The sequence below is a fragment of the Mytilus trossulus genome, chromosome 10 (assembly GCF_036588685.1).
Source record: "Mytilus trossulus isolate FHL-02 chromosome 10, PNRI_Mtr1.1.1.hap1, whole genome shotgun sequence".
Taxonomy (NCBI): domain Eukaryota; kingdom Metazoa; phylum Mollusca; class Bivalvia; order Mytilida; family Mytilidae; genus Mytilus; species Mytilus trossulus.
In genome coordinates, this window is record NC_086382.1 from 25291224 (window position 1) to 25352660 (window position 61437).

Genomic DNA, 61437 nt, shown 5'->3' on the forward strand with positions numbered 1-61437 from the left:
TTTGTTAAAAGTAAATCATTCGATATTGTTATTTTTTTAGAAGATGCAAACGTCGTCGATCCTTTGTTTACTTTTAATCTTCTCATGTAAGTATTTATGTATTTTGTAATATGAGATGTGGTATGCTTGCAATGAGACAACTATCCACCAAAGTTCAAATGGTGTAGATATAGGCAGATACAGGTCACCGTATGTCCTTCAATTAAAAAATCATTCCGTATAGATACATACATGGTGTACTATTGACAATGGTTTACATTGACCTATAATGTTTTACTTTTATAAATTGTTACTTCGATGAAGAGTTGTCTTATTGGCACTCATACCACATCTTCCTATATCTATGGATTTAACAGAGTCATATGACACTTTAAATTAAAAAAGAATAGAACTATATTTGTTTTATTAACTTCTATTATTTTCATTATAAAATAAGTGAACGTGCACTTTCATGTAAAATTAAATTCCTTATATTATAAAAATCTTAATAAATGTACATATATTGTCTTCCCGTATACTTATCTTTCTATTATTATCCGTGCGTAATGACCTCGTGTGAGAACGTCAGCTACTGCACAGGCGCAAGTGCAAGGAAAAAGCTATGATTAAAGACCTAAACAAATGTGTCCTTGAAGGTAGAAAGGAATACCTGATTGTTTAATTTAATAAAATAGGTCAATTAAAGTTGTTTTAAAAAGTAAGGTTATAAATGTTTTCATTTTTGTGGTTATGCATGAAAAATACAAAAAGAATCAAATTTATTTATCAATTATCCTGTTACTCATGTGTTCCACAAGTTCTGTTATGATGTTTGTCAATGTGAAGTCCTTGTTAACTTCGGCAACACACTCGAAAGTTAATTGACTTGGGATAAAAAAAAATCACTCAATGGTATAGTTTTTGTTGATAATACGTTGTAGATTCGTGATAAATAGTAATAAAAGTGCATTTCATAAAGAAGAAAATGTTGTTTCATTGCCAGTAAGATAACTCTTCATAAGAGACCAAATGACATAGAAATAAACAAAAGTAAGTCACCTTCCGGTTTTAAACCATGATCAAAGCCCATACCACATAGCAGCTATAAAAGACATCGAAATGACAGAAATATAATAATTCATACAAGCAAACGAACGGTATACATTTATGTATGTATGTTCAGTTGTTGTCGTATGTTGATATATGGTTCAGAAGAGTGTCTGGTTTCTGTTTTCTCCTTTTTTTCAAGATTGAACGGTTGGTATAAAAAAGAAGATGTGGTATGATTACCAATGAGACAACTATCCACAAAAGACCAAATAACACAAACATTAACAATTATAGGTCACCGTACGGCTTTCAACAATGAACAAAGCACATACCGCATATAGTCAGCTATAAAAGGCACCGATAAGACAATGTAAAACAATTCAAGCGAGAAAACTAACGGCCTTATTTATGTAAAAAAAATGAACGAAAAACAAATAGGTAACACATAAACAAACGACAACCACTGAATTACAGGCTCCTGACTTGGGACAGGCACATACATAAATAATGTGGCGAGGTTGAACATGTTTGCGGGATCCCAACCCTCCCCCTAACCTGGGACAGTGGTATAACAGTACAACATAAGAACGAACTATAAAAATCAGTTGAAAAAGGCTTAACTCATCAGATAGACAAAAAATAAAAGTTGACGTGGCCGGGTACATATACATCCCGACACAAAAAGACACAATGAACAGATCTGAGAGTACTCGCAGTTATCTGACAGCTAGTTCAAAGCCATTAACTACTTTTAAAAAAATCATGCCTCTAAGACTTAGCAATCAATCCGTTCACATCCAACATACAATGGATTTAGTGTAAAGACGTCATAAACAGCCAGAGAAAAACATGACCTTGTGCAATGCCAAGTTACAGGTATCGACAGATTGTAGATCCATGAAAATGTATATGTATATAACATACTAGTAATATTGAGTAAGCTTTTAATCTACTGATAACAAAGTCAATATTTATACCAATAAAAACAATATCCAATGATCTTATCACAGTGTTGAACAGGTAACCTTTAAGAATAAGTTTATTTAAAGGAGCAACAAGTTTACATGGATCATTTCTAAATTTCCGGGCACGGTTAACAACATTTCCGTAAAAATGAGAATGTGCTATCCCGTTTGAAATAAGTTATCTATGGGTACAACCAAACTTCAAAACCAAATCTTTATATCTATGGAAAAATTTAGTAAAGGTTTTAAGTAATTTTTGGTAACGATATCTCTGGTTTAATAATTTACCAGTAATACATAGGTTGCGTTCGTTAAAATCAAAAACCTCACAACAGACACGGGCATAGCGAACAAGTTGTGAAATATAATCACAGTAAGATGGTGCCAAAGGAACATCACCATCTAAAAAAATCGTCTCTTTTGTCGTAAATTTTAGTGTGTAGTTTCCCGTTTAAAACCGAAAAATATAAATCCAGGAAAGGACAGTTATTACAGAATACATTTGATTTATTTAAAGTAAGTTCCTTGGGGTAAATTTCTGCAGTATATTGAGAAAATTCTTGATTATTTAACGAAAAAATATCATCAAGATAACGGTAAGTGTTGTTGAATTTATCAATTAAATGCAATTTCGACGGGTCTTTACTGAGTTTAGTCATAAACTGTGATTCGTAACAGTACAAAAACAAGTCTGCTATTAACGGTGCACAATTAGTGCCCATGGGGATACCTACAACCTGTTCCCTTTTGAATTATTTGACACTGTTCATTTCGGGGCCCTGTATATATTGTTGTTAGATGCGAACACAGGCTCCGTGTTGATGGTCGTATTTTGAATAATAATGGTTTACACACTGTAACTTGAAAAAAATGTCACATTGGCACTCATGCCACATCTTCTTAGTACTATATGTATTTGTCTTATAATATTGATAACTTTATATATCAAGATGCATGGTGATAATGTTTGCAGTCTTACTCATCGTTTAGGGAAGTGGTTCATATAGTGGTTAGAATTAATAATGAAATAATAAACATCTTAAATGTCTTGATTCCCAAGACATATAAAACTGAGATTTCACTCCTCTGAAGTATTAAAACAAATTAAAACAGTGCAAAGTATTCAAGACACTTTGTCGGTCGTTCTTCTATTAGCCCTAAAAGATGGTCATTCATATACTTGTATAGTACAAAAAAGAGACCTATAATAGTTCACTGAGCTCATAGAGTTGTATATATAATTAGTGTTACTGTGACTGCTGAGGTTATTGGAAGACATCTTCATATGTGTTAATAGTATAAAAAGCTAGGAATCTTAGCAAGATAAAGCAGTTTTAAAAAAGCTATTACATGTGTTACAAGGGTAACACAATTGGATATCCATTTGAAAACAAATTTACTAATGTGTATTATTGTAGGTATAACTTCCACCATGCAGATGCGCCAGTGTTCAAATAGTTGTTATGGTTGCAAGTCATGTTGCATTCGTTCAGGCTGTAGCTCTAAGATCTCGTGGAGTTGTGTAAATAATAAATGTTACTGTGACTGTGGAGGATACAGGAGGAGGCGCGGTAGACGTGGTCGTAGGGGATAACAAGTAAAGAGAAAAATTACCAAAACATTCTCAAAGATGCAGACAGTTTTCCAATAGATACCACTGTTTTTATGTTTAAACTGTATCATATAGTATTAAAAAATATAGGTACTTTCAATTAATTGATTATGTGTACAGCATTATTTAATAGTATTCTGGAAAGACAAAGTATGTCAGATTTTCACACGTATTACCCTGTTATTTACTTATATATGGATATCCAAAGTACTCAAAATAATCCCAACTTGGCAAAATGCGTGTGTAAATAAAATTCAAGAAATGTGATAAAATCACAAGACAATCATCCTGTATATAAATCTCTTTGTTAATACATGTTATATCTGTCTTAGAAAAAGCCAAAGTAAAAATAACCAATAAATTCTATAATTAAAGGAACATTTAGGTCTGAATTAAAACTGATATGAAATGAAATGAATCTACTAATACAATTATCAACAGGTTAACTAAAAGACGAGGATGTTAAAATCTAAAGGTCAAATGTTCGGCCATCAACAATGAGCAAATTCATACCGTATAGTAATCTTAGCATGAGTTTCCTTTTCCTGATAGTCACTGCTTACACAGAATTGATTTGACCAAGTGTTCCGAGTTGTAAAATTGTAGTATTCCTAACAGGTGCGTTAACAGTTTTGTTGACCATATATATTTGTTGTGTGATCTATGACCACAAAAATGTTCCAATTGTAATCATAAGCGTCTTCTTTTCCTCGATTTTCAAATCATTGAATGTGACTGATCACCGAAAGTTTACTTACCATTACCAATATGACGGCTGTGTCTAAGGAAGAAGAATCTAATCACCATTTAGAAGCACATTAAACTTTCTGCCGTTATTTTCGTTTTGCTTCTTTTTTCTTGTTTTTTCTACGTAGTTTGTTGCGAACTTTTGTGTTTTTGTAATCAATCGTTCTTTGTTATGATGTTGTCAGTTTATGTATATAAACTCACCATAGATACCAGGATTAAAATTCTATATTTGCGCCAGACACACGTTTCGTCAGTGACGCTCGAATCAAAAAATGACTCAAGGTTTTGAAATATCCCTGTGGTATCATGTTGAGGCATGATAAGTCAGTCTTGGATCCTTCGCCGACAAAGTGACGTGAAAACAACCATGTTTTCTATAACTGAAGTCAGTTTTTAATTAAAATGAGGCGAAAGGTACCAAAGGGATATCAAATCTCATACAGGAAAGACAAATCGACAAAGCCAAGACCTAAAAGAAAATGATAAAAAGACAATTCTAATGCAACAACGTTTGTAACGTTCATTTTGATTGGATAACGTCACTTATTTACATGGCATCAATTGACAATTGATGCTATGGGACGTACGCGCAAGCGCAGACGGCATATGACAGATTTTAAATACATGTTTTAACGTTGTTTTCTGTCAGTTTCATTAGAATGGAGATAACAATATTGTATTTTAAGCTCCGACGGCATCAATTTGGGATTTGATGGTCGCAAATACCCGTTTACTGTCTCCGCTAACGCGTCGCCAGTAAACTTAATTTGCCACCATCAAATCCCCAATTGATGCCGTCGGAGCTTAAAATACAATACAGTTATCTCCTAAAAATTAGTCTTCATAACACAATGTGACTGAGAAACATAAAAACCACCAACTCGATGTTGATTTGGAATGGTAAGTTGATTCCGCTTCACTTGTGGCACCGGTCGTGTAACTAGTGTAAATACATACCACTGACAAATTTACACACAATTCATTGCAAAAAGATCATATTTGTTTTTACATACAATTTGAACAAATAAATGTGGTATCTACTGGAAAATGTGCTATAACTTGTTAAATTTCAGGAAGTTCAATTTCCTTGATAAAGTTAACGCCGACGACCGGGCGACTTAGCCTTATATCCTTCACATTCACAATAACATTTATTATTCACACAACTCCCTGGGTTCTCATAATCACAACCTGTACGAGTGCAGCACGCACTACAACCATAACAACTATTTGAACATAATCTCAACTGTACGGTCATAGTTATACCTACAATTATATAAATTCATTAATTTTCATTTTCATAGCCTGCTTTTCTTTCTTGAAACTTTAATGGCTTTGTAATATGGGCTATGCTTATCTATTTTGGATGACCTCCTATGTAAACATTTTTTGAACAGCTTTTAAATGATTTGTTGCATTATCGTAGTACCAAAAAATTAATGTGGCTCGTTTAATTTTCATAAAATTGTGACAAAATATTAACTTTGTCATTCATTATGAATCAGTTACTACTATATACCTCCCAGTGCGCGTATGTTTACATTATTTCATTACGGTTACCCACTTGCGCTATGTGGTGACTGGCGTTTTAACGCGATATTACTGCAAACGGGAAAAAAGGGACATGTCCGTGTACGGGTAGACAATTAAATAATATATGTAAGTGTGTGAAAATTTTGATAGTTTAAGGTATTTTATTTAATTTGACATGAATATTCACGAACACTTGTTCTAGATTAAAACCATTAACATATATAAAACATATGCATTTTTTTAACATTTCAGATAACTCTATTGCACCCATAGCTATCAATATCATCAAATGAACATTGCTAGTCAGAAGCCTGTTACTCATTGGATGTCATTGGTTCAGGGTTCATGTTTGTCATATTTGTTGGGTTTTTTTATACAGTTTTAAAATAAATAAGGTCGTCAATTTTGTCTTTTTAATTGTTTTGCTATTGTTTACGTCGTTTATCTATACGGAATATGTTTTACTTATTGCTTAAAGCTATATGCTGACCTATAATTGCTTACTAGTTCATCTGCGTCATTTTAACTGAGGTGGATAGTTGTCTCATTGACAATAATACCCCTTCTAGCCTTTATTTTTAGGGGCCAGTTGAAGGATACCTACGGGTGCGGGAATTCTCGCTACATTGAAGACCCATTGGTTGCCTTTGGCTGTTGTTTGCTCTATGGTCGGGTGGTTGTCGCTTTGACATATTCACCATTTCCTTTCTCAATTTTATTTATATAACATAAAAATGAAATACTTACATGAGAATATCAAAAGTAAACAATGGAACGACGACATTTGCATATTCTACAAAACATGACAACATTTAAAAACGAATACTAGTATAATGTCTACAAACAGAGGTTTGTCAAATATATTTGGGGTGTCAGGATTGCCATAAAAAAGACATCCCTGCGATCGGTCTTTCATGTGTTTCTACGACAAAAAATAATATGAATTATCTATAACAAAATAATGATATGATAGAATAAATTAACAAGTATTTTTTTATATGTAACCTAAATTACTATAATAATTGATATCAAGCATGGATACATTTGAATTACACAGACAATTATTCATTTAAAACAAAAACAACCATTACGTAGACATGATGTGCCGCAAATGAAAGCTCTGTTTCAATTTTCACTTTCTTCATCACAAATGTCTAAATTAATAATAACCTCTCAGTACTTTTGTTACATTCGTGGGTAAACGTATGATTTATAATAAATTTCAAAAAATCGTCCGTATATACATTTTTAACTTATGAAAAACATTTATTAACTCCCTTACGCAAAGTTTACATAATAACGAGCTATTTTAGGTCCATTTTTGTCATATAGCTTTTAAACTGTTATATACTGCTCTGATACCACATTTGCTTTCAAATGTTTGGCTTTGTACGTGCGTTCCTAATTTAGACACATTCGGAAAAACGCTTCAAACGTATGTAATGTAAACTTGTTGTTTAAATTTTAGGTTTTTTTTCACAAAAAGTGTTCTGTGGCTAAAACATATAGTGCTACATATATATGATAAGAAATTAACCCTTATTTTGAAATTGATTGTTTGTTAAATGATGAAAATAATCGGATTTCTTTCTTCATGTCTTTACTCTTTTTACCATAACAGATGCTAACTAAGATCTTTTATAAAAACTAAACTTATCAAGGACAAGTTAATGAGATAGTAGAGACGATGCTCCCAAATCATTGTTCGAATTATTGAAATAGGAAACAATGAATGACATTAAAGAATAATGTTAATCGAAATCTTACCTCTAATTGCCAAAATATCTCAGAGTATATCCTAGTTTATAAGCTCCTACTTAAGCTGAAGTTATTCTATGTTTGTTGTGTGATAAATGTACATTGAATTACCATCCATGTCATCATTAATATGTTTTAAAATAATAAATTGGATCTATTTTCAGGTGATTACACACTGTCGTGCGAACTTGTGTGTTGTAAATAAAAGAAGATACGGGGTATACAACATTGAGACAACGATCCAAAACAATAAATTAACCAACACACACACGAGGGCAATACAAAATCTTCAACAATAGACAGATGTCGGTGCAATGTGTCAGGAACTAATTCATCCTAAATTAATAATAATTGTAATGTAGCTTAACATTATAGTTAATAGTGTAAACATTATGTCATTAAAAAATTCTCACAAACGATATATTGACTTGGAAATGTGACAGTGATTTCTAGTTAGTTAGGTCCTAATCTTACCGGTAGAGTCTCAATCAAAGTACTTATTTATGGTGCAACAAAAGATCACAAGCAGTAAACAAACAGAAGTTCAATTAACAATTGTGAATCCTATTAAAGAAAGTTTGTATTTATCGAACAAACACAAGATAATTAATTGCTGATACAAATCCTCCATTTTACGCATTACGTTGTTATTAAATAGACTGTTTCTATGTATATTGGCGTTTGTGTTGATAGCAGTTCAGTATTTCTGTTGTATTTCTGTTGTTCTGTTGTTGTCTTCTAATAGTTGTTTCTCTAAGTTTTGTTTTAAAGCCCGGATTTGTTTCAGTTAAATCGATTTATGACTATTGAACAGCAGTATAGCCATATTGCCTTAATGTATCTAATATCAGCGATATACTTCATAGAAGATTTAATACAGAAGCGTAATAAACAGTTCAGGGAGGAAGCTTTGTTGTTTTATTTCAACAATAGATCGGCTATCAGACAAGTAACCCTTACTAAACTAGTGGTTAAAATTCAACAGTATGACAATAACATCTTCCAAGTAAAGTATTAACTTAAAGTTTTTCATTTTCAAGTTAGACTAAAGTAGGACAATTTTTTAATCATCTATCACCGTAAAAAATGATAACTTGTTAAAAATGTTTATATATCATCTAAAATAATTTATTCAACTTACCTGTACTGCCATATGATATGTAAGGTCAACAAATTTATAAATCCTTTCTATACTATACTAGTCATCAATGTATTTGTATTGTAAATTCGTACTGTTTTGAATGATTTTTACTTATAAATGAAGTAATGCATCTCCCGCACTCACATTCATTTCTTATTATGGTAGGACTTATTTGTATAATCACCTCTTCGAAAGTTGTTGTGATATTTGGATAATCAAATATGTTGACATAGGGCCTCACCGAAAAGACATTGGTTGTCATAATGGGTACCTTGTGATGTATAAACTCTCCCGTTAATGTTATAGCTTAAATAGCAATACTAACTTATTTTTTTTATTTATTCCAATGTATCACCATTCTAATGACAGTACTTCGGTATTGGTATTAAAATACGAATGCTACTGAATTTTATTTTGCTGTTATGAATTTTTTTAATCGTTTCAGATGAAGGAATGTATCTCTCCTTTGTTAACCTGTAGATAGTTTTATTAGTGGCTTTATATGCATCCGTTTCATTTCATTTCATTTCAGTTTTAATTCAGACCAGTCCTAAATTTAACTTTGATTATAGAAATTATTGGTTATTTTTATTTTGACTTTGTCGGTTACAGATATACCAGGTATTCAAGAATGAGATATATTCAGAATGATACAGGACGATTGGTATGTGATTTTATAAATTTGTGACATGCATCTTGACAATTAGTTAAAAAGGGAATTATCTTGATATATTAATAAATAGCAGGGTAACACGTGAAAATCTGACATACTTTTATATCCAGAATAAGAGAGAAAATGAAGACAACACTAGAATACCGCTGTACAAAAGTAATTAATCGATTGAGAGAAAACAAATCCAGGTAACTACAACCGATGGAAACTCGCCAACTATAAGAAGAAAAAACCTAGGACAACACACAAAAACAAGCACAAAATAACAACGAACTGTCCGTCACAAAACTGTATCAACACCGAAATAGTGACATCACAAGTAAAGTACTGGACAAATACCGATAATCACAGTACAAGTACCGATATTTTTAATGACATATGATACAGTTTACACTTAAAACAGTGGTATCTATTATAAAACTATCTGCATCATTAGCAAAATTCTGGTCTTTTCCTTTTCCTTCTATCCCCCTCCATATCCTCCGCAGTCACAATAACATTTATTATTCACACAACTCCACGAGCTCGGAGAGCTACATCCTGTACTAGCGCAACATGACCTGCAACCATAACAACTAGTTGAACACATGCGCATCTGTATGGTGGTAGTTATACCTACAATAATACAAATATGTAAATTCGTTTTCAAATACATACTAGTATACAATCGTTGTTCTCTTGAAACACATGTGACATCTCATCTCCACAGTCACAGAAACACTTATTGCATACACAACTCCATGAGCTGAGGTAACTATTATATGTCAAACAACGCGGAGCCTTTGCTCACACCAGCTAGCTAAATAGGGCTCAGATATAACGAGGGTCAAACAATAGAAATAGAAGTATCAACCGTTTAATCTTTAAAAAAAACGACAAACGACAAGCTCTCATAAAACACATATCAACACACGACAACCATTGAATATACAAATTTAGACTAAAGTTGTCTTATTTGCTATCATAACACATATTCTTATTTCTGTAAAAAAAAAAGAGTGTTCAAGACTTCAATGTGAAGAATCTTCTTCAATTGGTCTGCACTAAAGAAAACTAATGTAAACGACAAATATCTATTACCAACAACCTTGATTTAATAATATAAAACATATCTTTAATACTTTTTAATAATCAAACAATGCCTAAGTTTTAAAGGCCACTACTAACCGTGTATTGAAATAAGCCCCCTCCCTACTAACCTATTATTGAATAAACACGGTCTCCATGAGGTCGTTATTAACCAATCATATTCCTATAAACTATAGGAGGTAAGATAAATTATAAACTAAGTCGTTTTTTTCTTTTGAATTGTTAGATATTTGACATTTCGGGGTCTGGTATAGCTGACTGTGCAGTATGGGTTGTGATTATTATTATAGACCCGTCCGGTGACCTATTGTTGTTTATTTTCGTGTCATTTTGGTCTCGTGTGAAAATAAATCTTAGTGGCAATCATACACAATTTTTTGTCTATAAAATAGAGGTTAAATATATATGGGGAATAGTCAAACACATAGATCAAAAATAAGCTGACAACGCCATGGCTTAAAAAAATAAAAAAAACATCGCGACAAATAATTGTAAAAAACATACAACATAGAAAATTAAAGACAAGGCAACACGAACCCCATAAAAAAATGGGATGATCTCAGGTGCTCCGGAAGTGTAAGCAGATCCTGCTCCAAATGTGGAACCCGTCGTTTTGCTCATTTTATTACAAACCCGGTAAATAGTCTAATTCGGTAATATGTGCACTTTTTTCTATCAATTAGAAATAACGTATTATCGACAAATACCATATTATTAAATAGTTTTAGATCGCTAGCTAATTAACTTTCGAGTTTGTTGCCAAAGTTCTCAAGGACTTCATTTTGTAACATATAAAACACATAAAACATGTGAAGCACGTGAGTAACAGAAGAATTGAGAGACCTGATTTGATTATTTTTGTATTTTTCATACAATCAATTATTATTTTTTAACTTCCACTGCATATTTGTTTACGTTCTTCAATCATGACTTTCTCTTTACACTTGCTCTTTGCGGTAGCCGACATTATTACACGAGATCATAACAGAATGAAAACAATGGAAGGATAAATGTACGGGAAAACAAAAGATATACATCGTTTTTAGATTTTGATAATATAAGGGATTAAATTCTGCATGAAAGTTCGCGGATATTGTTTTATAGTAAAAAAATATTAAGTATATAAAACAAATTCAGTTCTTTATTTTTAAAATTTGCAGTGGTTGTTTTTTTTACTGTTTTGATATAAATAAGGTCTGTAGTTATGTCTTCTGAAGTTTATTGCATTTGATTATATCGGGGTGTTTTACATATAACTCTACGGAAAGGCTTTTTCGAACGTCCCAACATTGACCAATACTTGCTTATCTACCAGTCTTTAATCTGTGATGGATAGTTGTCTAATTCACTATAATAACTTTTCTTGTGCATATTACATAAAATTGCAATACTTACATGAGAATATTAGCAGTAAACAAAGGATCGACGACGTTTGCATATTCTACAAAAAACAACATCATCAAATGTTACACATTTAAAAATTAACACGATTTAAAAACAAAACAAAAAAAAACAACAGATAAACAGTTATATCAATTAAGAATTAATTATATATTAGAGTAGACAAACATGTATTTTTATGTGTAACTTAGGTCTCTCAATCAATATTGATATCAGCTAAATTTCATTTAAATCGTTGGATACATTTGATTTACATAAACCATTATTCATTTGCAAATAAACTCATCATAGATACCAGGACCACATTTTGTATATACGCTAGACGCGCGTTTCGTCTACAAAAGACTCATCAGTGACGTTCGAATCCACAAAAGTTCAAAAGGCCAAATAAAGTACGAAGTTGAAGAGCATTAAGGACCAACATTCCTAAAATTTTTGCCAAATACAGCTAAGGTAATCTATGCCTGAGGTAGAAAAGCCTTAGGCATTCAAAAATTCGCAAGTTTATTCATTTGCAACAAAAACTAAACAGCCATAAAGTAAACATGATTTCCGTTCCGGATGATAGACCGCGTTTGATTTTTTCAGTTGTAATGGTCATACCCTTTGTGTGTTTGCTTTTGGATTTGGTACTTGTTTATTTACCTCATTTATGGTGCAAAAGCTGTTTTTATATTTGACAATAAGGCAGTTTAATATATGCGCAATCTTCTCAAAAGGTAAAAATAAAATGCACTATTTTAATACACTTTGGCTTAATTTTTCATCGGTTGAATGTACTTTTTCATTACAAATTTTCGAATTGATAATGCCCCTTCGGTACTTGTGTTATCTTCTTGGGTCTATATATGATTTATAATACAATTCTAAAATTTACCGTTTAAAATTTTGAAACTATAAAAAGAAAACTAAGGTTTCAAATCCTTTACCCAACTAACTTGACCTTATATGGATTAAGCTATTTGTGGGTCCTGTTTTGTCATACAATGCTCTTCAACCAAATGTTCTTAAATATGACTATTTTTCAATAGTTATCAAAAGTACCAGGATTATAATTTTATACGCCAGACGCGCGTTTCGTCTACATAAGACTCATCAGTGACGCTCAGATCAAAATAGTTAAAAAGCCAAACAAATACAAAGTTAAAGAGCATTGAGGACCCAAAATTCCAAAAAGTTGTGCCAAATACGGCTAAGGTAATCTACTCCTGGGGTAAGAAAATCCTTAGATTTTCAAAATTGGTTTGGAAACTTTCTTTGAGCGTCCCTGATGTAGTTTAATACAGAAAAGTCTGAAATGTTAACGTGTTTTTCTCATTTTTATTTTATCACAAAATGTGTTCTGTGTCGAAAAATTCTGGTGATAAATATAATTAAAAGGTATTTATCTTAACATCTTATTTTGAAACTTCCTTTTTGTAAAACGATGAAAATGAGCTGATTTTTGTCTTTATGGTTCTCACTCTTTTAACAATAACAGATGCTAACTAACACTAAACTTATTAAAGATAAGAAAATGAAATTATGAGGCGACGAATTAGAATGGTCCCATATAAGTTTACGTTCGAATTGTTAGAATAGAGGACTATGCATTTCTTTTGAATGAACAGTTTTATTAATCCAAATCTTACCTTGAATTGTTTGAATCTCTTGGAATATGCAAGCATTCTATTTAAGCTGATGTCATTTTATGTTTTATACTGTTATAATTCGTGCAAAAAATGTATCTTAATTTATCGCCCATGTCATCGTTAATTAGTTTTAATTGTTCGCAATTTATTATAAAATAATAAAATAACCTAATTTTAGATGACAACACACTTTTGTGCGACCTTGTTTGCTGTGGATAAAAGAAAGAACGAGGTATATCAATTTATGACTTTTGAACAGCAGCATAGTACTATTATCTTTATCTTATACATGTTATATCGGCTACGTTTTTCATTAGCAACATGACGGGTGCCACACATGGAACAGGATCTGCTTACCCTTTCGGAGCATCTGAGATCATCCTTAGGTTTTGGTGGGGTCGTGTTGCTCAGTCTTTAGTTTTCTATGTTGTTTCGTGTGTACTATTTTTTGTCCGTTTGTCTTTTTCATTTATAACCTTGGCGTTGTCATATTATTTTCAATTTATGAGTTTGACTGTTCCTCTGGTATCTTTCGCCCCTCGTTTACATACTTTAAAGAACTTATGTTGCATTATTTTAGCAATTGTTAAGGTATTTGATAGTTATCCCGAAACAATAGTTATCAAAAGTACCAGAATTATCATTCAGTGCGCCAGACGTCAGACAAATCAGATGCAGTTTTATAAATCAACAGTATGACAATAAATTCTTCCTAACAGAGTATTAGGCCAAAGTGTATTCATTTTAAAGGTATACTTAAGTAGGACAATGGTTTGATGATCTACATTGTTGTACCACTGTGAAAAATGATAACTTATTAACGTCAGAACGTGAGAAAAATAATTCACAGCTTTATTCATATACAGAATACACTTTAAATAAATTAAAAATATTGTTTAATAGCGAACAATATTTATATATCATTAAAAATAATTAGGCCAACCTACCTGTACTGCTATATGGCATGTGAGGTCAACACATTTATTTACCCCTAATATAGCATACTACTTATATATCAAAGTATTTGTGTTGTAAAATCTTAGTGTTTTGATTGAATTCTACTTCTTAATAAAAGTGTTATCTTCTACATTATTTTTTTCTTTCTGTTTTCATCAATGTCCATGTTGTCATGATTTGTCTTTTTTGTTTTATCAGCTCTTTAACAGATGTTTTAATATGTGACTGATCAACTATGTCAGCCTCGTATCTGTTGATTTGTTATAAGGAAATACCAACTCAGTAGACAGTACATTTGTACTGGTTTGAAATACGAATAATATTGAATTGTTATGAGTTTTGATGAATAAATGTGAATCGTTGTATGTGTAAGATATTTAAGAGGCACATGTTTCATTAGTAATTCACATGCATGATATTTTCAGCTAAACAATGACAACAGCATCGCAACCTGCCATTGTCAACACAACATTTTATTTTTGTTTATGTATAATTTTCGGGCTTACTTAAAATCAAATAATTGATTAGAAAACGATCACTTAAAATGACCATACAGAAAACGAAACTAACTTACAAAGTGTTAAAAAAACATAGTGTTGAAGTCTGAAAATTAATTAAAAACAAATCTGGCTTTTAAGAATTGATTGTATCTAAATGACCGTTTCACATCTAAATTGGTTTACTGGTTTAATATATCTTTTTAATCACTACTGAAATAGAAATCTGCATGTCCTGGTGTATTTCCTATTTGACATGCCATAGTTACATCATATTCTATTTTCCATGTTGTGGCATCCACATACGACAGCAGAAATGTTAATGTATTGTTGGGTTGAACATTGCCGACAAAGACCACTCGATAATACATTGGACTCGTCGAAATAGGAAAATACAATGTCATATATTTGGAGAAGCTGATAGTGCCTTCTTTTGTTATCTTGAAATCTAAGACAAAATATAAATATTGATTGAGTAATTAAAAAATGCATGCGAAATCCAAATTATTAAATGTGTGTCATAAGCAGAGAAATAATATATAGAATGTTATTATACAAACTCCCAAGAAGACATACGCAATTAAATAGTAAGTGAAAAGTGTTTTAATCCTGAATATGTTTTCATTCTTTGAGTTTTGTTTCGATTGCATATCGTACATAGTTTTTGTTAATTTCATTTAAAATATTTATGAATCAGGACGAATTCGCACTCAACGTTTGTCTATTGTTTTGTGTAGTAGCAGTATGTGAACCCCCACGAGTTTGGTTAATTTTGGATTGACATGAACCCTTCTTTTTTTTCATTTAAAAGACGAACCAGTTCCACTGAATGATTTGCTTTTAATTGAATGATGTAGTCTTTGACTTTTTATTCAGAACGGATGATATTTTTTGCAGTTTACGCTATTGTCATATTTGATCATTTAAAAATATTGCCCACAAGTGGTTACTTGATTATCCAAGCTCTCAAAAAATAAAGTTTTGTGAAAATCATAAGAATTCGAAACCGGATATCTGATCCGAATAATCAGATTTTGACCATTTGTTAGAATTGTTTGAAATTGATTCTTGTAATCAATCTAATATTTTCATCTTGTTTCTGCATCAAAAAATAGTTCTATACTTCTATACAAAATAGCAGGAAAGTATTATTATCCAAAGGATGTTTTTATTATGTTACAATACGTAATTATTATTCAGGAGAATGGAGATTAAGCAGTATTAATCCTCGGGATATTTTTTAAACCACCATAAATAAGATCTACAATTGTCTTGATCTCAAGAAAGACGTTTGTACTAAAACATATTACCCTTCATATCTCCTCCGACATAATCATCTCCACAGTCTTCTCCTGACGGACATTTACAACCTCCGGTTGTAATAACAAATCGAATAAGATCTCCACCTACCACAGTCTGACGGATATCATTGTACGAACTGAGATGTTTTGGGAAAGCAGGTTTATGTGCCCAAAAACTACAAAATACACTGCGCTATCATTGCAGGTTATAAATGCTGACATCAGACAAGTCAATTAAGGACGGACAATAACAACATGTTCAATCATTCCATGATTGATAAGGACTTATAGTAAAACCAAACATTCAAATCGTGATGATCCTTCAAAGGTATTTTTAAACACATTATAATGATAAAATGGCCACTTAAAGATATCAAACCCCTAGTACTTTTTTTTTAACAAAGAGTGTGAATATTAACTAAAATTCCGTTACTAGGGGGAAATAACAGATAACGAAATCGAAACAGGATTTTTAATCTGATTATATAAGTAAAAACATCGAATAACGAATTTTCAATGGTAATGTCAAACAAGGGTGTATTAATATCAACTTACTTTCCATTACCAATGGGCCATTTGCAGATAACTCCCTTTATTTTGTCAGTGTTGTTGGCAAAGAAACCTGGTTTGCCATACATCATACGTAAAGTATCTTCCATTATATACATAGAATACAGGTCTACTTTTAATGCTCCTATGAATATAGTTGTAGCAAATTATGATAATAATAATACTGATTAAAATAATAATAATAATATTACAATATTTAAAGTTAAAGCAAAAAAAAAGATAATAATGTTAGTAATAATTAGTTCACTTGGTACTGAATAATAAGATGAGGATAGGTGGCTATGTGTCGTCTAGTTGCAGATTAAATAAATTCCTATATCGAAAACATGTTAAAACGATATTAATATAAACTCTGCTATGGTTTAGAACGATGTTGTGGTGTTGTTATTTATATGATGATTCACACGGAGGTATTTACATATCGTTGAAGAAAATTTATTGTATTTGTTATATATAAAGACCAATCAATCTCGAAATCATTTCTTACGATACGATTAAAATTTCTTTAACAGTAATATGAAAATGATGTGCAATTTTTAACAGTTAAAAGAAAATACATAATTATGTGTTTTCTAGTCATCATTATTAATATATCTGTATTTCAAGATTATTAAAAAGATTTAAACACAATGTTTACTGCACTACCCCTACTGTTGACATTTTTACGTATTATGTCTGTTTGTTTTGTTCATACAATGTTTTCAAAATAATGATTTTTTTGCGACAGTAATACAAGTGAGGGATTTAGCTAGCTAAAAACCATGTTAATCCACCATTTTCTAAGTTAGAACTTGCCTGTACCAAGTCCGGAAAATGACAATGACAGTTGTTGTCCATTCGTATGATGTGTTTGAACTTTTGAATATGCAATTTGATCAGGGACTTCCCGTTTTGAAATTCCTTTAAGTTCGGTATTTTTGTTGTCTTACTTTTAACAAACCTTTTGTGTCGAATTCAACTACTTCGTGATTGAAAATCAGCTGGACAGCAGCACTCTCTGAACTTTTTGAGGCCAAAAAGAAGTTGATTTCGCCACCAAATATTGGTAAGTCAGCAGCAGCAGCAGCAGTAGATGAAATTGGTTTGCAGGTTGTCGTATTGAAAAAATATGACACACGTGATCCATTTGTCAGATATGACACGAGGGAATCGTAGGTATGTATTGGTATTTTTCTAGTATAAAATATAACGATTCATTTAAATTGTAGTATATAATGAAGACATAATCTTTCAATCAGTTTAATTGAAGACTAGAGCTGGCATCATGTCTGTAGCTGCTTGTAGTCCTTTGATGCGGTTTAATTGCAAATGAGTCCATTTTCATTAAACTAGTACACATGTTTGTTCATGGGCAAGCTGAAGACTGCAACCGGTGCGGTATTTTCTTGTTGTGTTAAACACTAAATGGTTGCCTTCGGTTGGGGTTTTTTACTCTCTGGTCGGGTTGTCTCTTTGGCCCATTTTCCCATTCTCTGTTTTATGGAAACTATTCTGATGAAATAACATTGACCATTCATCTTTTGCACGGGCATAGTTTTAAATTTGATAATTTTTCAGATATACATATATATTCGATTTTTATTGAAAACAAATAACTTTTTGAAGGAAAGCGAAAAAATACAGTGTTTTTTTTCTATCAGGTCTATTGAAAATAAATACAAAATAAATACATTAATTAAAAACAAATTACGGGTAGTACAATCCACGTCCTCCCTGCAAAGGATGTAAAGATAACGAGAAAGCAAAGCCACCCCCTAAAATATGTGTATGTAATGTGCTAAACAGTTGTTCGGGTTTTTTTTGGTGTGTACTTTTCATCATTTGTTTTCTCGTATTCTGTTTTTTATTTTTTTTATAGTGGAAATGAAGGCATACATATCTCTCGTCTGTCGAATGGTAACGTTAAATTAATAAGATCATTTGGATAAAAAAAATATCATGTCGTTGTCAGTTTATTTTCGATTTAGGAGTTTTAAAGTCCATCTTGTATTTTTTGCACTCCTTTTTTATGTGACACACACATAAAAAATCAACAGGGTATGCTGTATTTTAAAAGTCTTTATACAAAAGAGGAAGATAACTATAATTTCATAAAAACTCACGCTTGATTGGACACTTGAAGGCAGCACAACAACGTACAAAATAATGATATGAAGTAGAACATTCTCAGTGACCTTATCGGATTGAGACCAGGTATAGACTGTTGAATTGAATAGTATGTTATCTATATAGGGACAAAGATATTAAAATTAATGTTCCACTTTTGATGAACCAACAGCATCGCAACGTAACATTTTCAACACTACTTCTTATTTTTGTAAATGTATAATTTCCATACTTACTTAAAATCAACTAATTCATTAGACTACGATAACTTAAAATGACCATACAGCAATTCAGAATACGAAAAAAACTTACAAAGAGATAAAAAAAAAAAAAGAAGGAAAAAAGTGTTGAAGTCTTATATGCAATTCAAAAGAAGTTTGTTTTTTTAAGAATTGATTGTATCTAAATGACCGTTTCACATCTAAATTGGTTTACTGGTTTATTATATTTTATTAATCACTACTGAAATAGAAATCTGCATGTCCTGGTGTACTTCCTATTTGACATGCCATAGTAACACCATTTTCTATCTCCCATGTTGTAGCATCCACATACGATAACATAAAGTTTAATGTATTGTTAGGTTGAACAGTGCCGACCAACACCTCTCGATAATACATTGGACTGGTAGGAATAGGAAAAAATAATATCATAGATTTAGAAAAGTTGATTGCCCCTTCTTTTGTTATCTTGAAATCTAAAATAAAAATGATTAAATATTTAAAAAAGGCATGTAAAATCTAAATTATTTAGTGTGTCATAATTAAAGATGTAATCTTTAGAATGTAATAATCAGTTTACTTTTAAAAGGACAAGTCCCAAAGAAATCATACGCCAACTTTTATCTGACCGGAGAAGCGATTTTGTCATTCATAGGGATTGCAGATCGTTCAAACCTTTCTATACCCGGTACGAGTTCTAGCTCGACACTAGTTTTGTTGTTATATTTAGTAGCATGTCAACCTACATGTGTTTTTTCTTCCTTTGGGTCTTCTCGGATTATCTCTTTTATTTGAGTCAGAAACTATTTCTGCTGTATGATTTTCTCTTATTGGAAAGTTGTTGTATATTTTTTTTAAATATGCAGAACTGATAATCTCCCGTTTTACTGACTACCATGGTAGATTAAGCTTGATTCATATTTGATAATCAAATATTATTTTCTGCATTTTTTAATTGGGTGGTACCGGCTCACAATATAATAAGCTTCGTGAAAATCATAACAATTTTAGACTAAAGATGTATAACGAACATTTGTTAGAAATGATGATTTTGAAATTTATTAATCACTTAAAGGGACACTAGCTACGAGAAAAAAATAATATGATTTCGTCTGTTTCAATCATAAAGGTAGAATAATGAAATAATGATTCGTTTTAGCAGCCAATTCGGTTCAACTGTGTCAAAGAAATTAAATATCGCTGATGATTTATTCTTTTGTATGTGAGTAATTTGACCTCTGTGAATCCTTAATCATGTGACCTTAATTATTCAATTACCTAGAAATTGGTTATGCAAACATAAGTCATATCCATCCATTATAAGGAAACGAATGTCTCATTAAAGTGAAACAAAGGTGAATCATTTCGTTGGTTGATTCGATTCACAAAAAAAGATCATTCTTAAACAGGTAAAAACGTTTATAAACCTTTAACATGAAATCAAACAGACCTTTACAAATTCAATTGCACGATTTCGCAATCTATTTATGTTTATGTTTTTGTTTATATCGGATTCAGTGACCATCGGCAGTATTCAGATGTCATCTCGATAGTAAATTCGATGGGGTCTGGACTAAAATACATAAGAAATTCTATATATATCATCGATTACCTGCTTTTTTACTGTTTATTTCAAACTTATAGTAGTTGGATAATCGTTAAAGATTTTTATGATTGAAATATGAGAATTCGAATCTAATTAGTGAACATGAATTTGACAGCTAGTGTCCTTCCAAGAAGAGAGTCAATATGTTCGCTTACATCAGGTTGAGATGTATTCCAAGAAACAAAAACTTTGTTTGCTTTAATAATCCTTTTCATTTTTTATACATCAAATCACGTTTAATTATCCAAAGAAGTTGTTTTTATATAACATTATAGTTAATTATGTTTCTGTAGGCAAGATATTTAACAGTTTGAAACATTTATTTTTTTACGCCATCATAAAAAAAGATCTGCAATAGAGTTGAACTGAAGAAAGACGTTTGTACTAAAACAGATTACCCTTCATATCTCCTCCGACATAAGCATCTCCGCAGTCTTCTCCAGTCGGACATTTACAACCTCTGGTTGTAATAACAAATCGAATAAGATCTCCACCTACCATAGTCTTCCGGATATTATCATACGAACCGAGATGTTTTAGGGTAGCAGGTTCATCAGCCCAAAAACTACAGAATACAATATAGGTTATTACTGTAAGTTAATATTGCTGACATCAGACAAGTCAATAAAGCACGTACTATGACAACGTGTTCAATAATATCGTGGTGGAAAGGGACGTATAGTAAAACCAAACACTCAGATCATGATGACCCTTTGTTGGTTGACCGTTGTGGAATGATATGCGACCTACCGAATTAGACTATTTACCGGATTTGATATAAAATTAACAACACGACGGATGCCAAATGTGGATCATAACTGCTTACCCTTCCGGAGCACCTGAGATCACCCCTACTTTTGGTTGGGTTCGTGTTGCATATTATTTAGTTTTTTATGTTGTGTCAAGTGTTCTACTGTTTGTATGTTTGTCTTTTTCATTCTTAGCCATGGAATGTAACTTTATTTTCGATTCATGAGTTTGAAGGTCCCTCTGGTATCTTTCGTCCCTCTTTCAAAGGTCTTTACACGTTGTAATGACAAACTAAATGACCGCTTTCGCGTCTGGCGCACATATCAAATTTCAATCCTGGTATCTATAATGAGTTTATTTACAACCACTTGGTCGATGCCACTGGATGCTCAGGAATAGATCACCTCAGCAGAATTTGGCAAAACTTTTAGAAGTGTTGGTCCTCAATGCTATTCAACTTCGTTCTTTATTTGGCCTTATTAACTTTTTTTGTTCGAGCGTCACTGATGAGTCTTTTGTAGACGAAACACGTGTCTGCTGCATATACGAAATTTCAATCCTGATATCTATGATGAGTTCATTTACAGATAAAAAGCATTCAGTACTATTTTCGAACAAAGAGATAATATATGAATATACAACAAGATTCCGTTTTACTAGTAAATGCACTTGCAAATAACGAACAATCGACGGGATGTTAAAGCACGTTGTAGAAGTAATAAATCGTTTAACAAGTTTTCAGTGGTCTCGTCAAACATAGTGTATACATATAATAAAATTGAGAATGAAAAAGGTGAATGTGTCAAAAAGACAATAACCTGACCAAAGAGCAGACAAAAGCGGAAGGCCACCAATTGGTCTTCAATGCAGCGAGAAACTCCCACACTCGGAGACGTGCTTCAGCTGGCCACTTAACAAAAATATATACTAGTTCAGTGATTATGGACGTCATACTAATCTACGAAATATACACAATAAACTTAAATTAAAACTTACTTTCCATTACCAATGGGCCATTTGCAGATAACACCCTTTACGTTGTCAGTGTTGTTAGCAAAGAAACCTGGTTTACCATACATCATGAGTAAAGTATCGTCTATTATATACATGGAATACAGGTCTACGTTTAATACTCCTGGGCAATAGTAAATAGATAATAATCTTTATTGTCATATAATTATAGTTAATGTGACAATGAAAAAACACAATATAGAAAAGAAGTAACAATTCTTAATGAAATGAACTCATTGAAAGACCTCAGTTCAAATAAAGGAACCATTATTTTCATGATGGAAGGGTTTAGCGATTCTTTTACTTTTTGTTCTAGGGTAAGATTCATAAAACTATGAATAGGTAAACATTTTTACATGTAAAATGAATTATCCCTTAGTTTTGTGTTAATTTAAAAAAAAAAAAAAAAAGAGTTTTTTTCTCACCCAGCAAGTGGCACAGTTTACATATTATATCCTTTTCTATGAATATTATAATAACAACTTTTTCTATTTCTAAGTTATGGTAACTTATTCTCAACTGCGTATAGAATTTTCATATAGAAAGGTCACTGGAAGCTGGATACAGTTCCCTATCAAAGTTAAGTCTTAAATTTTCATAAAGTAACAGATTACTTTTTTTATCATAACTTTTTTTTCTATTATCAAACATATTTTGATTTTTTTTTTAATCGTTTTATTTCATCCAAGTCCCTACACTCATTTACTCTATCTATAAGATATCAGTTTTGTGAAATACTCTTTGCATATATGTATACCAAGAATATATTAAGTAACATTGGAGTCCACAGTTTTAACCATATCAATATTTCTTTAAAAAAAGGATTTATATTTTAAGAATTCAGCCCTCTTAGATCAGATGGAGAATGCGAGATATTCAAAGGAGAGTTCATTTAGTTCTAATCGGACTGCTGTATAGGATGCAGTTTTTCTGGTGCCTCGCAAAAAATTACTATTGGGTGGCTATTTCTAATTCAGAAACATGTTAATAAAAACCCTTCTTTCACTAATTCACATGGACATTTGTTATAGTACATCGTTGAATAATGTGCTTTGTACTTGTTATTCATAAAAGGACTTCGTTTTCAAAACAATGATGCTATAATAACAATAACATTATATTGATGTGTATTGTTAAAAAGATAAATGCATGTGTGTTATCTAAGCATCATAATATATATATATATATATATATATATATATATATATTTTTATACCTTTTTTGTCGTATTCAACTACTTCGTGGTTGAAAATCAGCTGTACAGCATCCTCCTCTGGACTCTTTGAAGTCAAAAAGAACTTAATTTCACCTCCAAATATTGGTAAGTCAGCAGCAGAAGCAGTAGATGAAATTGGTTGGCAGGTTGTGGTATTGAAAAAATATGACACTCGTGATCCATTTGTTAGATATGACACGAGAGAATCATAGGTGTTTATTGGTACTTTTCTGGTAAAAAATAGAACAAATCATATATATATATATACTATTATATAAAATAAAGACAATCTGTGAAGTTCAAACAGTTAAATTGAGTTCATGAGCTGGCATGTCAGTAACTACTAATAGTTCTTTGTTAATGTATGTGTCATTGTCATTTTACTGTCCATGTTACAGTACTGTGTGTTTGTTTTATCTACATTGGCTAGAGGTATAGGGTGAGTCTTAAGATATCCAAAAACATGTTTAACGCCAACGCATTTTTGCGCCAGGCTAATGTCAGGAGCCTCTGCCTTAGCCAATCTTGTATTATGTATCTTTCAATTTTAGTTCATCGATACATTTTGGATTTTTTTAAATAATAAAGCAGATGTGGTATGATTGCAAATGGGTCCATTTTCACTGAACTAGAACACATAAGTGTTTATGGACAAGCTGAAGTCCTCCACCGGTGCGGGATTTTCTCGGTGTGTTCAATATTCATTGGTGTCTTCGGCTGGGTTTTTTTTTAACTTTTTGGTCGGGTTGTTGTCTCTGAGGTTATCACAAGCCCAGTTGTCAGCACTGTTTGTGCTGACATGAATTATCATTGATATGGTTATAGTTATAAATTTACTGTTTACAAAATTTAGAATTTTTTGAAATACGAAGGCTTTTCTACCTCATGCATAGATTACCTAAGCTGTATTTGGCAACTCTTTGAGAATTTTGGTCCTCAAAGCTCTTCAACTGCGTACTTTTTTGGCCTTTTCAATTTTTTGGGATTGGAGCGTCACTGATGAGTTTTTTGTAGACGAAACGCGCGTCTGGCGATAATACAAATTGTCGTCCTGGTATCTATGACGAGTTTATATATTCGATCCATTCCACATTCGCTCAATTTTATGGGAATTATTCTGATGAAATAGCATTCATCTTTTGTAAAGTGATGGTTTTTATTTGATAAATTTTCTGCAAGTTTTCGATTGTTATTGACAACAATTAACTTAGGATAGTGAATAAAAATATTTGTTTTCATATCATGTATATTGAAAATAAGTACATAAGTACAGAGAGAGTTTGAAAGTCCCTCTGGTATCATTCGCCCCTCTTTTAAATGGCAGACGCATGAAAAACCAACAGTATATACTGCGTTTTTAAACTTATTAATTCAAAAGAGGAAGATAACTATAATTTCTTAAAAACTCACTCTTGATTGGACACTTGGAGGCAGCACAGAAAAGTGCAAAATAATGATATGAAGTAGAACATTCTCAATGATCCTATCAGGTAGAAACAAGCTATCGTCTGTTAAATAAATTGAATAATAGGTTATCTATATAGACAAAGATATGAATATTAATGTCCCACTTTAGTGAACCAAATGTCATGTTTAGTAATTAATATAACAGGATTGCACATAAGTCATAGCAAGGACTAAGTAAGTAAGTAAGTAAGTAATTCAAAATAACAATACGATCAGCGTGTGAGTGTGTATTTCTTTCTTTACTTTGTCGTTAATTTGCCATTAAGGTTTTGAAAAAAAATCAACAGAAAGTCTGTGACTAGCTGTTTTCAAGTTAAATTGTTATTCGAGTGCTACAATAAAGGACCAAACTTCGTCTCTTACTTCATTGTTTTTCGTATATGAATTTTGGAAAATCAATCACAGCCTATATATAGCTAATATATGAACATATTTATGTACACTTGCATAAGGTCGATTTCTATCCGACGCAGCTCAAACTTGAAAATTATCTAAGAGTCCGAAGGGGGTCACTAGCAAACCATATAACTCATAAAATGACCGTTGGCAGTCTGTGGATGTGATCTAGAAGTAATGCTGATACATATTATCGACTCCATTGATTGTTAATCGTTTAATATAGACTTTGTATTTTTGATATACGTTTTTGTATGTTATAAAACAAATAAAATCGGGAAACAAAAATTTTGACAGATAATGACTTTTAATTGGCATAACTCATACTCACTATTAAAACTCAGATATAGTTGACCTCGATAGTAGTATCTAAATAACGTTATCAATCCCACAAAACATATCATTGGCCAATAATCTATTTAAATGATGTAGAGGTCAGATGAACCCTATTATACGAGCATGATCACCTCTTCAATTATTTCAAGATCAATAGTGCTTATTGATTCAAAGATAAGTATATATTTTCATAAAAACTAAATGTTGATCAGCAACTTAAGAAATCTTGTCCAGGTCTAGTAATACGTCTAACAGACGTGTTTTAATACCTTGCAATGATTTCCAAATATAGTTGTTATATTGAAATTGAAAAGTTCTCTCGACAAAAACCGCTTAAGTATGCCAAACGAGGTTAAAGACAAATGCATAAATGAACAAATGCAAAGAGGAACATCTTAGAAAACGACATTTAGTATCCCAGTCTGCTTCCTGTAATATTAATATTTATGGGAATATCGATATGTTCATGATTATAAATTAAGTGTTACTAAACAAAACTTTGAATTTTTGAAAAACTAAGACTTGTCTACCTCAGGAATAGATTACATTTATAGCTGTAATTGGTAAAACTTTTAGGAATTTTTGGTCCTCAATGCTCTTCAACTTCGTACATTATTAGGTCTTTTAAACATCTTTTTATTCGAGCGTCACTGATGAGTCTCATGTAGACGAAACGCGCGTCTGGCGTAAATATAACTTTTTAATCCTGGTATCTATGATGAGTTTATTCTCAATATATAACATACATTTGCATAGACATCCCTACGTTACAAATTTTTGAATATTTCGAAATACTAAGGCTTTTCTACCTCAGGCATAGATTAATTACCTAAGCTGTATTTGGCAAAACTTTTAGGAACTTTGGTCCTCAATGCTCTTCAACTTTGTACTTTGTTTGGCCTTTTTAACTTTTTTGAATTCGAGCGTCACTGATGAGTTTTTTGTAGACGAAACGCGCGTCTGGCGTATACTAAATTTAGTCCTGGTATCTATGATGACTTTATTTACATTTTACATATCATGTTAACTTATCAACATATTCATTCCCTGTTCAAGTATCAAATCAAGCCATTCAGTTATTTTTAAAGGAAGTTTTATAGTTATTATAAAGTAGGGATGTTACTAATATCTTTAAACTTATTACATTATTACTTATTCATGTTATCAATATATCCATTCCCTGTTCAAGTGTCAGATGATTTTTTTGTTATTCAAGGACGTATTATAGCAAATGTTCAATAATGTAGAGGTTTTGCTCAGAAGCAGTATGGTCAACTGTAGTTGTTTTGATTTTAGATTAATTGTGGTTTTATCACGGACAATTATTCCACATCGCCTTAAATCTGTATTGGTCCTAATCAAGGAGTCTATAGTGGTTACTTCAAAAATGTATAGTCTTACAAATTTTAACAATATTAGTCTCTGAGGAGTAAATTTTCATTCCCATCACTTTTTCAAATTTAAAAGCTTGATATATTGTAATATGGAAATTTGTCAGTGAACATCAAGGAAGATCTTTTGGTGTCATGTGTGCTTGTCTTGTTGTATAGTTGCTTTCTCATTTACAGCCAGATTGAAGTTTGAGCACTATTGTAATAAAAAATAAATGTTATCTTTGGCAGTGCATCTCTATCTCTATAAAATATAAATTCTGACAATTCGTTTCGGAATTTTTGCTCAAGTGATATAAAGCTGTTTTGTTTGTTTTGATTGGGGTTGGGTTTTTTTTGTTGTTTTTTTTTTTTGGGGGGGGGGGTCTTTTTGATAGTTTTGTGGTTTCTCTTAGACATGAACCCAAGATCTCCTTTTACTTAGATACATGTTTCTTGGTGATTGGTGCACTGCTCTATTATATCAATAACTTTCTTTAAATGATCTTATTCTGGAAGATAATTTTTGGCAGAATATTGTGTCAGAATTCTAACAAATATCATAACTTGAATTCTAAACCTTGTTCTTATAAAGAGGGGAAAGGCAAAGTTCTGGGTTCGGTTTTTTTTGTTGTTTCTCTTAGACAGGGGGGTCTTTTTGGTAGTTTCTCTTAGACATGAACCCAACATCTCCTTTTACTTAGATACATGTTTCTTGGTGATTGGTGCACTGTTCTATTACATCAATAACTTTCTTTAAATGATCTTATTCTGGAAGATAATTTTTGGCAGAATATTGTGTCAGAATTCTAACAAATATCATAACTTGAATTCTAAACCTTGTTCTTATAAAGAGGGGAAAGGCAAAGTTCTGGGTTCGTTTTTTGTTGTTGTTTCTCTTAGACAGGGGGGTCTTTTTGGTAGTTTCTCTTAGACATGAACCCAACATCTCCTTTTACTTAGATACATGTTTCTTGGTGATTGGTGCACTGTTGTATTATATCACTAACTTTCTTTAAATGATCTTATTCTGGAAGATAATTTTGGCAGAATTCTAACGAGTTCTAACAAATATCATAACTTGAATTCTAAACCTTGTACTCATATAGAGAAAGAAAAGGCAAATTTACAAAATGACAAGGGGGCAACATACAAATCAGTAATGAGATTTGAAAACAGCCTTTAATACTGGTAGTTCCGGAGCTTGTTTTTACATTTTCAACGGGATGTCATGTTTAAGACTCATCCTACTACTCTCGACTCAGTTTGCTTTGTGAATCAATTTGTTGAAAAAGATTTCATTCCATTCCGAATAAGTTCTCTATTCCTGTCTGTTATTTGATATCACAGTGCTCAGTGCTCATAAACAAAAACATATACTGATACTAATCTAACAGGTACATTTTGACATTGAAAGAGAACAAACTTAAGTGCCTGTAGTTTAGTGGACGTCTTTGGTTTGTGGTCTGTCATAGATATACTAGTAGGAAGATGTGGAATGAGTGCCAATGAGACAACTCCCCATCCAAGTCTTAATTAATAAAAGTAAACCAATACAGTCTTCAACAGGGAGCCTTTCCACACACCAGACATATTTGATTTGTAAATTATTTTGTTTTTTTATTAATTAGGCCTTTAGTTTTCTCAATTGATTTGTTTCATATTTTTATGTCAGGCCTTTCATAGACTATAATTTGATTTTCTCATTGTTGAAAGCCATAGATTTACTTATAATTGCTAATTGCTTACATCCATTTCATTAGAACTGTAGTGGACAATTGTCTCATTGGCATTCATTCATTAGCCATAATATCATGACAGAGATACTATTTAATCAGCATTGGTTATTATCATACATATTCTAAAAAAAATCTATCATCTCATTTTTTCAAACATTTTTTTTTTGGTTCATACAAATTGTCTTTCCTTTTAAATTCAGTAAAATGAGATTTTCTATGCCTAATAATCAAACTGACACAACTTCTTATATTGAATGCCTGTGCATTTTTGATTGATTGATTTTTGGTTGCTTAATGTTCAGTGGCAAATATTTCATGCATAATCAGGATGTCTGTGCATGTTTGAGCAGAATGATAACAGTAAAAAATTGCAACTAAGACTATGACAAATACTGTTGTACATTTTTAATAACTTTATTTAACATGGAATTCATATTTCCAATAAACTCTCATACTTATTTTCTTCTTTTGAGAGAGTGATTTCAAACATACAATCTACAAATTGAAATACTATGTAAAAACTCAAATCATGTGTCCGTCAAATCCACCCCAAAACTTAATTTTCCTTTCTAAAGAGAGATTTTAAAAAACAAGAAATACATGAAGGGTAAAAATTTGGTCAAACATGAAATTCCATTTTCTATTCGTAATAACTGCTTTTTTTCAGTTATTATTTTTTCTAATAAAAATCTTTAAAGATTTTGATGATTACCTGTATATCTATGACAGGATATAATTAGGTGAATAAAAGAAAGACCCAAAAGGAAGGAATACTACAACATAAAAAGTCATATATACATAGCACTAAGACGATTTATTTTCTCTCATACAACACATGCATGTACATGTTCAAGAAACTCACTATAGTCCTTTCGTACTGATTTGCAATGTTTGGTGGTACCCATTCGTGAACTGTTTCTGCTAGTTTACTGTCAGTTTATTAAGTTTTAACTGTCAGTTTATTCACAGTTTTTACAGTTTTACTGTCAGTTAATTAAGTTTTAACTGTCAGTTTATTCACAGTTTTTACAGTTTTACTGTCAGATTATTCAGTTTTTACTGTCAGATTATTAAGTATCAACTGTCGGTTTATTTAGTTTTAACTGCCAATTTTTTCACATTTTACCATCAGTTTATTCATAGTTTTAACTGAGTTAATGCAGTGATTTTGGAGTGTCACACAGTTAAACACAAAGTTTTTGAAATTCCTGTACAGTTTCCTCTGTTAGTCATGTGACTTTTGGTAGATTTGTAACGAGATCCATGGCATGAACACCGATAAGCATCTTACTGATCTGTTTGGCATATTCTCTGCAAAAGAAAACAAACATAATCATTTAAATATTTAGATTTTTTTTTAAAACAACATTCAATTAGATATGTAAGATATGCTGTGGGTTCATTTGGCAAAACTTTTAGGAATTTTGGTCCTCAATGCTCTTCAACTTCGTACTTTATTCGGCCTTTTTAACTTTTTTGGATTCGAGCGTCACTGATTAGTCTTTTGTAGACGAATTGCGCGTCTGGCTTATATACAAAGTTTAGTCCTGGTATCTATGATGAGTTTATTCATGACTATTCAGGAATTTATGGACCTAATGGGTGAATGTGGACAATAGCAAAGAATTTTTAAGTGTTTAACAAAGTACAATTTTTTAAATGCTTTAACGCAACTTAAAAAACATTTTTTTTCTCAATTCACATGAATAAATAAATCCACAAAACTCTTGTGGCTATGTAATAAAATAAGAGAGAACAAGAATGTGTCCCTAGTATACAAATGCCCGAATTTTCTATGTTTAGTGGAGTGCGAAATTGGGGTAAAATTTTTAATTTGACATTACAATTAGAGTGATCATATCATAAGGAACATGTGATCTAAGTTTCAAGTTGATTGGACTTCAGGTTCATCAAAAACTACCTCGACCAAAAGCTTTAACCCAAAGCGAGACGGACAAACAAACAAAAGAATGGACAAATGAATGGACGCACTCACAGACCAGAAAACATAATGCCGATAAATTAGCCATAAAAATGGGGCATAAAAAATATACCATCAACAACTGAATGAGTAAAAAGTTTGTTTTAGATCTCCATTGATATATAAATTTTTCAATCTATTTATGCCTCGTCTCATGTGTTGGTCATTTTGATTATTGCTAGTGTTTTGTCTGCTGCTTTCTCGTTCATTCTTATATTTGAGTAGGATTTGCCGCATTTGAAGGGGCTCACGGGAATAAATCAAATTTTTTTTTAATATAGGATATGGATTTTTCGCATAAAAAAGTCGAGTCGGTCGGTCGGAAAAAAAAAGAAAAAAAATATCTTTCAAAACAGAAAAAATATGCAAAATAAATATATATTTCACCTTACTAACAAAATGTTTGTCTTATCTGCTGTTTTGTCATCATTTCTTAACATTAAGTTCGATGAAATATTATTGATCAGTAATCATGAACATCGCATGACATTGTTTAATAATTTCCTGTAAAAAAAGGGGGGTTGCACGGACAAAGACAAAATTAAATTGTCATTTCACAAACAAGAAAAACAGATTAGCGTAGCTCTCAATCAATTCCAGAAAACTTGGTGAATAATGATCTTCAAGCACAAAAACTGATAAAAGAAAAAAAATATAAAAACATCGTACAAAAATAAGTTTCAACACACGTGTCGAAAAACGTAATAGACTCGTCCACTGGAAAAATGACAATATCGGGTTAATTAGTTGTCATGCAATCCGGTTTTTATCCCAATGATCGATATTTTTTGTTTTCTATGAAACAAGAAAATTTCAAATGATTTTTTAATATTCAGTACTTTAATTGATGTATTCCACCTGTCCACATTTGGACAAGTCTATTTCTCTGTGATGATGCATCTTACGGACTGATGACAAATAAGAGAAACGAACTTATTTTGTAATTGGTTTTAAACACAGGTTTCTTTCCGCTAAATAATTTGCGCAATAGACATTTCAAGGTCAGTTATAATTGATTTGTCTATTTTTAGAAACGTAAATTGGAAGTTTTATTTTTCACAACAGAAAGTGATATCAACTTTGTTAATGATTAATGCATTTCATTTCATAAAAGAAGAAAATTTTAATTATTTTTCAGGGATAATGCATTTATAAGGGTCGGCGGGAATGAAAAAAAGTCAATTTTATTTTTATTTTGAAAATCGGCAAAATCGGGTCAGCGGATCAGTAAACCAACAAATAAAAAAACCATGGCCTAATAGAAAAATAAAATAAAAATATGGGGTCACCATTCATTTAAGCTCACAATTTGCCTCAGAAAGAAGCATACATTTTTGTTAATAACCTTTTTTTCTGTTGAACTAATAGGAGAAATATAGATAATATAGAAATAAAAAAATAACAGAATTACATAAATTGCAAAAATTTTACAATTATTTAGTATTATATGTAGAGCTTATTAGAAAACAATAATAAAAAACATAGGTCACTGATGTGTTAAAAAAGGATATTATAATTTTAATGTCAAAAAATGTCATTTTTGCACCAAAGGGAGATAATTTGGAGCTTTTTCAATGATAAAACAATTTTTCAAGTCATCTGGGGCCAAACCAAATCGATTTTTGGGGTTGATTTTTGTACCATATCATAAAGTAATAACTAATAGTGTAATACTAAAAAAAAAATTGTAATGAAAAAACAAATGTTTAATTTTTGGCTGAAATTTTTGTACCCACGAGCCTCCTTAAGGTTGTTTGCTTCTCTTGTTTGTGAAATTTTGCCAGTTAGTCAGATTCCCCTGGTTTTATACATGTAGCACACTTAAATGTTTTTACCTGATAACCACTACTTTTCTTCTTACATATAGTTTAAATAGCCATATTTCAAAATCTTACACAGGATTTTTTCAAAGCTTTTGAAAGAAACAGGTGCCAATGTTAGATGATGAAATAATCTCAAGAGAATAATTTTCTGACAGATTTTCAATGGCTTCTATCGTGAAAACCACCACACAACCACTTCATTTTTTTCTGCTTATTCCGTTCATTTATTTATATGCTATCAATTGATAAAAGTTGTTTAAAAAGCCTTGTTTCATAAAACAAAGAAATGACCATCTTAGAACCTTATAAGTACTGATGAAAAAGTGGATATTTTATGAAAAAAAAGAAAGAAAAAAAACCCAATCCCTTCCCCTCTAATTCTATAAACAGGATGTAGAATCAACATCAGATATAAAAGCACTGCTACAGAATTCCTTTTGTTTTCTTTAAGAGATGAACACTTACTTGGCTTCCATTTTTTGGAAATCTGTACGGGACTGAGTATGAATAGAATTAAATATTGACACTAGGTATCTACAGAGGTTTTCTAACTGTGGCATTGTTCTGTCTTCTGTTAAACCTGTAAACCATTGCTTTGGAAATGTTGATATGATCTGAAAATTGAACACAGAATATTATGAAACTTCTAACTCCTGATGATACATCATATGTCAGGGTTCTCGCTAAGGATTTTTGAAGGCGAGTCCAGGGACTTGTCATTTTTGGCCATGATGAGTACAACAGCAAGAAGAAAATGTTTTATTGCAATATAATATAATATTTTAGTCATCATTTCCTAACAGAGCAATGAAATGACATTAAATTCAGATCACTTTTCAATTTTGCCATTAAATGATGATATTTGTGTTAAAATATTTCAAAATTGATGCATCTGTGGAATCACCAGTTTTGAAAATGGTGAGTCCAGACAGATTTTGATGAGAACTCCGAATTATGTAATGTATTGATAAGAGAATTAGTAATAAGAGGCATGGTGCTTGCTTTTCAGTTTAATTTTTAAAATCCATTTAATTGAGTCTGACGCTAGTTTCTCTCTTTGACATATCTTACAGCATTGAGTTATTATGTATATAATTATTGTACAGCGCCTTAGAGTAAATTTTATTTTTTACATAGGGAGCTCTATAAATTTTAATTGTTATTATTATTATTTATATTAATTATTATTATTATTATTATATGTACAAATGTATTTATAAATTTTAAGTTAAATTTTCAAATTTTAATTTTGTTTTCTTAATGACAATGAAAAGTACACTACTTATGATATTTTTTTCTGTGCATGATTAATGGTTCAGGGAACAAGGTATACTACCACTTAAACAGCATTAAAATGCTGACATTCATTTCTAAACAAATTTCTTATTTTTCAATCAACATTTCTACATATTAGCATGTATTCCTGTTATTTATGGAGCCCTGGATTAATTATTTTTAGAGGATATAATTCTGTTCCCTCAATATTGAGATTCATCTGAGAATAATATTCAAAATGCCTTTTGAACCAAAGAAATAAAATTGAAATATCCCACAAGCAATACTTTTTGATATAGCCTGGTTGATTTTTCACCAACTTGTTACTAATACACAATACATGTTCATTAGACTTACTGATTGACATTTCTGGATAGTTTCTTGACCAATGGGTGAATTACACAGACCAAGTATGATATAACGATTTAATAACCCATCCAGGGCGAGACTGTGTAGTACTTTACTGGAGAGGATTCCATGCCAACTCAAAATATTACCTAGCAGCTGAAACATAAAAGATAAATTACAATGAAAACTTTGATAAATTACAATTAAAACTATGATAAAATACAATGCATTTTTTTTTAATATATTAACTTGTGAATATATGTCTTTTTTTTGTTGGAATCCAAAAATTCGACAATTGATTATTTTTGTCCAGTCATTTCTTTTAAACTTGCAGCCAACCAGGAAAGAGTGCTGACTAGACAAAGCATAGCCTTGCTTTTGCTCCCTGTTGAAGGCTTAATTTGAACCTGTAATGGTTTAATTCTACAAATTGTGACTTGGATGGACAGCTGTCTCATTGGCGCTCATGCCACATCTTCTTATATATATATATATATCCACCAATTCACTTGTAAATATATTATGTGTTACTATACTGCTATGATTTACCTTTATACATGTCCAGGACTGTCTATGAAAGAATACAGATGAACCAGATCCTCTATTTTCCGTTACTCTGAAAAGAAAATTATCGTTATTTTCGAAAAAAAAAAAAAAAAAAAATCTTAGATTTTTCTGTTTAAGATTTTTCTGTTCAATAATTTTCAGTGTCACACTTCTGTAGTCAACTATGAAATAAAGGTCAAAACCCTTCAAACTTGTTTTTTTTAACAAAAGATGATTGCTTCCATTTTTTATTTACAAATGTATAAATTACTTATATTATATAGTGTCTAAAAATAGCAACAATCAACATTCAATCTATCTAGGTGTGGATTAGTTTGTAAATAACTGATGCAGTTACTAAATTAAATTATAAAAGTGTCTAAGAATGTAACTTTAACACACTAATGAGTGTTATACAATTAGGTGTTATATTTTATATATTATTCACGCAATATTTCGCTATTAGACAAATTAGCTTCATCGGGCGTGTGCATCTATCTAGGTGAAATCGGATGCATGACAAAAAATATCTTTGTAGCTTGAGCTACACAAAAGTTTCACATATTGATTGATGGTCTGTATAAAACAATTTTTTGCCGTTTATTGTACATAAACATTTTTTTTAAATTAAAACAAATAGTTGTTATAGTTAAAAAGAAATTAAAATTCATGATTTATTCCTTTGGTTTCAGGTAGAATTTTTTTCATCCCTCTCATTAAGTCCATCAGGTTCAAGAGTACGTAGCTGATGCATCCAGAACCTTTCTCTCTGTTTCCTCCTTTCAGATTTTGGTTTACCTCAATTATTTGAAAGGTGATATTATCAAAAGTATGTCCTGTTCTTAAGAGATGTCTCCTAAATGGACAGTTTCTTTCTTTTGTATAGAACGACCGGTGATTGTTAAGTCTGATGTTGAATGTAGTTTCTGTTTCATCAACATACTGCAGCTTGCAAGTTCCACATATAAGAATATAAATACTATTTTCCGTTTTGCAATTAGATGTAACATAGATGATGTATGGCTGCTTTGTTACTGTGCTGCTGAAAGAGTTTCAGTGTTGGCTGCTTTGCATCACTTACAATTGCTTCTACCGCATTGTTTGTAACACCCAAATTTAGAAGTTTCTTGTTTCTTTAATTTTAATGTCACAAGTATGTCTTTGAGATTTTTGGGTCTGCGATAGGCAATAACAGGAGGTGATGGGAAAATTTCTTTTAAGGAAGAGTCATTTTCTATTAGACGCCAGTGCTTTCGGACAGAAGATGATATATTTGTCAAATCGGGATGGAAGGTTACTTATTACTTATATTATATGTAAAATATATATAATACTGTTATTAGGAGAAGAGATCAAAAGACTTACGATTTGGGATAAAGAGGCATAAAAACATCATCATCAAGGGTCTTCTTCATTCTGTTAACAACAGCTCTCAGTAATTCCTGTAACAAAAGATATGGAATTATAAGTCAACATTTCTGGCATAAATTGTTCTATAAAGATTCTGTCAATGGTTCTACTTGATATTTAGAATTCAACTTTTCAAGGTTTACATAAATGTTTTATGAAAGGATATTGACAGATTACTTTCAAGTTATACAAGATAAACCAATAAAAACATAATGCACTTTAATGTATTTTTTTATTTTCAAATCCTTGTTTATACTTCACAGATTAATAATAATACACATTTTAACTCTGGATAGTTCCTTTTACAACTATATATAGTTATAAGAAGATGTGGTATGAGTGCCAATGAGACAACTCACCATCCAAGTCACAACGTATAAAAGTAAACCATTATAGGTCAAAGTACGGTTTTCAACACAGAGCTTTGGCTCACACTGAACAGCAAGCTATAAATGACCCAAAAAATTACTAGTATAAAACCATTCAAACAGGAAAACCAACAGTCTAATCTGTATAAAAAACAAGAAACACTTATGAACCACAGCAACAAACCACAACGTCAGATTCTTGACTTTTGACAGGTGTGTATACAAAGGCAGCAAGTTTAAACATTTTAATAGGTACCAACCTTCTCCCTTATCTGCTATTTTTAAAACAAAACATGCATAGATCTAACCTGTTTAGCTGGAGTAGCGCCATATTACTACAACTACACATTAGAAACAACCCAGTCATATTTATGGCAATAACACTGATAATCCTAATCGACTAAGATTGGGAGCCAAACACACCATGCCACCAAAAGGGTAGGAATTCACAAACTCAAAGTTGAAAGTCTAGTTTTCAGTAAATGAACTAATCAAGACAACCTGGCCACAGAAACCCTTTTCGGGAAAGTTTTACTTAGACCACTTGGCTATGCAAGACCTTTGACAAGAGGAGTTATATCATAATGATTTTCAAGACCTATTTTTGCTCGCTTGTGCACTTTATTACGCTGTAAATGTGGTTACAACATGGAATGTCTCCTTACCTGTGTTTTTTTGTTATCAGCATGAACTGATGGATATTCATTTATAATTTTTTGAACGACATTTACTAGCCTGGAAGTTTGTGTTGTTGATAATGGATCCCAAATTTTCTCAGCAAATACTGAAAAGCAAGATGACATTCAAATCAGTGTGCATACAAATAAATCTTGAACATAAAATTGATCTTTTAAAAGTATCAACAATTTGTAGAATAATTAAAAAAAATAATCATGATAATCGAGCAAATTTAAAATTTCTGTTTACGTTTCTTTTAAGTAAAGAAGGACATTGAACCATTCATTTTAATAGACAAAATAAAAATTGAATTTGTCGCCAAAGTTTTTCTATTGACCAAAAACTCTTTTTTGTGAAAATCTCAACTTAACACTGTAAATCAAGAACTATAGCAGCTTTCAATCCATTTCGATACTGAACATGCAATACAACTGTCATAGAATAATATTACATAATTATTTAAAGAGATTTTATGTAGTCATTCCATTCCATTACTAACTATCGGGCCAATACACTGTTTTACTATTTGTCTGTTGTTAGTGACACACACATCCTCGAAATATTTTGATGCCAGTAGTACAAGTGTCACTTTATATCGGGTCAAGTGATTTCAACAGATTTCAAAAATAGTAATGAGATCTTTTAAAACAAAATAAAAATAGATTTTTAGCTCTTTTCCTTAAATTGCCTATCTTACCAGTAAGACGAGGTTGAATAATTTTTTCCACAATAGTGGGTAATAATTTTACATCATCATCAACATTTTCCACTAATTCTTCAAGTTTTGAACCATAAAAAAGCATGGTATCAAACCAACTGTTCTCTTCAAAATCTCGACAACTTTCCTATAAAAGAAAGATTTCATAATTGATAATCATGCATATTTAAAAGCTTTTTTTAACATTTACAGATCTGTTTTTATTTAAATTTCTCCTTTAATACAATTTCCCTCTGACAGTGGCTTAGGTTAGCTCGTCTTTTAAAATATTCTGTTAACTTCTTTTTGATAACACGTTTTTCAAATGCTTTAAATATTTATAAGCAGCCCACAAAAATATCAAGATCACAGTCCTTTTTCACAAAAAGGAATATGTAAGTTATTACACAAATTGTTGCAAGTTGATGAACATAGACAATATATGAGCATGTAATTCAGTGGATGTCTTTTGTTGCTGTTTTCATAATTCAGTTTTTCGTTCATTATTTATGAACACAAATCAGGCATTAAGTTTTCTAGTTTGAATTGTTTTACATTTGTCCCTTCCAACTTTTCTAGCTGACTGTGTAGTATGGTTTTCACTCATTGTTCATGTTGTTGAAGACTTTTAGTGACACAGTTGGGGAAAATTTTTTGAATCCCCTACTGCGTTATTCAATATACCCTCCCATTTCTGCTCAGCTGCTTTTACAACTGGTATTGCACCTTGATTTAAAATACTATACATGTCTTTTAAACCTTTGTTTGACTTGAAAAAATATTAATATTAAAAGGTAACAAAGCTTGTATTTTTTTTCACTTTCAGTGTTGATTCCCATAAATTGTAACCATTTTTTTAATGCTACTTTAATACCATAAAATTGTAAAAATGTGGGTTTAAAAGAATATAGCTGTTCAAAGTTTTTGATAAGACAATATATTCCCTTGCTCATCTTGAAGGTCATTCACAGTCCATACTTCTATAATAAACACTGAAGTTATCAATTTTGATGTTCTCATTTTTCCATACAGAGAAAGATATGACTTCCTCAAAATAGTGAGGAGGTCAGAGTCTAGACATATTTTTCCAGGCACAAATAACTTATTTCCAAAAATCGTTATCTAATTGTTTAGTTGTTCCAAAATAAGCCAACTTTGTAAAATTTATATTTTGTGTAGCAGTAAATAAGTTGATCCACTTTGAACTTGAATTAAACAATCTTCTAACCCAGGTCAATTTTAGCCTTTGTATAAAATTTCTCAAATTAATCATTTTTAATCCACTTCTACAATTTTCTTGACATAAAAGACCTATAATTAATTCATGTGTCATTTTGTCTCTTGTTCAGAGATGTCTTATTGGCATTGGTACCACATCTTCTTATTTTTATATAGACATGTAACTTCATTTTTATGTAATAAAGAAAGATAGAATTATTTTTGTAAAGCTTTTATGAAAGGTGTGAAAGGAGTAAGTTCGATAAGTGCCACATTTGGCCCCAATTATAAAGTTCATGGTTACAAGACGGAAATTGTTTTAAGTTGCCTTAAAGACATGTGAGAAAGTTAAACAGAGCTTTTTTTTGACAAAGTTTAATTCTAACACTTTGATTTTTACATCCCAAAAAGGTCAAGATAAGGGATTTTGGTGAAATTTGACAAAATCAGCTGGATTTCAACCAAAAAAGGACCAGGAAACATAGAGCGCAGGCGTCGACAAGCTTAATATTCAAATAAGACATGTTAGATGTCTTCACAAACATTATTTTAAAAGATCTTTGTTGTCGACGTATGCGCCCTATGTTTCTTGTCAAATAATCTTTGGAAATTTACCCATTTTCATTGATTTTTTCGTGAAAAATCAATATGAGTACAACTTGTGACGTCATAATGAAATGCAGAAACGTAAAATTTTCAACAAAATGGCTTATATCCTATCTAGTCAATGTATTAGCTATAATTTATCGTAATATTGGTCAATAAATCCGAATTTGAAATTTACGCTAAAAAAGGGGGCCATTTTAGGACCTTATCGAACATACTCCTTTACACCCCAAGAAGTACAAACATAAACAATTTCAATAATAGTTGTCAATTTGGTCTGGATTTTAATTAAATTTGATTGGGTTTAGGAAATCCAGGGCTCATGATGTTGGAAACACTAAATATTGATGTTTGCCTTTAGAGCTTGCTGTTCAGTGCTAGCCAAGGCTCTGTGTTGAATGCTGTTCTTTGACCTTTAAATGTTAACTTTCTATACCTTGTGACTTGGATGGAGTGTTGTCTCATTGGCACTCATACCACATCTTTCTTTGTATACTCTGAAATTTTAGCTAGAAATTGGGGCATAAATCTTCACCTTTTCTTGTTTAATTGTTATCCTACCTGTAATGGATTCCAGTTGATCAGCTGTAACCGTACAAATGGATTCACCAGTTTGGGTAGACATAGTCCTATATAGGCCTCTTTATATGTATCATTGTATAAAGACCTCCAGTCCTCAAATCTTTCTCGTATGGAATGGATCTCACTAAAATCTTCCACCACGTCCTCAAATAATCTCTCAACTCCAGTGTGTATGCTTTCTAAGAATAAAAAGAAACATTTCTTGGTTAAAAATATTTCCTCAGGGTAAAACTTTTAAAAATTCATGTTCCAAAGGTAAAATACTGTAGTATTTTTTGTTAAAACGATAGAATGATTATAAATACAACTGTATTGCAGTTTCCAACTATAACAGTTTTCCTAAAAAAAAATGACTTGACCTGTCTGTAATTACTTTTTCAAACATTCCTGTTCAGTTTAAATTTTATTACTATCTTATAGATAGTTTACACAATATCTACCTTTTCACACTCTGTAACAACTGTATCTAAATGCTATAGACAGTGCAATTATACAGAATTTTTCTATGTAAGGATCCTCAATTGAAATGTTGACTGTTGTAAATATTCACACAGATACTTCAGGTATCACCCGAACAGGTCACTAAGGTGCTCAATTTACAGATTTATCATACTCAAAGACTAAAGAGAGTTAACAACACATTTACAATATTTAATGTCATTTTTGAAAAAGCATCATTAAGTCAACAAATGGCCTTTGGGAGATATTTTATGTACACTCTATGCATATCTTTTAAGTGGGTAGGGTATGATGAATAAAATATCTTTCCACCTTTTTCCAGATTAAATTTAGTAATTTCTGATTGGTTTTGTTCGTCATCTGAGGAAAGACCATCATGGTGACCTACAATATCTTTAGACTCTCTTAACCTTCTTCTCCTGGCCCTGAAACAGAGAATAACTATGTCAACTTGTTTGCTAAATAAATGAAGGGCACAAAGCATATTAATTAACATTCTGTGCTAGTGTGTTTGAAAAAGCTCAAGTGTGTGTTTTTATCATTGTTTTGTTTTTTGTAATGGTTGGTTCTCCAGAGGTAAAACAAATTCATAAAAAAGACATGTTTGCTAATTATATATGTATATTTTGCATACGTATATTGGTGAAACTAAGTTTTTAGTAATTCTTCTTGTCCTTATTAGAGGGTTTTATTACACAAATATGAAAAATATGTGTATACAATGAAGAAATAAAATCACAGGAGCACAATGAACGCAAAACTGCTGAAAGATTTGTTTTTTATGCAATTTCTGAAAACATACCTCCTGGCCTCTCTTTCAGCAACTCTTCTTTGTCTTTCCTGGTCTTCAGATGTCTCTATGACAACTATAGCTTTACCTGAAAGATTAAAGGTTACAAACTTAAGGTTTGAATTATTTTGCAATTACACATGAACCTTGGAACCTCCAAGAATCCTTATTCTTGAGTGACCTTTAAATAAGTCAAGATTTGGCTTGGGTCTTTTTTCAAAATCAAAAGGAGGAGATCAATTTAGAAGAAAAAATATTGAATATTGTTAGCATAATTATGATTTGTTATGATCACTTACCTTTGTAACCTACAAATAAAATCTAGCGTTTCCTTACCTGTTTAACAATATCATTTGAGCAATGTTTTGGAGCAATTGGTATTTTGCAATACAATTAAATTATACATGTAGTATGACGTATAAAATAGAAAATCAATTAAAAAGTTATTAGAACTGAGGACAGATGAATCTGGACTATTTACTTGATAAATATGGTTGTATGTGTTAATTTTCATTTATATTGTGTACTTATTTTGCTTCTTACTTGTCACAAACTTACCTTTTGGAAATTTATATCATAAAAAATATGCACAGGCAAAACTGGCATTTAATTGCAACCTAGTAAACTGACCCTTTTAAGTTTATAAAGTCAATTTTGAAAGACAAAAATTATATGTAAAGAATTTTCATTTATTTTTCACCAGTTTTAGTGCACTTACTATTGTAGTGCTTAAATCGGTTTCTGATATAATGGTTATGCAAATCTTTAAAATTTATTATGTTTGTACTCTAAAAAGATTGGTCTCTCTCTCTAAGGATATTAATAATAATTGATATTGGGATTTGTTTTTGTCAAGAATTTTGTTTTAACTCAAAACCATAACGTATTTGTGTGCACTGACGGCAAAAGTTTATGCAAAAACACCAAGGACCTATCTTAAGTAAAAGTATCAGTATCTTCTAGACTTCATCAATTATACAGAATGCTATATGATTATAGATGGGACAGAATGGAGTAAACTGGTATAAATACCGACTTGTCATATAATCTTGACACTGGTCTCGTACATCTTGTTGGCGACGGGATATCAGCCTCTCTGTTCGATTACTTAGCAAGTTAAGCATTTTATTCTCAAGATCGTTGATAGTTGGCACCTAAAATAAAAAGAAAATGAATATGACACACATGTAGTGAATTTTTTTTTTGTGTGAACATACAATTTCCTTAGCTTTAATTTTGTTTTTACATTTAAAATAAATCCTTTGTCTAAGATTTGATACCAAGTGAATTTTCTGACTGTATTTAAAATATTGAAATTTTGTAACAGAATGAATTGAAGTTTTTTCATAGTCATTTTGATATTTTTTAAACTGTTTTAAAGTTTAAAATGATATTACAAGTTATGCTGTAGTTATTATATTTTTACTGAAAACTAAAAAATTGTTCAAACGATTCGATGTTAAATGAAATCAATGTAAAAAATGTAATTTTTCCTGTTGTTTATATTGTCCATTTTCAATTTGTGTATTCCAGTTTTCTACATAGCAAGTCCCTGACATGCTTATGCTTTGGATAATGTAATAATCTATAAAGTAGTTCTCATTTTAAGAAATCTCATTGAGGCATTTCCCAACATGTGTGTGTTCTTATATCCATGGATGACCTAACTGAAACTGAAGTCGTATACATAAAGAATAATATGACATACAATCAAGAGCTTCAACGAGAATCGTTATGTCTATTTCATGGATAAAATGTAGTACTCTTATTTCTAGATATTTCTTCCTTAATTTGTAAAAGAAATTTCTCCCTTATTTTATAAAAGAATTGTAGTTGCAAAAATAAATTAGTGGTTCCTAATTTCAATTATCTCTAAAGTGAAAGAGGTAAATATATTTCATAAATCAAACTGACAATACAAGGATGACAACCCTCACATGGCCCCTGTGCCACTTGTATTTATGTAAATCAAAATCATTTGCACTCAAATAAAACTAAAAACTTTTTTTGAGTATTATTTTTTCAGCAGAATTTTAACTTTAAAATATATAAAATTTTAAGAAAAGTCTTGTAGCACATAATAATTTAACCAGGATAAAAAAATAAAAGAAATATACAAGTGGCATTAGCCCAACCCTCTTTCTTTCTCGGGACAGAATCCCTCCCAACATAGAAGAGACACCCACCTTCTCATTGAGACATTCAACCAAGTCTCTCACATACCCCCTCATTTCTTGGAAGAAGCGATATTGCTCTTCCAACCCTTTGACACGTTCTTTACACGTGTCAATACTGGTTGACGATTCCACAATGTCCGTCTCAAGTGTGTCTCTCTCACGCACATGGCTACGGTGTACTTCATCCATAGAGGTCAGTCTGTAAAGATACATTAGGGTGAAGGATGAAAATAGTATTTCAAATAAAATAAGCACAAATAAAAAAAAAATTATTACATCAAATTTGAATGTCTGAATATATAATGTAGATAAAAAGAAACTTGCCTACCAAATGTTACATCTTCTGACATCAGCATATCAGATTTTGGACTTCTCTTGAACTGAATGTGTATTGTTATGCGTTTACTTTTCTAAATTGGCTAGATGTATAGGAGGAGGGTTGAAATCTCATAAACATGTTTAACCCTGCCGCATTTTTGCCCCTGTCCCAAGTTAGGAGCCTCTGGCCTTTGTTCGTCTTGTATTTTTTTCAATTTCAGTTTCTTTTGTACTATTTGGAGTTTAGTATGGTGTGCACTATCACTGAACTAGTACATATATTTGTTAAGGGGCCAGCTGAAAGACACCACTTGTGCTGGAATTTCTCGCTGCATTGAAGACCTGTTGGTGACCTGCTGTTGTCTGTTCTATGGTGAGGTTGTTTTCTCTTTGACACATTCCCCATTCCCATTCTCAATTTAATACAATTTTTCTCCTCCATAAAAAGACCACCAGTTGCTTTAAAATGTTTCAAGAATTTCACTAAATAAATGCAAATAACATTATCAAATATAAATAAATTAACTTAAGCTGTATTCAATTTTTGCAGTTGAATATGTTACAACCAGCTCAGAGGTATTTATTTTCTAGTTTAACAATAACAATGTTTAGTTATATTTATATAGTTACTGAGGTTAATATATTTTGATAATATTTGAAATAAGTACAAAATTAATTCTTTAAGGTGGTACCCAATACCATCACTAAATTTAATTTGGCTAGTCTAATTTTCATAAAATTTTGACCAAGTGTTTACTTTGACCCTTTGACAAAAATATAAAGATTTAAAAAAATTTCAACCAACCAATTCATCAGAAAAATTACACTGGTTTTATAGTAGTCTGACAAACACTAATTTTGATCATTGAGAAGCTTAACATTCCCTTAACAACACAACGAAACTGAAACGTTCAGCTGATTTTACAGAGTTATCTCCCTGTAGCAACCTAAACGGTGTATATTACCTCTCCTGTAAACGTTTCCTTAGTGACTCCATGGTTACACCAGACATGTCTTGTGAGTCAGTAAGAGGTTTGAATGGTTTAAATGACAGTTCTTCTTCTTCTCTGTATCCACCATAACCATTACTGTTCTCTCTATACTGGTCATAGCTGTATTCCTCCTGTCCTGGACCACCCTGAAATTTGAGAATTTCAACTATCTGTAATTCTTTGCAGTAAATTTACATGACTAAGGAATATAATGATCTACAAACAGAGCTTAAATATGTTATCTCTATCAAGTACAGATTGCATAATAACACTGTTTTAATCACTTTAATGTTGACACAAAATCATCATTGATTAAAATGCTGAGGTTGTGAGTTAGAAATCTGCACTGGGCAGGAGTTTTGGAATACAATTGACAACAATTGGTCGGTAGGTCGGTAGTTCTCTCTGAGCACCCCAGTTTACTCCACCAATAAAAACTGACCGCCATAATACAGCACAATAGTGTTGAAAGTGGCTTTAATACACCAACCAATCAAGCTCTCATTGATTAAGTGAAGTCCAAAACTTAAACTAGTGATAAAGCTGGTATCTGAGAGAGAAAACAATCATAATCACCTCTTGTATATAATACAAATATTCAGATATGATATTTTTGAGGGGTTAATAATACCATAATAACTTTAGGTGTAACAAAACTTTTATTGCGTTTCAAGCATAAATTATGTACATGAATATGTATGTAGTAAAATCTGAGAAATGAAAAAGGTTTGCATTCTGCGACATGTATTGCAGGACACACAAAAATCAAATGACTGTACCTGTGTATTGACACCTTTTCTGATCTGTTGTTCTTCCCACTCTTTGTCCTGGTCACTCTCTTGGTCACTTCCTGTATAATTAAATCAATTTTGTTTGGTTTATAGAAAATATATGTTTGTCATGTTTGTAGAACATTTCATTTTAATTATTACAAACTGTATTCATGAATTCAGAAATCAGAAATGAATACAAATTTATGTCAGGAAAATGGCATTCATTAACTAACATTGACTGGTTATGCAATATTTTTCTATAGATTTCAAAATGCTTTTGATTTTAGATATTGCTTTAAAGAATTAAAATAATGATAAAACGTTACAGAATACTGTATCTTATAAACACATGGCTTTCTACAGGAATACTAGTGTTAATATTATTCAATATTTCTAGTCAATTTTAGCCTATCCTAACCTACCATGTTCAATAGCTAGGAAGTCATTCTGTATTTTCTGTCTTTCTTTGGCAAATGTATTAACAGAGAAATCAATCCGGCCTTCTTCATCATCATCACTTTTATCATTGTCATCCTCTCTGGAAAAAAATTAATGATAAATATTACAATCACACATAATTAATTTAACCTTGGCCTATTTATTGTATCAGGCCATAATAAATAATAGGTTTGTTTGCCCAAATGCTACCTACCCAGAAAAAAGCTGCCTACTCAAATTCTTTTATTGTCCTTATTTGAAGATTTTTTTTTTTTAATCAAATAGGCATGAAGACTAATAAACATCTGATACTTCAATTTCTTTTTTTGAAGAAAAAAAAAGAAAATGCCTACCTATCTACCCACTGTCTCAACCTTTGGGTCGGGTTTGGGCAAACCAAAATATTTTTAATTGTGGCCTCATGTGTATTGCACATAATCTGCCTCATTATTTCATCTTCCCTAGTCAAGGGTTCCAATCCACTCCTGTTCTCTCCACCCTTGGCAGATTAAGCCAACATTTGTGATATCAATGTTACGCCATCTATCAGAAGATTAAATTCACTCCAATTCCAAATATATTATTGTTGACTCATGGAAGCACTTGATATCTTCAAGTTGGAGGTAAAAACATGGTAGTGACTTGGTAAAGCCGGGAACGAAAATATACGTCAACATTCATGCATTTGTGCATGAAACATACACAGGAACTTCTATTAGTTGATAAGAAACATTCAAGTTGTAACTAAATATAGTCGTATGATAAGTGATGTAAAGACTTGTTGCACAATAAACATGTGGCAATTGTTTACAAACACTTAATTACTACATTTACACATGATCTTTATGTAGGCACTTTTTGATTGGATGCAGCAAGTTTCTACTGCAACCAATAAAAAACCTTACCTTGTGTCTTCGAAATTTTATCTCAATCCGCCAAGGGTGGAGAGAACGGGAGTGGATCGTAACCCTTGGCTAGCAAAGATGTCAATATTTATGTGCCTGATATAAAGTTGAGTGTTTGAAATTCAACAATTGTCATGGGTTTTTGTTTGCCACATTTGTATTTCATTATTTGTATTGTTATCTTACAGAATTGTATTTGCTTCCTTCCCTTTTAAGGTACATGTATTACAAATAAAAAAAATGTTGCATCCAAGCATATCAATATACTTTTTTCTAACACAAACCAAGGAATCAATTTTGATTTAATTTTCTATATCTTTATTTCTTTAGATAAATGTATGAATGTCAGATGCATAAAAGCCTCACCCTATTACAGTATATGTACTAAAAACAGTGTATATGTACGAATTTAAGATGCTTAAAACTATGTGTTTATTTGGAAATACTTTACATTAAGCTATTCCTGATTATACATATGTACTTAGAACAGCACACAAGGTTTTAAACAGAAAAAATTATGCACAAGTAAAAAATGTTGATGTATTTGTCTATTATCTAAACCTTTCCAACATCATATACTGTACCTGACTAATCTAGACTTTGAACTGGCTTTTTCAACTTTGACTGTATCCTCGACAGGTATAAAATCTCCCAGATCTCGTCTCTGTTGTCTTTGTTTTCTGATGCTGTGGATCATGTTTGCATCTGGTATCTGGCCACCTACAAATATTAGTTTAAACATATTTATTTATAGTGGATTGGGAAACAAGTTTTACAACTTATATTAATCCCTTTCCACTTTGCGGGTGCGAGTGCTGCCTTGTAGCGGCATTAGCCTACTCTTTTTCGAAATCTACAAGGGTGTCTTTAACGTGCAAGAGATATGACTCTCTCTTAACACGGGCCAGCCATTTATCGTCCCCGTCCGACGGACTGTCATCGTTTCCTCAAGACCATACTCGCAAATGGTGTCAAGGGAGAGCCGAAAATTGAGTTCCTGAAATTTTCATCCCAAACGGGAATCGAACCAGGAACCTTTGTGTTAGTAGTCCGATACCTACAAATATTAAGAACAGGACACTTATAATCATGACATTAACAAGTGCTCAGTAATCTAAACAAACAGGTATTACAGCTTTACAGGTAGAACTTACCTGTGAGCAATTTTTTTAATAATAGAATTACATCTGTCAGAGATCGATGGAGGTTCAATCAATTGCAAACAAGTCAAAACGCTACTAAATCTTTACTTCACAAACTACTATGAGTTCAGTTATTTTGGGTGAAACCAATTTTGGTGCCTGGTGGATAGAAAAAAAAAGGTATATGTATGGATATTTCAGTTTGTAGTTTGAGCTAGCGTCTCAATACATGCAATACAGACACATATACAAATTGTACTTATTGTAAACCTTATTCTTTAGGTGTCAGCTCAAAGTCTACCTCCAGTTGGTGTATTTTCTTGCTGTGTTGAAGAGTTTGGTGGGCATTAGCATTTTTTTTGCTCTCTTTGTCCGGTGGTTGTCTCTTCAAATATAAGGTTTATCTATACCCTCAAATTCGCATAAACATTGGTATCATAAATAAATACAATAATGAATCATCTGAACTCTCCAAACCACTTACGTCCAAGCATTTTATGTATAGCTCCCTTCTCATCCTCATCACTCTCATTATCTACTGCCTCTGCCTCTTCTCCATTCAAGGTAAGTAACTCTTCTCGTAATTTCTGAAAATATATAAATAATGCTCTGAAGGTGTCAGTATAAACAATTGAAATGTCGCTAATTTTCATTAACAATTTGCATCAACTATGGGTTTTTTTGTTCAGAATATGAAATAAAATGATAAAGTGGGTAAATTCATTTTACTCTAACAAGATTATTGGTTGTATGAATGAAGTTTCATGCATTTCATTGATAATTTGACGTGGATTTACTTGAACATGTGAGATTGATAGGCAACTTCACTGCCTAATATTTGCAAGTATCAGGTCCTGTACATTATCAAGAAAAATATTAGGCAGTAAGATCAAAGGGAAAATGTACTAATTTTATTCTTTAATTCTGCCCTTGAAACCAAAACAATTGTTGAAATTTTGTCTTACCTTTATGTGTGCGTCTCTGTCAACCTTTGGAATAACTTCAACATGTTCAACCTGGACTGGTTCCTGTTTTATGATCTTTTCTACTTTATGCACCTCTTCCTTCTCTTTCTGCATTTCCTTTTTTAGCATCTTAGCCAGTTTTTTGCTGTGACTAGATTTTTTAATCTTGATTTCTTCTCCTGAAAAATTGAAAGAGAGTTAAATCAAAGACATAGTGCATGTACATATTTCAGTTAGTTTTAAGTAGTAAAGGGTAATGTTAAAGTAAAGTGACGCCACCAAAATTCAAACCGGATCTGTGTTTTGAAGTAACAGTGTTCTCGCCTGCCCCAAATAGAAGGGCGGCCCGCCCTTGATGCCCTTACCGCCGCCCTTCTGCCCTGCCAATGTTCAAATGCGCCCTTCTGCCCAAATTGTTACAAAAAATAATTAAAAATGCATATTTTTACGATATAAACATTTCCGTTCGAAATAAATTATCTCCTTTTAACCAGTAAATCAATTTACAATACCCCTGACATGTAGCCGTCGGCAATTTTACCACTGTCGATGAAATGATGTAACATAAAGGTAATTACAGGTAATCATATCATTATGAGACACAGGACAGTTGATTGTAAATCATTGAATATTTATTGATTATCACCGGATTAAAAGGTTAGCTTGGCCACGCTTGTCGTGATTAGCATTTTCTTCAAAGAAATCTGTGCCAACTACTCATACTCAAGATAAGTGTCACAGCTGAGATGTTAACTTTAAAATGTACAGTTTGGGAACTTGTGATCATATTATTAAAATTACGCATTAAAGATGCCTTGGCAGAAAAGACGATTGGCACAACAGCAGAATGTAAATCAGAAAGTTGCTAAACAGAATTGTTCCATCACTTCTTTCTTCAATAAAGATTCTACTCGGTACATATTTTAAATAAAATTGTTATTCCCTGACCATCACGATACGTTTTATGTTTATCGCGGGTAAATAAATGTCCGGTTTGCGATGTTCAACATAAATTTTAAAAAGTTTCCGGATATCGAGATCAATTAAAATGTTCGAAAATAAATTGAATGAAGAAATGTTACAAGAAAATTTTAATATGAATACGAAGAGTACGAACTTTAACTTGTTAATGTTTTCAAGCATGCTATTTAGTATACGATTTAATCGGTATGTGAGCCGAAAATAGTAATAAAAGAATAATGATCAGCGTTACGAATTTATCAGTATTTGATCGAAAAATAAAAAGTTTTGGATAATGTATGATATTCTATTCCTTCTAAATGAAATGAAAAATTTAAATTAATTAAATGATTCATTAATTTTTAGTTATGAAAGTACGTTTTGGTTAAAGGAATAAGAACCGTAAATGGAAAATAAAATAGAAGTTTATTTTATTTTCCCACCTATGTTCAATGATGTTTCTATAAAATTAGACATATTTTTTTTCCAATTAATAAATTTCTCTTTTTAATTTTTCGGTACTGACGAGACTACTGTTGTGGAAACTCCTACTCCAAGCTTACATAGAGACAAAATTAAAGAACACCAAGATCGCGATCAACACAAAGATTCACTTAAACAATGGGTCAACCACACCGTCTCTGACATGACAGCAAAGATTTCAACAACTGCACAGAAGTCCATCCGAGATGCACTGAAGGTTTTGTACTTTTTGATATCTCATAACGTGCCACTGGACATGTTTTCATCATTTATAGACCTTTGTATAGAGCTTGGTGCAACCAACTTAGGCAATCTCAGACTTGCAAAGTGTGCATCCTACACTAGTTGGGACATAGTTCAGGAGCTACTTGACATCCTAAGTAAGGAAGTAACATCAACAGTAATATCTGATATGCAGAAAAGTCCATCCTACTCTGTTATGGTAGACGAAGTGTCAGACAACAGGACCATTAAGCATCTCGCAATCTGTGCAAGGTACATCAACCCAGCTGGTGAAATTCAGAATTCATTTGTAACAGACGTAGAGCTACAAAATGCAACAGCTGAGACCCTGACAAGAACAATTACTTCAGAATTGACCAATCATCAACTCAATCTCCAAGATATGACTGGTTTTGCCTCAGATGGCGCAGCTGTATTTCTTGGCAAGAAGACCGGTGTAGCTACAAGATTAAAAGACATCAATCCATCTCTTATCACTATACATTGCCGAGACCACAGACTTGCCCTAGCCACCAGAGATAGCTTCAATTCCGTACCTGTGATGAAAAAGGTAGATGACACACTTGAGAAACTCTACAAGTACTACAAATACAGTTGTAACCACTCAGCCAGCCTTAAAGCCGTCCAGATTGCATTCAACCAGGCACCATTGACCATAAACCAGGCCAAGCATCACAGGTGGCTCTCACACAACCAAGCAGTTGCATCTATTGTACGATCTTACCAAGCCATTGTTGTAGACTTAGAAACTTCTAACATCAGTTCAGATCCAGTTGGTAACGGTATACTGAAAAGCCTGAAAGACCCTACTACTCTTCGTTGCCTTTTACTTCTGGCTGACACACTGCCTCACCTATGTACAGTATCACTACTATTCCAGCGTAGAGATGTCAATCTTGGTATGGTCAAATCAACAATGGACAAGACTCTCAAAACACTGCAGATAAGGAAAACCCAAGATGGTCCCTGGCTACTCAAAGAACAACAGATAGCTGCAAGCATCAACATTACAACAGAACCAAAAGCTGACTTCTACACAAAAGTACGCACTCCTTTCTTGGACCAACTCATCGACAATGTCACTGCTAGATTTACAGATAGTGACATCATAGATCAGTTATCTATCATCGACTTGAATGGTACAGACACTCTTCCCTCTCTCTATGGGTTTACTGAGTTGTACACACTGGCAGACCACTTCTCCATGCAACCAGAAGATCTTCAAACACAGTGGCAAGACTTTCTGAAACTAGTTGACAGCATGTCCACCCAAGAACGTTCTGTTACTCAGCTACTGAAACTACTGCACACCTCAGACTGTGGTCTTCAAGAAATGTACCCACTAGTTCATCAACTGTATGCCATAACAGCCACACTTCCATTGAGTACTGCTGAAGTAGAGAGGGTGTTTTCCTAGGTGAAACTCATCAAGACTAGTCACCGCAGCAACCTCAAGACAACAACACTCAACCGCCTACTGAACATCAAGCTCAACTGCACCAGCATCTTGTTTGATACACTACTTGACAAAGTCACAAACCAGTTCTTTCAGAAAAAAAGACAGAAGACTGCTTCAGTTTACACAGTGACTCTAGACTCTAGTGCAATTCATTGACTTCATTGTGTAATTTATTAACTCTATACAATGTTTAGTCTCATGTAATTTGTTTGATGTTAGTACATTGCTTTGAATTGGCCCAGTAGTTTTTGTCGAAAATGTTACCGGTGGTTAAAATTTACAATTTTAATGAAAATTGTTTAAAATTGTCTATAAAGGACAATAACTCCTTAGGGGGTCAATTTGGTCATGTTGAAATATTTGTAAATCTTACCTTGCTGAACATTATTGAGGTTTATAGTTTATCTCTATCTATAATAATATTCAAGATAATAACCAAAAACAGCAAAATTTCCTTAAAATTATCAATTCAGGTGCAGCAACTCAACAACGGGTTCTCTGATTCATCTGAAAATTTCAGGGCAGATAGATCTTGACCTTATAAACAACTTAACCCCTGTCAGATTTGCTCTAAATGCTTTGGTTTTTGAGTTATAAGCCAAAAGCTGCATTTCACCCCTATGTTCTATTTTTAGCAATGGCGGTCATCTTGGTTGGTTTGACGGGTCATGCCACACATTTTTTAAACTACATACCGCAAAGATGATTGTGGCCAAGTTTGGATTAATTTGGCCCAGCAGTTTCAGAGGAGAAGATTTTTGTAAAAGATATATAAAATTTACGAAAAATGGTTAAAAAATTGACTTTAAAGGGCAATAACTCCTAAAGGGGTCAACTGACCATTTTGGTCATGTTAACTTATTTGTAAATCTTACTTTGCTGAACATTATTGCTGTTTACAGTTTATCTCTATCTACATGATCTATAATAATATTCAAGATAATAACCAAAAACAGCAAAATTTCCCTAAAATTACCAATTCAGGGGCAGGAACCAAACAACGGGATGTCCGATTTATCTGAAAATTTCAGGGCAGATAGATCTTGACCTGATAAACAATTTAACCCCCGTGTCAGATTTGCTCTAAATGCTTTGGTTTTTGAGTTATTTTTAGCCAAAAACTGCATTTTACCCCTATGTTCTATTTTTAGCCATGGCCGCCATCTTGGTTGGTTGACCGGGTCACGCCACACATTTTTAAAACTAGATACCCCAATGATGATTGTGGCCAAGTTTGGTTTAATTTGGCCCAGTAGTTTCAGAGGAGAAGATTTTTCTAAAAGCTAACGTCGACGGACGACGACGACGGACGCCAAGTGATGGGAAAAGCTCACTTGGCCCTTTGGGCCAGGTGAGCTAAAAAAGGAAAAAAAACACTCAACAATCATACAATCTTTTTTACAAACAAAATTTACTAGTACCCTTCTGCCCTCAAATTCAAGCTGGAACACTGAGTAATAAGCATTGTGTATCAGTTTCATAACATTTGGTTCAGGCAAACTAAAGTAAGAGAATGGAAACCAACTTAGGGACGTACAGGACATACAGAGGGAGAAGGGTAAAACTGTGTTTCCTTAGTCCTATTTCTGTACCTATCTTATATTTTAAGCTTATAGAGTTAGACATAGCCTTCATTAAAGTTTTTTTTGGGTAATTTTTCAGTAATAGTGGCACTGTTAGTCAAGAAAATTCAAGTGTTGAAGTGAGTTGACAATGTCAGAGGGTGGTAATAGGGGTACCTTCATGAGGAATAACAGTAAAACGTTAACGGTACTTTTTGGTGCATGACGCTAAAATGTACAATTTCTTTAAGACGATAAAACAATCGACTGATTTTGAGAAGAATCTTGTTAATTTTCAGTACTAGGGATATTGTTTGCCTTAAATTACTGGAGAATAAAGGCATTTTCCCCTGGAGAAGAATCCCAATTTGAAAAAAAAAGGCTTAAAATTATTCCCCAAGACAATTTTTTCCCCAAACAGTGCAGTCTCAGTAGTATTTATGCATGAATCAGTCTTCACAATGAACTGTTAAATCTACAGGCCAGTAGCTCAATTTTAGAAAATTTTTAGTTAGATTCTGTTGGCCTGTAGATATGATTTTAACGAATCCGGGTCTGTCCGCCCTGATTCTGGTTCGCCCTAGTTTCTGTTCGCCCTAATACCTGTTCGTCCCAAGTCCATTTGCCCTGATTTTATTTTTTAGTATATAGTGTTGCGTTGTGTGTATATAAGTGAATGTGTTGAAGTCACTCTACAATTTGGCCCAATATTTACGATGTATCATGTTGTTTATAGCTAGCTGCTACTAGGACTAGATTATAAGTTTTTGTACATTCACTGTTAAATTGAATTACTATTAGCATGATTAGTAAATAAAATACCAAAAACACAGTCACACTGCTGTACATTGATCACTTGTCATCAGTGTTTAACTTTTTACCCATCAAAGCTGACTATTTTATTTACAATCAGTCATATCAAAGATTTCAAATGATACATGTGATACCTTAATTATCAGCAATCTAAATTCAATAAAGTAATTATAAAATAAAGTAATTAGTAATTATAAAATAAAGTAATTATAAAATAAAGTTATTATAAAATAAAGTAATTATAAAATAAAATAATTATAAAATAAAGTTATTATAAAATAAAGTAGTTATAAAATAAAGTGTAACAATGCAGCCAAGAATTTTATTTAATGAATATAAATTTGGCAAATATTCTGTATTAAACTTTTAATAGATATACATGCACATAAATTTCATTATATATACATATATTTATTTCATCAAGTTTATTAATGTAACATATATACATATCATAAATGAATATAAGGCTATGAACCCAGGGCAAACGGACTATCAGGTCGAACAAACTCAGTGCGAATAAACTTAGTGCGAACATGTATTCAGGGCGAACGATCCTAATACCGGTTTTAACAGGCCCAAGAGCAATTTTACAAGCCTGTTGTTAACATGTTAACGGACCCCCTATTGTCCCCCCCCCCCCTCACTCAACTACAAAAAGTCTGAATGAACAAGTTTAAAATATTGACAATGAAAAGGTCTGACACCCAAAATTGTAGGTGTCACGCATGACCGATATGCATTTTGTTTATATAATTACAGATATCTAAATAATATATATTTTAACCTTCATTTTGTAAATCATGGACAAAACTCAAAGACGATTTCGCTTCTTTTTTACTCTTCTTTGATTTTTTGGAAAGCTTTGGTCCTTCAGCATCATTAGACTGTTCGTCAACTTCCATTTCTTGTACATCCTCATCCTTTTCTTCGTCTGATTCCTCTTCTGTTACAATTTTCCTACCTCGAAAATTACGTCGCGGCTTTTTAAACGTCGCCATGTTGCTTTAACAGCATACACTAAAGTGTTGATTTGTAATAAACATCTGGTAACCTTAATTACATCAATCAAATCAAAAGCTTTATTTACAGTCGGCATGTCACATACCAATCGATTATTTCTACTTCTATACTTCCTTTCGTTTCATTGTTCGCAGATATTTAAATTATACAAATGCAAAAAGTGTAATAATGTATTTCCGGCTCCGCATTATACAGTTAGTTTTATTGACCATACGAGTATTTGGACCGTACGCGTACGGTCCGGACCGTACACGTATACTCGTGCGGTTCTTTTACTAGCTAAAGATAATTTTTTATTTTTTAATTGGTTACCTTATCTATTAAAAGCAATTACCATACTGCCATATTTTTAATCCCATTTATATTCTTTTTTGTTTGAACTACTTATTTTTACCTTTTACCCTTTGATTTTATCATTTTTCTGTCACATTTAAATCTTTTAATTCCTTAAACATATGATAGTAACGTCTCATAAAAAGGGATCAAAACTGTTTTTAAAAATCATGGCATAAACTCTAACCTAGGTAGAATCATAAATGATGTAAATAGCACATAATTTTAAACTATTGTTCTTAAAATTCACAGTTTTACCTGTATATAAGGTTTTTTAAAACTTAAGCACCACACCTCACTGTAAATATCTGTAAATATTTTAAAACCATATATCCCCAAGTGGGAGTGCTCCGATATATAACGGAGGAATCTACCTGAACAGAACAGAACATACAATACGCGTACGGTCGGACCGTATGAGTATACTCGTACGGTCCAGCTGACAATACATGTTTAGGTATCATATGGGTTAAATTAAAAAAAAAACAATATTACCAAACATTTGTAGTTTTAGTTCTACAAGATGTTATTTTTACATTAGATGGATAAAGTGAATAAGCGTACAATTGAAATTAAATGTTTGTTTAATTCTAGTTCATCATTGTTTGTTTGTTTCATCACAAATAAGAAAGGACTCTCCCTTGACACCATTTGCGAGTATGGTCTTTAGAAAAGATGATAGTCCGAGTATGGTCTTTAGAGAAGATGATAGTCCGATAAATGGCTTACCCATGTTAAGAGAGAGACATATATCTTGCACGTAGAGTACACCCTTATAGATTTCGAAAAAAAAGCAGGCTAATACCGCTACAAGACAGCACTCGCACCCGCAAAGTAGAAAGGGATTAATATAAGTAACAATAAATTGTTTCCGAATCCACTATAAATAATTATGTTTAAACTAAAGGACTCTAACAAATATACTATATTCATTTTGTTTTAATTTTGATCTTTTAAAAAATGAATTGTTTTTGCCTGATTAGCTTATAAATCACAACTGTTGCAATGCATCAAGTAGAGAGGCCTTTAATAAACCAGATAAGAATTCATACGAAATGGAAGCAAGTGACGCTTCATGCAAAATGTGATGGCTATTTGCCTCCATTTTCAAAACAAAACTGCATTGGTTTTTTTTTTGCACCGGGTCTAAGTAAATAAACTCATCATATAGATATCATAAGGAACAATGATACTGTTGTTCAGCTAATGTCGTTTGTTGATGTGGTTTATAAGTGTTTCTTGATTATTTTGATAAATATTAGACCGTTGATCTTCCTGTTTGCATTATTTTAAACTAGTCATTTAGTTGGGACCCGTTATATAGTTTGCTGTTCGATGTGAGCCAAAGCTCTGTGTTGAAGGCCGTACTTTGACCTATTATGGTTTACTTTTTCCAAATTGTGACATGGACGGAGAGTTGTCTCATTGGCACTCATACCACATCTTTTATATCTACTCAATTATTTAATTAATATGTGATTTTATAGCACATGTATTGAAGTATCTTAGCGGCTTTAACAAATGTCTCATCCATACTGTATAGAAACAGTGATGTCTCAGGAGAGGGTTCTGAGAGTTATTACATTATAACACCTCAAGTTCTTTGGAAACCTTCAACGTAACAAAAAATACTATTTCATGTCTGATTTTTAATTAAATCAGACAGGAACACGTTTTACATGTAACGATCATGTTTGGTTTAGATGATTTCTATTTCAAACCGTTTTTTTTTGTATTTGACGACGGGAACAACTAATTGTAATAACCAGAAATGTAAAAATAAAATAATGTCTGTGCATGTAAACAGGGGAACTTGGACCGAAAAATGAAGTTAAAACAGTGGAGATACCGGTATCAAATATCATTATATATTATTTACATATGTTGCCCTACAGATATTATCACCATTGTATACTTTTGGGCTACACGAATATCTCGTTCATGAGGCGGATCGAGCCACATTTAAAAGGGGGTTCCCAACCCAGGAGAAAGGGGGGATTCCAACTATATGTACACATTCAATGCATTGATCGTCCAAAAAGAAATGGGAGATTCCAACCTCCGGAACCCTCCCCTGGATCCGCCACTGCGTTCGTCTCAGTAAAAATGATGTCACAAGTTATACATAATTATCATTGTGTCAACAAGAGTGTAACACAAAAAAATCAAAATAAACATTATAAGTTATCCTTATTGGAGTTTAATCTGAGTTCGCACGTTATTCGAGTTCGATTCGCATAAACTAATTCGAATTGGTTAAATTCGCATTCGAAACGTTTTATGCGTCCAAAACGAATTGAGGGTAACAAGAAAAACAAATCCAACAATGAGAGAGTATGAAATGATGGGACAACAACTTACCACAGTACACCAATATCCATACCTCGGAGTCGAATTGTCAGTAGATCTCAGTTGGGATCCACACATCAAGAAAGTCATCATACAATTAAGCCGAGTACTAGGATTCCTAAGACGTAATATCTGGAAGTGTCCACAAGACATCAAAGCGCTGGCCTATACATCGCTAGTGTGCCAACATCTTGAGTACGCATCTGCAGTATGGGATCCGTATCGAAAACATCACATCGACTCCATAGAAATGGTCCAAAGAAGAGCTGCTGGATTTGCTAGACTTGATGTCGGAAATTATCGACCAGTCAGTATTTTAATTGTAGTTTCTAAAATTGTTGAAAGATCAGTATATTCACAATTTGAAAAATATCTGGTGGAAAATGATCTACTTTATAATTTACAATCTGGTTTCAGATCTGCCTATTATACAGATACATGTCTTATTCATTTGTTAGATCATATTAAAAATGAAACTGCTAAGGGACTTTATACTGGAATGATAATGTTAGATTTACCGTGAAAAGCCTTTGTCACTGTCGACCATCTTATATTGTGTAACAAACCACAAAAAATGGGTGTCAAATGTACTATAACGATTTGAATCATATTTATGTAATAGAAAACAAAAAGTTAGTATAAATGGTACTGAATCTGATTTAAGATATATTACATATGGAGTACCACAAGGGAGTATTTTAGGACCACTTTTATTCCTATATTATGTTAATGGCATGTCTATAAGTATTAGTAAAGACTGCAAAATTTTACTATAGGCAGATGATAGTACCATACTATACTCTCATAAAAACCCAGAAGTTATATCTGAGAAACTTAGGAACTTGAATCTTGTAGCAAATGGCTGATTGGTAATAAATTATCACTTCATTTGGGGAAAACAGAAACTATTCTGTTTGGGTCAAAACGTAAATTATCTAAAATCCGTAACTTTGATGTTACTTGTAATAATCACACAATTTCCTCGCAAAATTGTGTGAAATATTTAGGCCTTAATATAGATAATTCTCTTTCTGGAGAATTTTTTTTAATAATATTATTCAAAAGATAAATTCAAGACAGGCAAAATGTTTATCAGAACAATCAAGAAAGACTTAAGTTACAGCTTTAATTCAATGTCATTTTGACTATGCCTGTTCTGCATGGTATGCTGGTGTCAGCAAAAAATATAAAATAAGTTACAAGTATTACAAAACAAATTTGTTAGATTTATAAAAAACACTGGATATAGATCAAAAGTTGACCATAATGTATTGAATAGTATTAGATATGTTAATATTAAAAATCGTGTTAAACAATTGAGATTAAACCACGTACATAATATTTATTACCACCATTGTCCTAATTATATGTATTCAAATTTTACAAAGGTGAGACATTTACATCATCATTTCACACGAAATAGTGAATATAACTTCTGGGTTCCTCCAGTTAAGAGTCAACAAAAAGACACATTTTATTTTAATGGCAAACAAGATTGGAATATGTTGCCAATTAATTTTAAAAAGATAAACAAAATAAAGAATTTCAAAATTAGCGTCAAAGAGCACTTAACCAAAAGTTATAGTGCGGCTTCATCAGACTCCTTTTTATATTATTAATCATATTTTTATATAAATTATTTTTATATGAATTTTCATCTCATATTAATTGTGTGTTATCTTTTTTGTATGTCGAAACTATAAGCCGTTTACATGAAGGGACCCCATTGGAAACAAGCTTTAGATGTACAGTAGTTGTCGTTTGTTTATGTAAGATATACGTGTTTCTCGTTTCTCGTTTTGTTTATATAGATTAGACCGTTGGTTTTCCCGTTTGAATGGTTTTACACACTAGTAATTTTGGGGCCCTTTATAGCTTGTTGTTCGGTGTGAGCCAAGGCTCCGTGTTGAAGGCCGTACTTTAACCTATAATGGTTTAATTTTTAAATTGTTATTTGGATGGAGAGTTGTCTCATTGGCACTCACACCACATCTTCCTATATCTATTTAGAGCTTTCATGGGTTATCCCTGATAAAATATCAGCAAAGTTTTTCATACACTTAAAAGGATACTGCACTCATAATAATGCCAATATATTTTACCATATATGTGTTAGTATTGTCTTTATGTACCGTATATATTGTGTATTGTAATTATAAATACTAGAACACACCCGCGAAATCGCGGGCATATACAGCTTGTGAACTGTTGTAGGATGATTTTTTGGTAAAAGATATTGTATGGAGAATTTCATAAAAGGTATCAAAAGCCCTCTCCCTTTTTCCAAAGTCCGATATTTGTTTCATTTTTGTTAAATTCAATTATTTTCGTGTTTCTGGCCTCAAACCACAATTATTCTTCTCCTTTGCTACAATGCATCTTTTGGTAAAAGTCAAATTAAATTTAAAATTTGCACCGCTTGAAACATGAAATAAACGTAACTGCTTATATATAGACCCTTATTAGTCTAATAAAATATGCTTCTAGGACAACCCATCAGTGCTTTTTCGTTTGAGAGCCTTATTAACATGTCAATGGTAGGATATGAATCTTGTATAAATGACTAAGACCGACCAAGGCTAATTTTAGGGGTGGTCGG

The 61437-nt window shown here is 32.0% G+C and overlaps 4 protein-coding genes across 4 annotated transcripts; 1 reads left to right on the forward strand and 3 right to left on the reverse strand.

Moving 5' to 3' along the window:
- Positions 1 to 15173: 15173 nt before the first annotated feature.
- LOC134686119 (uncharacterized) lies at positions 15174 to 19173 on the reverse strand. The gene is made up of 5 exons (XM_063545793.1): positions 19010 to 19173; positions 17848 to 18080; positions 16893 to 17031; positions 16347 to 16513; positions 15174 to 15484 (listed from the first exon to the last, which is right to left on the reverse strand). The coding sequence occupies exons 1-5, from the start codon at positions 19069 to 19071 to the stop codon at positions 15240 to 15242; spliced, it is 846 nt and encodes a 281-aa protein (XP_063401863.1). The 5' UTR covers positions 19072 to 19173; the 3' UTR covers positions 15174 to 15239.
- A 282-nt stretch (positions 19174 to 19455) lies between these two features.
- LOC134686120 (uncharacterized) lies at positions 19456 to 25322 on the reverse strand. The gene is made up of 5 exons (XM_063545794.1): positions 25228 to 25322; positions 23818 to 24047; positions 22587 to 22725; positions 21239 to 21405; positions 19456 to 19710 (listed from the first exon to the last, which is right to left on the reverse strand). The coding sequence occupies exons 1-5, from the start codon at positions 25287 to 25289 to the stop codon at positions 19466 to 19468; spliced, it is 843 nt and encodes a 280-aa protein (XP_063401864.1). The 5' UTR covers positions 25290 to 25322; the 3' UTR covers positions 19456 to 19465.
- Positions 25323 to 29515: 4193 nt separating this feature from the next.
- On the reverse strand, positions 29516 to 56175 carry LOC134687093 (PAX3- and PAX7-binding protein 1-like). Its single transcript, XM_063547072.1, has 19 exons — positions 55921 to 56175; positions 49617 to 49795; positions 49136 to 49238; positions 48094 to 48229; positions 46589 to 46704; positions 46173 to 46243; positions 45367 to 45539; positions 44093 to 44282; positions 42943 to 43060; positions 41919 to 41994; positions 41429 to 41541; positions 40637 to 40836; positions 38252 to 38399; positions 37542 to 37660; positions 36464 to 36540; positions 35102 to 35168; positions 34562 to 34708; positions 33395 to 33543; positions 29516 to 30436 (listed from the first exon to the last, which is right to left on the reverse strand). The coding sequence occupies exons 1-19, from the start codon at positions 56132 to 56134 to the stop codon at positions 30355 to 30357; spliced, it is 2478 nt and encodes an 825-aa protein (XP_063403142.1). The 5' UTR covers positions 56135 to 56175; the 3' UTR covers positions 29516 to 30354.
- Positions 51086 to 52919, forward strand: LOC134687094 (zinc finger protein 862-like). Its single transcript, XM_063547073.1, has one exon. It carries the CDS (start codon positions 51223 to 51225, stop codon positions 52717 to 52719), a length of 1497 nt encoding a protein of 498 aa, XP_063403143.1. The 5' UTR covers positions 51086 to 51222; the 3' UTR covers positions 52720 to 52919.
- Positions 56176 to 61437: the final 5262 nt, after the last annotated feature.

What these genes read in the sequence shown, in the direction of transcription:
- LOC134687093 (XM_063547072.1), bottom strand. Translation starts at nt 56,134, where the DNA reads ATGGCGACGTTTAAAAAGCCGCGACGTAATTTTCGAGGTAGGAAAATT. An exon ending in CTTCCTAGCTATTGAACATG is followed by an intron (nt 46,244 to 46,588) that starts GTAGGTTAGGAT and finishes TTAATTATACAG; the next exon opens with GAAGTGACCAAGAGAGTGAC. An exon ending in AGGAAACGTTTACAGGAGAG is followed by an intron (nt 44,283 to 45,366) that starts GTAATATACACC and finishes GTATCTTTACAG; the next exon opens with ACTGACCTCTATGGATGAAG.
- LOC134687094 (XM_063547073.1), top strand. Translation starts at nt 51,223, where the DNA reads ATGACAGCAAAGATTTCAACAACTGCACAGAAGTCCATCCGAGATGCA.
- LOC134686120 (XM_063545794.1), bottom strand. Translation starts at nt 25,289, where the DNA reads ATGTTCTACTTCATATCATTATTTTGCACTTTTCTGTGCTGCCTCCAA. An exon ending in CTCCAAGTGTCCAATCAAGA is followed by an intron (nt 24,048 to 25,227) that starts GTGAGTTTTTAA and finishes ATTTTTTACCAG; the next exon opens with AAAAGTACCAATAAACACCT. An exon ending in AGTTGAATACGACAAAAAAG is followed by an intron (nt 22,726 to 23,817) that starts GTATAAAAATAT and finishes ACTATTGCCCAG; the next exon opens with GAGTATTAAACGTAGACCTG.
- LOC134686119 (XM_063545793.1), bottom strand. Translation starts at nt 19,071, where the DNA reads ATGTTCTACTTCATATCATTATTTTGTACGTTGTTGTGCTGCCTTCAA. An exon ending in CTTCAAGTGTCCAATCAAGC is followed by an intron (nt 18,081 to 19,009) that starts GTGAGTTTTTAT and finishes ATTTTATACTAG; the next exon opens with AAAAATACCAATACATACCT. An exon ending in TGGCCCATTGGTAATGGAAA is followed by an intron (nt 16,514 to 16,892) that starts GTAAGTTGATAT and finishes TGTATTTTGTAG; the next exon opens with TTTTTGGGCACATAAACCTG.